Source organism: Triticum dicoccoides, chromosome 3A (genome assembly GCF_002162155.2).
Source record: "Triticum dicoccoides isolate Atlit2015 ecotype Zavitan chromosome 3A, WEW_v2.0, whole genome shotgun sequence".
NCBI lineage: Eukaryota > Viridiplantae > Streptophyta > Magnoliopsida > Poales > Poaceae > Triticum > Triticum dicoccoides.
The window spans coordinates 58,757,526-58,829,614 of NC_041384.1; the positions used below are offsets into that span (position 1 = coordinate 58,757,526).

Below are 72,089 nucleotides of genomic sequence, written 5' to 3' on the forward strand. Positions count from 1 at the left end.
AAGTCGAGCTTTCTTAATGGTGACACTTACCATCATTGTCTGTCTTCCTTTTAAAATCCATCTGCACCCAACAGCCTTACGACCATCAAGTGGTTCTTTCAAAGTCTATACTTTCTTTTATACATGGATCCTCTCTCGGATTTTATGGCCTCAAGCCATTCTTCGGAATCTGGGCCCACCATCACTTCTCCATAGCTTGTAGGTTCGTTGTTGTCTAGCAATATGACTTCCAAGACAGGATTACGTACCACTCTGAAGTAGTATGCATCCTTGTCGACCTATGAGGTTTGATAGTGACTTGATCCGAAGTTTCATGATCACTATCATAAGCTTCCACTTCAATTGGTGTAGGTGCCACAGGAACAACTTCCTGTGCCCTGCTACACACTAGTTGAAGTGACGGTTCAATAACCTCATCAAGTCTCCACCATCCTCCCACTCAATTCTTTTGAGAGAAACTTTTCCTCGAGAAAGGACCCGTTTCTAGAAACAATCACTTTTGCTTCCGAATCTGAAATAGGAGGTATACCCAACTATTTTTGGGTATTCTATGAAGATGCATTTATCCGCTTTGGGTTCGAGCTTATCAGCCTGAAACTTTTTCACATAAGCATCGCAGCCCCAAATTTTTTAAGAAACGACAGCTTAGGTTTCTCTAAACCATGGTTCGTATGGTGTCGTCTCAACGGAATTGTGTGGTGCCCTATTTAAAGTGAGTACGGTTGTCTCTAATGCCTAACCCATAAACGATATTGGTAATTCGATAAGAGACATCATGGTATGCACCATATCCAATAGGGTGCAGTTGTGATGTTCGGACACACCATCACACTATGGTGGTCCAGGCGGTATTAGTTGTGAAACAATTTCCACAATGTCTTAATTGTGTGCCAAACTTGTAACTCAGATATTCATCTCTATGATCATATCATAGACATTTTATCATCTTGTCACGACGATCTTCAACTTTACTCTGAAATTACTTAAACCTTTCAATAATTCAGACTTGGGTTTCATCAAGTAAATATACTCAGCATCTACTCAAATCATCTGTGAAGTAAGAACATAACGATATCCACTGCGTGCCTCAGCACTCATTGGACTGCACACATCAAAATGTATTACTTCCAACAAGTTGCTTTTTTGTTCCATCTTACTGAAAACGAGGCATTTCAGTCATCTTGCCCATGTGGTATGATTTGCATGTCTCAAGTGATTCAAAATCAAGTGAGTCCAAACGATCCATCTGCATGGAGTTTCTTCATGCATATCTAACAATAGACATGGTTCGCATGTCTCAATCTTTTCAAAAATGAGTGAGTCCAAAGATCCATCAACATGGACCTTCTTAATGCGTTTTATACCAACATGACTCAAATGGCAGTGCCACAAGTACGTGGTACTATCATTACTATCTTATATCTTTTGGCATGAAAATGTGTATCACTACGATCGAGATTCAGTAAATCATTCATTTTAGGTGCAAGACCATTGAACGTATTATTCAAATAAACAGAGTAACCATTATTCTCCTTAAATGAATAACCGTGTGGCGATAAATATAATCCAATCATGTATATGCTCAATGCAAACACCAAATAACAATTATTTCGGTTTAACACCAATCCCGATGGTAGAGGGAGCGTGCGATGTTTGATCACATCAACCTTGAAAACACTTCCAACACATATCGTCATCTCACCTTTAGCTAGTCTCCGCAACCTTTTATTTCGAGTTACTAACGCTTAGCAACCGAACCGGCGTTTATTACCCTAGTGCTACTAGGAATACTAGTAAAGTACACAATAATATGACGTATATCCAAAATACTTCTGTCGACCTTGCCAGCCTTCTCATCTACCAAGTATCTAGGGTAGTTCTGCTTCAGTGACCGTTCCCCTCATTATAGAAGCACTTAGTCTCGGGTTTGGTTCAACCTTAGGTTTCTTCACTAGAACAGCAACTGATTTGCCGTCTCATGAAGTATCCCTTCTTTCCCTTGCCCTTCTTGAAACTAGTGGTTTAACCATCAACAATTGATGCTTCTACTTGATTTCTACTTTTGCGGTGCAAACATCGCGAGTTGCTCAAGGATCATCATGTCTATCCTTGATATGTTATAATTCATCACGAAGCTCCAATAGCTTGGTGGCAGTGACTATGGAAAACCATCACTATCTCATCTGGAAGATTAACTCCCACTCGATTCAAGTGATTGCAGTACTCAGACAATCTGAGCACATGCTCAACGATTGAGTTTTTCTCCCTTAGTTTGCAAGCTTAAGAAACTTGCCAGAGGTCTCATAACTCTTGACGTGGGCACTAGTCTGAAATTCCAATTTCAGTCTTTGGAACATCTCATATGTTCTGCGACGTTTCAAAAACGTCTTTGGTGCCATAATTCTAAACCGTTAGTATTACATACTGAACTATCACGTAATCATCAAAATGTGTATGTCAGATGTTTCCCAACATCTACAGACGATGCTTGAGGTTCAACACACTGAGTGGTGCATTAAGGACATAACCCTTCTGTGCAGCAATGAGGACAATCCTCAGTTCATGGACCCAGTCCGCATAATTGCTACTATCAACTCTCAACTAAATTTTCTCTAGGAACATATCTAAAACAGTAGAACCAAAGCGTGAGCTACGACATAATTTGCAAAGACCTTTTGACTATGTTCATGATAATTAAGTTCATCTAATCAAATTATTCAATGAACTCTCACTTAGATAGACATCCCTCTAGTCATCTAAGTGATACATGATCCAAGTCAACTAGGTCGTGTCCGATCATCACGTGAGACGGACTAGTCATCATCGGTGAACATCTTCGTGTTGATCGTATCCACTATACGACTCATGTTCGACCTTTCGGTCTTCCGTGTTCCGAGGCCATGTCTGTACATGCTAGGCTCGTCAAGTTAACCTAAGTGTATTGCGTGTGTAAATCTGGCTTACACCCGTGTATGCGAACGTTAGAACCTATCACACCCGATCATCACGTGGTGCTTCGGAACAACGGACCTTAGCAACGGTGCACAGTTAGGGGGAACACTTTCTTGAAATTATTGCGAGGGATCATCTTATTTATGCTACCGTCGTTCTAAGCAAATAAGATGTAAACATGCCAAACATCACATGCAAATCATAAAGTGACATGATATGGCCAATATCATCTTGCGCCTTTGATCTCCATATTCGAGGCGCGGCATGAACACCATCGTCACCGGCATGACACCATGATCTCCATCATCATGATCTCCATCATCGTGTCTTCATGAAGTTGTCTCGCCAACTATTACTTCTACTACTATGGCTAACGGTTAGCAATAAAGTAAAGTAATTACATGGTGTTTTCATTGACACGCAGGTCATAAATAAATTAAGACAACTCCTATGGCTCCTGCCGATTGTCATACTCATCGACATGCAAGTCGTGATTCCTATTACAAGAACATGATCAATCTCGTACATCACATATATCATTCATCACATCCTTTTGGCCATATCACATCACATAGCATACCCTGCAAAAACAAGTTAGACGTCCTCTAATTGTTGTTGCATGTTTTACGTGGTTGCTATGGGTTTCTAGCAAGAACGTTTCTTACCTGCGCAAAACCACAATGGTGATATGCCAATTGCTATTTACCCTTCATAAGGACCCTTTTCATCGAATCCGATCCGACTAAAATGGGAGAGACAGACACCCGCCAGCCACCTTATGCATCAAGTGCATGTCAGTCGGTGGAACCAGTCTCACGTAAGCGTACGTGTAAGGTCGGTCCGGGCCGCTTCATCCCACAATGCCGCCGGATCAAGATAAGACTAGTAACGGTAAACAAATTGAACAAATCATCGCCCACAACTGCTTTGTGTTCTACTCGTGCATAGAATCTACGCATAGACCTAGCTCATGATGCCACTGTTGGGGATCGTAGCAGAAATTTAAAATTTTCTACGCATCACCAAGATCAATCTAAGGAGTAATCTAGCAACGAGAGAGAGGGGAGTGCATCTACATACCCTTGTAGATCGCTAAGCGGAAGCGTTACAAGAACGCGGTTGGTGGAGTCATACACGCAGCGATTCAGATCGCGGTCGATTCCGATCTAAGCACCGAACAACGGCGCCTCCGCGTTCAACACACGTACAGCCCGGTGACGTCTCCCGCGCCTTGATCCAACAAGGAGAGAGGGAGAGGTTGGGGAAGACTCCGTCCAGCAGCAGCACGACGGCGTGGTGGTGGTGGAGGAGCGCGGTACTCCAGCAGGGCTTCGCCAAGCACTACGAGAGACGAGGAGGGAGAGAGGTAGGGCTGCGCCTTGGGAGAGAGAGAGACCCGTGTGTTGTGCAGCCCCAAAACCTCCACTATATATAGGGGCAAGGGCAAGGGGAGGCACCCTAGGGTTTCCCCTAGGAGGGCGGCGGCCAGGGCAGATGGGATCTCCCCCTTGGGTGACTTGGCCCCCAAGCCAGGAGGTGGGAACCCTAGATGGGGCGCCCCAAACCCCCTGGTCACGTGGGATTAGGTGAGGGGGGCGCACAGCCCCTTAGTGGGCTGGTTTGCCCCCTTCCCTTGGCCCATGAAGCCCCCCAACACTTGCCGGGGCTCCCGAAACACCTTTCGGTCATGCTAGTCATCACCCGGTACCTCCGGAACACTTCCAGACTCCAAAACCCTTCGTCCAATATATCAATCTTCACCTCCGGACCATTCCGGAACTCCTCGTGATGTCCGGGATCTCATCCGGGACTCCGAACAACATTCGGTAACCGCGTACATACTTTCCCTATAAGCCTAGCGTCATCAAACCTTAAGTGTATAGACCATACGGGCTCGGGAATAATGCAAACATGACCGAGACATCTCTCTGGTCAATAACCAACAGCGGGATCTGGATACCCATGTTGGCTCCCACATGTTCCATGATGATCTCATCGGATGAACCATGATGTCAAGGATTCAGTCAATCCCGTATACAATTCCCTTTGTCTACCTGTATAGTACTTGCCCGAGATTCGATCGTCGGTATCCCGATACCTTGTTCAATCTCGTTACTGGCAAGTCTCTTTGCTCGTTCCGTAACACATCATCCCGTGATCAACTCCTTGGTCACATTGTGCACGTTATAATGATGTCCTACCTAGTGGGCCCAGAGATACCTCTCCGTTTATACGGAGTGACAAATCCCAGTCTCGATTCGTGCCAACCCAACAGACACTTTTGGAGATACCCATAGTGCACCTTTATAACCACCCAGTTACGTTGTGGCGTTTGGTACACCCAAAGCATTCCTACGGTATCCGGGAGTTGCACAATCTCATGGTCTAAGGAAATGATACTTGACATTAGAAAAGCTTTAGCAGACGAACTATATGATCTTGTGCTAGGCTTAGGATTGGGACTTGTCCATCACATCATTCTCCTAATGATGTGATCCCGTTATCAATGACATCCAATGTCCATGTCAGGAAACCATGACCATCTATTGATCAACGAGCTAGTCAAGTAGAGGCTTACTAGGGACATGTTGTGGTCTATGTATTCACACATGTATTACGGTTTCCGGTTAATACAATTATAGCATGAACAATAGACAATTATCATAAACAAGGAAATACAATAATAATCATTTTATTATTGCCTCTAGGGCATATTTCCAACAAAACTTAGCTATTTAACTTTGACTGGATGATCTAAATACTTATAAGGATGTTATTACCCAAATTTTCTCCCCATTTACTTGTTGCTTAACAACTATCTATTAGCAAATTATCCGCAAAAAAAACTATCTATTAGCAAATTAATCGGGCAACTCTGTTCTCTTCTACCTTTTTCAATGAATCAAGGCCCTAAGGACATGACTTAAAAAACTATCAATTATGTACTCTATATCTCTATTAGAATATAAAAAGTATAAATTGGTTTTGGGATGTTTCTTATGTGAATCATATGAAATCTTTAATGCAATTTCATTTTTATATGCCCAATGGTTGTGAAGAGATTTTGTGCCTCCCTTGATTATATGTTTGTGAAAATAAAATTTGATAAATCATCACAACATTTGACATGAGAAAATCTCTCCCAATGGTTTGTGAATTCCATCATATGGTTTTTTTTGCGGGTGAATCCATTAAATGTTGAGTGAATGGGAAACACAAACATTGAAAATAAATTTTGATAAACCATCATAACATTTGGCACGAGAAAAAGTGTGTGTGCATCAATCATCAATGAGCGTTGATTTTAACACAGTATAGACGTAGACGCTCATACGTACGCACGTACACACACTACCCCTATGAGCACCTCCGAGAGACTGGATCGGCACATCATCTTAAGATTGACGAAATCGTCACAGACGCCTTCGTGGTCGACGGGGACGTGTCCTCCCACTGAATGCACATCACCGAAGGCCTGAAATAAATACAGTAAAATGCAACCACCAATGTCAGTCTAGGATTTGAATCTTATTGGGTTGGTTCCATCACAAGAAATCTAACCATCTGAGCTACGCTCAGTTCCCATAGCTTTGAAATTTTAGTCCAGCCGCATGCTGGAATGATCTGCTTATAGGAATACTACAAGACGGTCTGATCCATTTTATTTTGGAGGAGGTACATGAAAGGTTATGTCACATTTTTTCTTTTTTGCAATGGCTCTGTCACAATTTCTTTCGAAGCATCCAAACAATTACTCTTTATAATTTTTTGTATTATTGCACCTTTAGAATACCGTGCATATCCCCCACAAAAAGAGAAGTACCGTGAGATCAAAACGGTATTGAACAGCTTATAGAACAAATGAATGTCCTTATCATCATCACCATCATGGCCATTATTATTTGAAGATAACATGCTCTTTGTGTCGGTTGTGCTTGTACGTCACGAATCACATGGCTGATTGCCTCGTCTGGAGCCGAACAAGTCAACGAATCAGACAAGTGTGACTAGGCCGCATCCGGCTGCCATATGTAGGCACATTATTATTTGGTCAGAGGAAAAACAAGAGAATCATTAGGGTGTTTTTGGCCATAGGAAATCAAGAGAATCATTAGGCTGCAAATGTTTTCCGCGAACCCATGACATCACTCCTACTCCTAGTAGGATATAAGTTCTTTGGTTCCCTCCTCCGTTCATGCGTTCCAAGCGAGGCCTTTTTTTACGCGCTGAAACTCCGGCCGGATTACCCAAATCATCAGGGCGAAACAATTGCGTGACAAATGGCCCTGAGACCACGTCTTGCGGTGTTGCTCAAATCTTTTTGCCTCCTTCGTTTACACTTTACAGCGACGAGTCATCCGCGCTGGAATAAATAGTTTGGACAGACAAAGAAGAGGAAATGGACGTATGATGGTAGTATGATGAGATGGGCACATCAGGAGGATGACACGAGATCAGAGACGCGCAACCACTGGGAATGGACGCGACGGCGTCGGACTGCCCTGCGGTCGTGGTGGCTTTCTATAATCAGATCACTTCAGATCGACGAGAGCGACCAGGAGCACCTGGTCAGATGTTGCTTTCAACTAAAGTTTACATGTACTTGATCAAACAGGCCAAGCACAAGAACCACGCCTAACAAACCCATGCTATAAATATATTAGAACGCATGCATACATATATGCTATTGGCATTCGTCTAAACTTTCCTTAGAAGATGGCAGGATCCACAATGGCATCCATCAGACCATCAGTGCGTTGGTTGCACGCCAAGGTAGCACTCACACTGATAAATCTATTGGCAATAGAATGTGTTATGCCAACAACTGTTTCAGCTCTGGTTGCAGACAAGGTCATATTTGCATTCCTTAGCTGCTTGTTATCTATACCTACTAATAAAGCAAGGTGCGTTTCTCCGATTTTTTCATCCGTTCACCGCCAAAAAATTATTTTTTTTCCTCTATCCGAGGTGGTACTAAACTTTCGTACTCCATCTGTTGGCAAAGGAAAAACGATTTATGCAGAATTTTGTACATGGGCTGCGCACCCTATGGCCCAGTAAAGTCAGCCCATATTTTCCTGCCCCCGTAGCAATAAAAAAAATTCTATTTCCCGCTCAATGGGGAAACTAATTTAAACTACGCACAGGGCGCCCAAGACTAGGCAGGTCATTTTTCTATGTGTTCCTATTGCAAGTCTATTTTATTCCTTTTTTTCAGAAATTCAAAAAAATTTAAAAAAATGTTCGCAATTGTAATTTTTCAATTTTTATTCAAAATTTCGTAAAAAATACAAATTACAAAAATGTGTTCCTACTCTGCAAAATGTTTGGATTTTTTTGTCGTGCCAAAATTTATTCAAATATAAATTACAAAAATATTCCCATTTTTTAAGAAATGTTTGTATTTTTAAAAATTGTTCAACATCTAAACAAATGCATTTAAAAAAATGAAATTCGCAAAATATTCTTGTTTTAACGATATGTTTCAAAATTGAAAATAAAGTTTGCATTAAAGAAACACATTTTCTAAAATTCTTCTGCACTTTTAAAACATATTCCCATTTAAAAAAATCACAACTTAAAAAATGTTCGTATTTTTATAAGAAGGTTCATGTCTTTTAAGAAATGTATGTGCATTTCAGGAAATGTTCCGTTCAAATTTTTGTTCTTGCTTTGTTCAAAAATGTTTGGAATTTTCAAAAGAGCCGTCCATAATTTGGAAAATTGTTCAAGTTGCCAAGTATATTCGGTAGTTCATGTTATGAATTCCACAATTGTGTTCCTATTTAAATATGTTAGAAATTATAATTTTTTGTCATTCCGATTTTTTTTCAGAATATAAAATATTATTCCCATTTTTTGAAATTTTTTTGGGGTTTTCAAAAAATAATTCAAGATTTAAAAATGTTACAAATTAGAATTATTGTTTTAGTGATATGTTCAAAAATTGAAAATAATATTTGCATTAAAAGACAAATTTCTAAATTTCTTCTATATGTTCAAAACATTTTCCCGTTTCCAAAAATTGTTCACAACTTAAAAACGTATTTTTATAAAACGTTCATGTTTTAAGAAATGTTTGTGGATTTCAACAAATGTTCCATTCAAATTTTTTGTTCATCTTTTTAAAAATGGATGTAATTTGGAAAATTGTTCATGTTGCCATGTATATTTGGATTTCATAGTTATCGGTTTTTGAAAAGTTCAAAAAAAAGTGTCGAATCTTGCGTTGCATTATATTCTTTTATTATATTTATCCTGACCATTGGTTAGCAGAACACGTTTGTTTGAGTGGCTAGCAATATGTGGTCGGGTCTTTGAGGTCGTGAGGTCGATCAATCCCATACTGGGCCTGCTCTGCATCCGGCGCATCGAGTTAAGTCGGTTTGTTAGAATAAGAGACACCATAAGTTATTGACAGTGGTAGCTTCCATGTGGCAATAAAAAAAGAATATGCTGGTTAATTATAATTGAAACAAATTATAGGCACGTGTCAATAAAAAAGAATATACTGGTTTGGCCCTAATTAAAGGGTGCCATGTTGAACTAGAGAATACGGACATGTGGGGGTCTTGATCCATTCTTATATTGAGTTAGAGGTATATAATTTTATCATCCCGTTGCAACGCACGGGCATATGTGCTTGTACATACATACGTCGAACAAACAATGCAATTTGGACGGGACAAGGGCATCTGCAGCAAAATGGGCAGGCAAGCAGGTTGCGGCCGGACACCCCGGCGCTCCTTATTCCGGCGACCGGCCTAGAGCCTTGCTGGCAAGGGGGGCGATATATGAACAATGGACAGAGCACAACCTTCTATGTATGTACATGTCGGTGCAGCGTCGTCACGCGGTTTACGCGGTCAATGTCCTCAAGGGAGGGTAGTCAGTCTTCAGAAACCGTGAGTATTCCTTCTGGGTCATCTGCCCGCCGCTTACTTGGTCAAAGATGCACCTGTAGAAGCTGCAAATGGCAAAAGTCGGCGTAGTTAGTAGTGCGAGAGTTTCAACAAATACAAGAGCGAGATGCTAGCGGTGACTTGCTAGAGAAGAATAAAAATCTGCTGAGGCAACTACTAGCTAAACTGAAGGAGCTTTAGCCTGTAACAAGAACTGTCCAAGTTTTTCAACTGACTGGTGTAATTTTCTGTAGCTATAATAAATATTAAACAATCGCTAGCAGAAGTGAAAATCAAACGTGTATTGATAGCAAAGGCTAACTGAATTATATGTGCTACAGGTATAATGGCAAACAAAAAACACCCTACGTGTATGTATACATTAGCTGAAATGATAAATCTTGCAATAAATATTTAATCCATCAAGGTGGCTGATGAGTACCTGCCATCCAGGCCAACCATCATTACAGTGTTTTGAGCGCCGAAAGCTACGATGTAACGTGTGACTTCCGGCAAATGGAACTGAGCAAATGACCACTCTGAGCTGAAGTACTTCGGCAGAATCCCTAGAGAAATGCAGCAAAGAATATGTTAATGCCTTGACTAACTGAATTCTCTGGGATGCCAACCCATTATTCTGAACATGCATACAAACTGATTCAACTGGTTATGAAGTGAATCACAAGTGCGTAATAAATGATAAGTAAAACATGTGGTCTTGGCCCTTGCTGCTAGAATTGAGTTTTGTATATACTGTTTTCTTTTCTCTCATAGCAATAGCAATAGCAGAGCAGCAGCTTGCCTGCTTAATGTTTTGAGATCACTACTTACTTCACGTCATTTTACGAAATTGACAATAATGTTAATTATTCTATCTTGAGCTAACTTTTCTGCATTAGCTAGACTATTCATCACATCATTCATAAGCAGCATGCAAAATTGCAGAATATTGCGCATCCATTAGTCCTCTGTGAATTGCTAATTGTAATGAGCATTAGGCAAATGGAGTACACCATATGCAAATTTTAGTTAAGTTAGCACTTCATTATGCCAAAAGCTACACAGAACTCTGAAGACCAGATGAGCAATCAAATAGTGCAAGCAGAAGTACCATTCTAACCTTTCATGAAAGACAGTGATGAGCTTGCATTGGATCCAGTGTTTGTTTGTATAAGAGGATCCATAGAGGTAGAAGAATTCTGATGATCCATCCGTGGAGCTTCAAGGGTACGCTGATCATTACTTGAATCTTCACCCGCAACCCTGACTTTTAGACTGAATATATGAACCGTTCCTTTGTCGCTGGACACTGCCAACCATTGCACATTTGGTGACAGTGCAATGCTGTATATCTCGGCTTTATCAAGACCTCTGCGCACCTGCATACCATTTAAACATAAAGATAGTTATATGCCCATGCTAACTATCAACGAATTACATATACTACAAAAAGACTTGTGGAGCCAGCTAAAAGAAGATCTGTGAGGTATGGAGATAAATATGTCTGCTATTTATTCACAAAAGAATGGGATGTCATCAGAGAGCGATTGAAATATTACTCACCTCTTGCAGGCGAGTGCCATCCATCGTGTTAAATATTCTGATTAGAGTACCCTTCATACTTGCCGTTGCCAGCAAGAGACCATCCATAGTCAAGGCCATGCAAGAAATGTGTGAATCATGGGCTGTAATCATCTTTGTCACCTTTAGCCCAAAATGCTCTACCCGAACATGTCCCTGACTCAGCCCAGGACAGGCCAGCACTGAAGTATTGGAATGATGAGAGAGACAGCACAGTCCTTTAGGATTTGACAGGGTCTCTATCTGATGGAGCATCTTCAGATCCGTAAAGTTATAAACATATATCTTTGTCTCAAGGACAATCACAATGTTATCTTTCCCCAATTTTACGGCCCGTACATCAGAGCGGAAGGTAAACTCCCCAATACAGCGGCTCTGGTGATCATCCCAGATCATCACCTTGTTGGGCGGATAATGCATATTGGAGCCGCCACCTACAAGAGCAAGGATGTTGCAGCGGAACAGCATCTCAACTATCCCAAACCCACCACTCTTCAGATCCCTCCTGAAAGTCTCCTTAAAAGGGTCGCAGTTAAAGATTCTGAAGCCATTGCTTGTGCCAGCAGCGAAGCAACCACAATCCTGATTCCAAGAAACCGACAACAGCCTAACCTCCTGGTCATCGCTGCTACCTGCCTCAGCCTTGCTCGTAGGCACCGACAGTGGCCATGTGGGAGGGGACTCGTATGCCATAATTTTCTCTGGGGGATGTAAACCCCGCGATGTGGAGACTTGTGAGCTCATATACAAGCCAGACACACCGAATGAATCGATTCCAAACGCAATGAGCTCAGCTACGCCAAAGGTTGTCGATGTGTAAGCAACAGCGACAACGCACACACACAAGTTAAGTTTTCAGAGATCCTGCAACAAAGAGAAAACATCAGCAAAAGGCAACTAAAACAAAAACATCTTGCACTGAATGTAGTGAGCAAACCATTCAAACTACCTTCCAAACAAAAACAGTAACAATTCAAACAAATGATACAGATCTAGGTGCAATGTCAGCATTTAACACTGTCGAGGATGTGCATATGTACGACAGTCTCATATTATCCTGGGATTACCTAGGGGTGTCACACACTGAACCATGGCGCTTAAAAGCTGCTACAAACTAAAGAGACTGAATTGCTGGATTATCATATTACCGGGCAGTTCTACTCGCGAGCAGAGCCGCCCCACCTAAAACAACCTAGGACCCCAAATCAACTATACGACCGACGCGTATCCTCTCACCATGAATTGTTACCGATACATTCTAAATGGTAAAAATCTCAGCTCAAGCACGCGGGATTCAAACGATTTCAGGTTTCAATCTGTCACTAGAGTGTGAGATCGGCATTGATTTGCCAAGAGATTATATCATCCGACCGCCCAATTCTACCCAGTGCTGCCCCACCTATGACTATGGACTACAGCCAAATCAGCTCCGGCTCCAGCAACCGCTCCGATTCGCCCTGATTAGAACTCCAAATTCCGGCTAAAATCCCCGGGATTCGCGCCCGGTCTCGTCAGCGCCACCGGAACCGCAGGGCATCAATCAAATCGATGGCACCACCTCCCGATCAATCAAGCCGCCCGGCTAGCTTCCCGCGCAAGGGAAGATCTCAATCCCCAAATCGACGTCCGCGGGATGTCCCAGAGCCACGGAAAACCAAATCGGCACGGCACGGTGCGCACGGCAAGGGAGATCCAGGTCTCCGGGTTCCGCGGAGGACGCTGATAGAGAGAGGGAGGAGGAGGGGGGAGGGGCGGACAGCGGTACCTCTGGCGGACGCGGGCGGCGACGCCGGGACGCGCGGGTGGAGGGGGAGACGACGGGGCCGGCCGCGACGGGTGCGCGCGGTGGAGGGGAGGAGACGGCAAGCGAGGACGGACGGAGGAAGGCCGAGTCGGCAAGGAAAGGCGCTTTCTTTCTCCTTTCCTTTTTTCCTTTCGGGATTTTGGGACAGGGGGCAGAATTTTTCTCTGGGAGAGAAAGAAAGAAAAGGATCGGAGTTAATTAATGGAAGACGCAGCTTCTTCCACGGAAAGGATATTGGACGATAATATTACTATCATGTCAGCGTGCAGTGCAATTAAGCTTAATCGGCCTTGATCCAATCCTATTGCCGTCAGTCAACTTTTTGTTCTCATTCCGTTCTGCCTATCACATTGAATGGGATCGTTCGGCGCACGAACTAGAAGAGAAGACGGGCAAGGCTCTGCTAAACCGAACCTGGTGTGGGGCATTTTATGGAAGCTGAAAATTCCAAATAAGATTAAGGTGTTTATATGGAAGGCTCTGCATGGTACAGTTCCAGGCATGGCGATTCTTGCTTCGCGACACATACCCGTCTCACCACAGTGCCCTATTTGTCGGTCGGGTCCGGAGAATATTCGGCACTTCTTATTTACATGCACTCGTGCACGGAAGGTTTGGTCTGCCCTCGGGCTCCTGGATATCATTGATGATGCACTGATTGCAGACATGTCAGGATCAATAATACTTGAGCATATTATTTGCAACCCAAACAGGAAGTCGCCGGTCCTGGGTATGTTAGGATTGCAGGAGTCAGTAGCCGTTGCGTGTTGGTATGTATGGTGGCAAAGGAGGGAAGCAGTGAAGGGCGAAACTGTAGCAGATCCCCCCCGGACGGCCTTTGCGATTCAGGCTCTAACATCAAATTTTGGAGCTGTTTCCATTCCAGTAAACCACATGAAATAACGTGGAAAAAGCCAAACCGAGGATGTTATAAATTAAATACAGATGCTGCTTTCCGCCAAGATGGTTCGGGTGCAGTTGGGGTCGTCATACGTAATAGTGCAGGTGAGGCTGTAGCAGGAGCTGCAAGTCCTTTTCATACGGCCTTTGATATTGCCTCGGCGAAGGCCCTTGCACTGCTAAAAGGACTAGAATTAGTTGAGAAGTTGGGCTGCACCCATATCACATGTGAGTCCGATTCATTGGAGCTCATTCAGGCATGCAATGGGGAGCTCGAGATCTATGGTCCTTATTCTACGACTTTAGCTGACTGCTTTGCGAGAGCCAAGATGATTGATGGAGTTTCTTTCTCCCACTGCCCTAGGGAAGCCAATCGAGTTGCTCACCTTCTGGCAAAGCACTCTTATGATACTCAGTCTGCATTTGATTGGGATGGAGATCCACCCAATTTCATTCTTCCTTATGTAATAAATGATGTAACTCTTTTGACTGTGAAATAAAACACCGATAGGCTTTCAAAAAAAACTTGTACATGCAGCATCAAACTTTTTGAAAGTCAGAAACTGGTTCGAGCATCCTGTCCCCGGAACCTAGGTCCTAACCGTCGGCAGTCCCCGCCCCTCCCTCACGCCGCCGCCGTAGGACGCTGGACTCCTCGAGCGGTAGCTATTTAGCAGCGACGTGACTCTTCTCCTTCTTCCCAGCACATCGGTTCAGGCGGTGCCGCGTCATAGTTGTGGCATCCCTTCCCTGGCGGCCCAAAAGCTTGGCGCATCATCTTGCAATGCGACGATGCGGAGGGGGCGCGGCAGCCCTTCCTCTACGGCGCAAGCCCGGCTCCGCGAGAGGTGGGGGCGATGATGTGGTCTACTTCAACCTCCTGCGTCGGCTTTGGAGGGAGCCCGGGATCTCCCGCGACAAGTTGCAAGGCTTCGCGCCCATTTATCTAGGACTCGGGTCTGGATCTCGCGGGCTGACGGGCCCTCATTCCCTATAGGACTCGTTGAAGGCGATGGTGGACATGGTGGATCAATCTGGTTCGAGTTGGGGAAGTTGGGATTGGCGACGAAGGGTGTGTCTAGGACACATCTAGATGTGACATAACTATATCACATCTAAGATGACATCAGCAATGTTTATAGCCTTTTGTTTGTCTTATTTGTTTGTTGGGTAATTATTAGTCCAGCCCAAAATAGCACTGTCCACGCTAGTTGTCCTCTGTTGTTTTTGATCGCTAAAGCCACTCACGTCTAGCATTAACGACGTCTCTAAAAAAAAGGAAAATAATAACGTTAGCGTCAACCTACGAAAAAAGCACCGAAGCATGTACGTCCCCCAAAAACATGTCTACGCGGGCGCCAGATGCTTTCTTCTTCTTCTTTTGCAGGAAAACTATTTTTTAATTTTTTAAAAAACATGAAAGTGTGTTTGGGGTAAAATACTAATAAAAATGATGAATTTAAATATTATGCACTCATCTGAAAATTGTTCATGAATTTGGCGAGTACAAAAATTGTTTGTGTTTAAAGAAATGTTCACAAGTCTTGAAAATATCTGTGATTCCTTGTGGATGCTAAAACAAAAAAATGGTCGTGAATTTGGAAAATGTTCACAAGTTCAAAAAATGGTCACGAGTTCCAGTAATGTTCCCGAATATGAAACAATGTTCACAAAGTTCAAACGATGTACGTGGATTGATGAAATGGTCAATAACATGAAAAAATTCAAAAGCCAAATGTCCAAGAATATTACAAATGTTCACACGCTAAAAAAATGTTCATGTGTTCAAAAAATATTCATGAGTTCCACAAAATGTTAGAGTATTAAAAATATGGTCGAGGATTAAGAAGATGATCAAGAATATGGAAACATGATCACGAGTTCCAAATACATTTACGACTTCAGAAAGTGTTCGTAGATATAAAAAATCATGAACTGAAAAAGATGATCATGGTTTCAAAAAGTGCCCGGGAAACAATATCGGCGGATACGAAAAACAGTTCATGAGTTCCAAAAATGGTCGGGGGTTCCAAAAATGTTCACGTATTAAAAGAAATGGCTGACGATTAAAAACAATGGCCCGGAATATGAAAAAATGTTCACATGTTCAATAAATTGTTCTCGCAAAAAAGGAAAAAAAGTAGGATCCAATTGTGAGTCAAGGGTGGAGTTAGCAAAACAGGAGTAAGGGCACAGTTGCATGTCGATGGTGGACTTGCAACTGGGACAAAAAATTGTCGAGCCTAGTTGCGAGTCGATGTTTGACTTGCAACTGGGAAAAACTCAACCATATCTGTGAGTCGGTGGTGGACTTGCAAGCGAGGCAGAAATATTTTTTGAACTAGTTGTGACTCGAAGAGGGAACTTGCAAATTGGGGGAAAAGAGTCGGCCCAGTTGTATGCCAATGATGGATTTAAAACTTGAAAAAATGTGTCGAGCCAAGTTGCGAGTCGATCGTGGACTTGTAGTTCAGTAAAAAAAATGTCGGTCCCAGTTGCAAGTCGAGAGTGAACTTGCAACTAGGGAAAAAATAGGATCAAGAGCCCAGTTTCATGGCAATGTTGGACTTGCAATGGGGACAAAAATGGTCGCCCCCTCCCAAGTTGCGTGTCAAGAGTGGATTTGCAATTGGGAAAAAACGGATCGAGTCTAGTTGCATGTCGAGGGTGGACTTGCAACTGAGACAAAAAATGGGTTGGGCCTCAGGGTGGAATTATAACTAGGAGAAGAAGCCCCCGGCTGCATGTCGAGGGTGGACTTGCAACTGAGGTGTGTCGGGCCCAGTTGCGAGTCAATGGTTGACTTGCAGTTGGGGCAACTACAAAAAAGTAGGACACGCCCCAGTTGTGAGTGGATGGTTGACTTGCAACTGGTCCCCTACAAACATGCACCCCCTCCCTAGTTGCGAGTCGATGGTTGACATGCAACTGGGGCCACTACAAAAAAGTACAACGCGTCCTAGTTGCGAGTCGATGGTTGACTTGCAATTGAGGCAACTACAAAACAGTTGGACACGCCCCAGTTGCGAGTTGATGGTTGACTTGCAACTGGTCCCCTACAAACATGCACCTCCTCCCTAGTTGCAAGTCGATGGTTGACATGCAATCGGGGGCATTACAAAATGTACGACGTGTAGTTGTGAGTCGATGGTAGACTTGCAACTGCGCCCCTATAAACATATATCCCCCTAGTTGCGAACCAATGGTTAGCACGCAACTAGGGCCACTACAAAAAAGTAAGATGATTCGTAGTTGAGAGTCGATGGTTGACTTGCAACTGGGCCCCTACAAACATACGCCCCCCTAGTTGCGAGTCGATGATTGACTGACAACTGGGCCCCTACAAACATACGTCCCCCTAATTGCGAGTCTATGGTTAACTTGCAACTAGGCCCCTACAAACATACGTCCCTCGCCTAGTTGCGAGTTGATGGTGGACTTGCAAACTGGGCCCCTACAAACATATGCCGCCGCCCCCCTAGTTGCTAGTCGATGTTTGACTTGCAGCTAGGCCCCTACAAACATACGTTTCCCTTAGTTTCGACTTGATGGCTGACAAGCAACTAGGGCCACTACAAAAAAGTACGACGCGTGCTAGTTGCGAGTCGATGGTTGACTTGCAAGTGCCCCCCCTACAAACAAACACCCATCCTAGTTGCGAGTAGATGGTTGACTTGCAACTGGGTGCCTATAGACATAGGCCCCCTAGTTGCGGGTCGGTGGTTGACTTGCAACTAGGCCCCTACAAACGTATGCCCCTAGTTGCAAGTCGATGGTTGACGTGCAATTGGGGTAACTACATAAAAGTACAACGTGTCCCAGTTGCAAGTCGACGTAACTACATAAAAGTACAACGTGTCCCAGTTGCAAGTCGATGGTTGACTTGCAACTGGGCCCCTACAGACAGACGCCCCCCCTAGTTGCGAGTCGCAACTGGGGCCACTATAAAAAAGTAGGGCATGTCCTAGTTACGAGTGGATGGTTGACTTGTAACTAGACCCCTACAGCACATACGCCCCTCTAGTTGTGAGTTGATGATAGACATGCAACTCGGGCCACTAGAAAAAAGTACGATGCGTCCTAGTTGCAAGTCGATGGTTGACTTGCAACTTGGTCTCTACAAACATACGCCCCCTAGTTACGAGTCGATGGTTGACATGCAACTGGGCCACTACAAAAAGTATGATGCGTTCTAGTTCCAAGTCGTTGGTTGACTTGCAACTGCCCCATACAAACATGCGCCCCCCTAGTTGCGAGTCGATGGTTAACTTGCAACTGGGGCCCCACCTAGTTGCGAGTTGATGGTTGACTTGCAACTGGCCCCTCCTGCAAACATACATCCCTCCTAGTTGCGAGTCGGCGGGTCACTTGCAACTGGGGCAACTATAAAAAAAATTGATTTTCGAGATGACTAATTGCAAATGAGACAACTACAAAAACTACAAATAGCTCTATTCTGGAGTCGAGGGGTTTACATACAAAATTGGGGAAAAATTGTGAAAAAAACTAGGCAAACACTTGCATATGCAATATACAAAAAGTTTGCCATGGAAAAAAGAGTGCATGAAACTAATAGGGGAAACAAAAAAAGAACGTTCCGTGCCATCTCTGAGCCACATACCTGCTAGGTCTGGTTGTCTCCTTCGGATTCAAAACAAAACAATAGAAATGGAACAATAGGGGAGGGGAGCGACGACTCAAGGGAGGCTGCCATATCGATGTATTATACTCTCGGCTATACCCGTTGTATTCTAAAAAAGCCCAACATAAACAAAGGCAACACCGGCCCAACAAAAAAGAAAAGAAAGGCAAAAATGGTCCCGCTCCGCTATAGACCTCCCAGCCCAGCAGACTCTGCAACACAGCATGGATCGATCACGACACGGGTTTTTTTTTTTTTAGAAAAGAGGGATGACCCCCGGCCTCTGCATCCGGGAGATGCATACGGCCATATTATTGATTATTCTCGAGGACCTTACAAAGTATTACAACAATAAGTCTGAATCCACCATCTTGGCAACACATGCCACTACTCCTACCCAAAATGATGAAGGGGTGCTAGCTAGGCCACTACCCGAACAAGTCACCTAAGCCTAACATCAAAAGCCGGAAACCGAAACATATTCGGAATCCCCAGCCGAGCCACATACTGGGTCTGGGGCACAATCCGGTCAGACGCACTCGTGTGTCGTCGCCACCATCTTCCGCAGGTCCATCTTCAGATCATATCGAGGTTTCTACCTTATCTGGCCACTCAGCCATCGGCGTCACCATGACGCCAGACAGCAACCTCCTCCTGCGCGAGTCCATCTCCGCGCATCGGGCGGCGAACCTCCATAGCGCCATGCCACCGATCCTCGCCGCCATCAATGAGTGAGATGAAGTACCGCTCCACCACGGCAAGTACATTAGTGCTAAGCGAAACGGCTCACAACCGCAAGTCATCGGACGAAGGCGAAGATCCATGGAGAAGGCCAAAAGGGGCATAGCCAAAGCAGTGGTCAGGGTTGGACCGAGACCACGGCAGCCGCCACTGATAAGAACAGGCTACCTCACACCGTCACCACGCCACCAGCAGCTCCACCCCACACGAGCAATCCCCGGAAGACGCCTTCAAGAAGGATCACGGCACCGGATGCCGCCATCGACCATGCAAGGGGAGGGCAGGTCTTCACCTGTGCTCGAGGGAGAAGTGGGAGGGGAGAACCACACCAAAGCCTCCAGGAAGGACCACGGCGCCGAAGACGTCGCCTTTGGTGAGGCCGCCGCGCCGGCCAGGGGTTTCCCCCGGAATCACGCCCAACCACCAGATCCGTCCGTCCAGATCCCCCAAGACGGCGACGAAGCCACCAGGGGCTGGAGCAGGGCGCAGATCGGAGCAGATCACGGGCAGGAACGGAGCTTCTCCAGGAGCGCAGGACGACCCACGCGGGGGCGCCGCCTCTCCATCGCCCGCCACCCCCCCGCCGACCGAACGGCCAGGGAGGCAGCCCGCCAGCACCTACCGGCGCAGCCCGCCGCACCGGCCACGCCGGACACCGCCCATCGGAGCCGCCGCCCCGGACGCCGTGGCCCTCCGCGAAGGCGAAGCCACCAGATCCCCGCCGCCACCTTCATTGGTGTCGTGCGGCCGGGCCGGCGAGCACCTCAGGCGGCGGCGGAGGGAGCGGATAGGGAGGGGGAGGCGAGGAGGGGATTAGGGTTTCGCCCCCGGGTCGCCTCAGGCGAGGCGACGCGAGGGGAGGGGCTAGTAACCAAATAATAACCAAAGGCTTCAATCACGACACGGGTGATCACTCGAGCATGAAAAATAAAGACAATATACCGGAGGGCTGGACATCTAGATGTGAGATCACTAAATTTCATCTAGATGTGTTTTAGCAACCCCACTAAAAAATAAACAAAAAGAAACATAAACACGGAAATGACCAAAAAAACAGATGGACAAGGATGCGCATATCACTCGTGCTGGGACAACAATAGCACATGAGCCGTGCTAAAAATATATGAATCTTGGAAATTGCATATATATAAAGAGAGGAAAAAAGAAGAGAAAAATGAACATCACAGCCTAAAAACCAAAAGAGAAAAACCAAGCCTAAAACACACAAGAAAGGGCAAAAAAAAGACGCCTGCATCCCACGTACAGATGCCAAAGAGCAGCATACAGCAGGTCAACATGGGCAACAAAAGCCAACAATGGCGCCGTGTAACAGGAGCAGGCCGACAACAGTGTAGAGCCGTACACACGCAGCCCACACACAAACAAACCACAGCCGTGCATAGACAACAGCGGCGCTACTTATATACAGTATATATATAGAAAAAGGGACAACAGCCGCTAAAGTGGATTGCCAAGAAAAAAAAATGCAGTACGAATCTTAAAGCCTTTAGATCATGTGGTGGAGAGGTTAGATGTGACATAGTTAATTTTCATCTAGATGTGAGTTAGTCTTTCCGGGCGACGAAAGTTATGTTTCGGGTGAAGTCGGAGCCAACGATGGTGACGCCTACGGTGTCAAGTTTACAGTTCTCGGTTCCCCTGCCCTGAGGGGGTGCTTCAGTGAAAAACCCAAGTTTGGGTCTATCCGGACCAGATGGTGGCAACACCGATGTCATGTTCCCTCTCGAGGGCATCATCTTGGAGCAGGACCTAGTTGTAGGAACCGCTGGCTAGTGGGTGTTCATGTGGTAGTCTTCGTTCGTAAATTGTGTGGCAATGCCTATGTGCATGAGCGATGTCGAGGTTGAGGCATGTCTGCGATGGCTACCTCTATAACATGTCTATGGTATTGCCGCGGTTTGTTCTTTACAGTAAGTTGGAGTTGCGCCGACAGGATCCCAACAACGGCGATGACAAGCGGCAGGTCGCCCGCATGGTTATCTCCTGCAGTACCAACCTTGCACATTCCCTTCGTAGCTCGCCCATGGATTCGGAGCTGCCTTGTTTTTCTCCTGCTTAATATATTCAGGCAGTTCAACTGCCAGTTCCTCGAAAAACACTGTTGCAGTGAGGACGTTGTTGATAGTTGTCAATGCCAAAGCCGGAGTCGCTTCCTTGAGGAGAAGTGACGATGATGCTTGTGCTGCCTCGGCCATGCTTCTCTTGGTTTATTTGAAGCACAGGAATTTCGAAGCAAAGTGCATTTTACAACCCAAAGTCAAAACTCCCACAAGTAGCATTCGGGCTGGACAATTGCTTTAAAGTAACATAATGGGGAAAATCTGCACATTTTGCTGAAAATTGAAACAACAAGCCTAGGAATGTGTCTCTGGTGTTCATGTTGGTCGATTAGTTAGGGATTAACATACCTGCCTTCACATAAACTAGGAAGGGACCAGAGATTATTTCTCAGCGGCTCAGGTACTTCATGCTTCAGCTACTGCCATAATTACACTGCCAGAAAAAACACGGCACACCCAAAGCAGAGTAGTTCCCAGTACGTCTTACCTTCTGGAGCTGATCCAAACTCTTCAACTCAACCAGGGTTCAGAGAGTTCACCAATCTGCCGTAACTGTCAGCCTGTCACAATCTCAGAGTCTATATAACAATGGTCCATTGTTGAGGAAATCGTTAACTGATAGCTGCTCGGTTGGCTAGCGAGTAGGAGATTAATCGGCTAATCAGCAAGTTAATCGGCCATTTAATCAATTAATCAGACGATTTTTCGGTTTATCGGCTACTCGGTGACCCTATGAGTAGGGATTAATCGGCAAGTTAACTGGTTAATCGGATGAATTCTTGAACAGGGCAATGGTCTATATATACTCATTTCTATTTATGTAAATCGTAGTAGGGTAAGATTTCTTATAGCCTATACAGGGGATAATATGCACACATGGGAACAAACACACTCATGCACCCTCCACCTTCAGCTGGGAAGGGGGCGTTGGGATCCGTTCAGCACCTCACCGGGCCGCTCTGCTCGCGAAACACGGACAAACACAACGCACACACTCACACCTATAACATCTGCTTTCTTATCTGCACAGCGCAAAGCAAGCGAGGTTCCCTGCTGGCTGTTTGCGGCCTAGAAAAGCTGGAAAAAGAGGCTTGTCGAACCGTCGCCGAATGACCGGAGGTCTGCTGGCTTCACCAGTGCCCTGCACAGTGGGCAGGTGCGCTCCCTCTCAAACCTGCCATCATCCAGAAAGACGTTAGTACAAAGGAAACGCCAAGAGATACTCAGAGTGTTGAGATCATGAAACAAAACTGTAACTAGAGTGGAGTGGACGGAATGTCTGCGCGTTACCATTCAGAGACACAATCTTCACAGAAGACATGTTTACAGCGCAAAAGAATGGGGACGTGCATCTTCTCTTGGCATATAGCACACATATCTCCAGCAGCAGCAACCTGAGTGCACACACGCCGCATCGGTAGTCAAGTTACATGAAAGATGCATGCCAAAAGTTCCACTACACAATGCATATTTTCACATGCCATCGTTACTTATAAACATTCAGTAACAAGTGACAGCCAACAGCTTCTTAGTGTCTAATAAAGCATACAAAATTACCTGCTCACTCGTTGCATATGAGCCATAATGAAAGTCTTTATGGGACAATGCTCTCAGTGATGTAAAAAATGATTGAATCTGCCAAGCAAAAAGGTAAGTGTTAGAAGGCATCTGCTCAGTATCACTGCTAAAATTGCATAGGAAGGTATATCACCTTTTCCACAACAGATGTCAACTTGAACGTAAGATATAGTCCAGTGGTTAGCGAGGAAAATAGGCTCCCATACTCCTTGTTCAGGAAAAAGCGATACCATACAGGAGCAGGCAATAAGGCACGGTACAGAAGTAGAAAGTATTCCACAAGTGTTAACATTTGACCCTGAACAAAAAGGTAAAATTGGTTATGGCTCCCTGATTATACAGAAAAACAATAGCACTGCACCTGGAGCTATAAGGAAAAATACCAAGATACATCACAGAAATCTAGGATTACAAGCGTTACCTGCCTACGATAGCTACGGCCCTTGGTGTTCCTGTAGTACATTAGCAGTATGCACTTCACAATCATAGCAGTTTGGCGCACCATTGTATCTGAACAAATTTTAGAAGAAATCGAACACGATTACAAACTTCATGAAGAAAGTATCAGTTCTAGACAGTTTGGTTAATTTAATCTATGTTATCCACTGAACATAGATTTATATACTTGAAGTATAGAGATGCACCACCACTTATAAATAGAAAACAACCTAGTTTATCTCTACATATCCACATTCAACAAATCCGATGAACTTTTGAGCCAGTTAACACCATTAACATTTAAAAGGACCCTAGTACCAGCAATTAAACGTTTTCAGGCCGTATGACGTCCACAGAATGAACTTAGAAGCAATACAAGTGGCAACGATTAAATATGTTCAAGCATCATAGGTAAAAATAACATACCATTCACTAGGATTACAAATATTGCATGCCAAAATGGTGGTATATCTTTTGGAGGAAGCATGACCAGAGGTCTGATAAGATCACCATTCTTGTAACACCAGTACACTCCAGATACATGAACGACAAATAATATTGTAATCCCAACAAGAATTAACATTTTTCTCTCCCCCTGCATCAAGCAGAAGAAAAGAAGCGAAGTTAGCCAGATGGTAACAGGATCATAGTTAAAACACTTATGCACAAATGATAACATCAGCAAGCATCCTCATACAAGGAACATACATAGCTAATAGATTTTCGTGACTTCAGAAGATGAAGATAAAGGAAGGGGCATGAAAGATACTTACAAGCTACAACTACCTATACAAATAGAACTCTCTCGCAATTCCAGGAACCAATTAGTTGCTGCAATAATGATCAAACTAATGGACCGCATGTAATCATTTCCATTTGGAATTTCTTTGGTGCAGGGTAAGGGCATAAACCAACAAAGATATCCAATTAATTTACCTTACAGTCAACAGGACAACACAATTCATGCAAAGAAGAACATGGCATACAAAGGCATGTAAAGGTAATGCGTGAATACAGAAAATTCATGAAAATGCTCGATACAATCTGGAGTATGGATGGTTGCAATGGATTTCATAGTGTTGGCTGCCCAGCTTTTGGTGTGTTTTTAACTTCCTGAACTCAAAGGTGGATGGCACGGTGTGATTTCGTTTTCTATGAAAATGGAACAGGGGCTTTTGCCCTGTTAATCTATAAAGCACTCAACGCAACAATAATGTTACCATGTAAGCACGCAAAAAAAAAAAATCACCATCATATTTGCTCAAAGATGTGCTGAACTGAAACATTTTAATTAGATATAAACTATAACACTAAGCAACATGATTGCATACAATGAGTTGGACTTATTTCATTAATCGATACTCTTTAGTCTTTAGTTCTTACACACTAAGCTTGGGGTAAACTACACCAGAGCCAAAAATTTCAGCAAAACGGGCACAAAACCTACCTTTAGAGCAGTCTGCTTGCGCAGGATGTCATTGGACTTGAACATCACGGCAGCAATCCAGATGGTGACAAAGAAACCTGCATGAAACAAACCAGATCAGTCCACGGTTTCTCAGTGATCCCAACGTTCACAAATAAACAAATGAAACCATAAGTCCCACCCACGATTTTTCACAAGATAAACGAATGCGGTCATACACAGACGACAACATATCAATTTGCACTGGTGGATCATGGATTTAAAATAAACAGAGGGGCAGGGGGAAGGACCTTGCAGGTGCTGTCTGATGAAGACGACGAGCAGCAGCAGCGTGAATGGCAGTATCTGCTCCACCCACCTGGCCACCTGCTGTATGTCGTACCTCTGGTATGAGGAGGAGGAGTCGGCGCCGGCCGCGGCCGCCGGCGCGGAGGGTTGCGCCCCTCCCGCGGCGTCCCCCTCCTCCTGCACGACGGCCCCGTCGGTGGCCGCCGGCCCCACGATCCGGATCGACACCTCGCCGCCCCCGGCGGGCGGGTGGTGCGGGCCGGGGTCGGCGCGGAGGACGCCCGAGTACTCGAGCAGCGCCGAGAGCGGCGCCTGGATGAAGCTGGAGGCGGAGAAATGCACGCCGTAGCGCCTGGAGGGCACGGCCGCGGAGGCCTGGGCCTGCGGCTGCGTCTGGGGCCGCGGCGACGCCGGGGGCGTGGTGGTCGGCGTCGTCGTCCGCGGTGGTGGCGGCGCGTCCATCATCGGGCCGTCGGCCGCGGGGCCGGGTCGCGACGGCAGCTTCCAGGGGCGCCTGCGGCGGAGGAGCGCGGGCGGGTCGGCGGCGGCGTCGCAGGGCGGGGGCGCGCGGAGGCAGGCGGCGAGGCGGAGGCGGAGGCGGCGGAGGGGGCTCGCCGTGGCCGTGGCGGCGTCGGGTTGGTCGGTTGTCGCGGTCGCGGCGCGAGGAGTTCGTTCCTGGAGAGAGGCTTTTGGTTTTGGGATATTTCCTCTGCCCCGTACGCCACGCCTGCCCGCCTTTCCAATCCTTCTCCCTCCCTCGGGCTCGGGTTCGGGCGTGGGCGTGGGCGCGGGCGGGTTATGTTTGGGCGAGGCGAGGGTGACGTGGCCGCGGCGGGATGGGGATACGCCGTCTGCCTCTGCGTCGCTCCTGTCCGGCCTCTTTGGTTGGCTCAATTGATTAATCATCATCATGTGTCTGGTTCAGACTTTGTATTAGGACCTGATTAATTGCATAATCTGTCGGCGTCGCTACAAGAAGGACTGGTTCTTAGCTAAAAGAAGAGAAGGGTTGGTTCTGCGAGTCTTTTCTCGCCCGTACTGCTGGACCAGCTTAGGCATTGAGCACAAAAAACATGTATTTCGCACGGGCAATATTGAATTTATGCTCCAGCCAACTTATCCAAAAGTCCGAACCGATGGAAAGATGCGGAAAATATATTTCAACGGGCAGTGCAATGGCGACGCTTCTTCTTCGAGCCGGTTCTCGAGTCCCAATCCTCGTCAAGTTCATTAGTTGGGACGGGCTAGACGGTGCTCCAGCATAGGTTCCTCGGGGCGGCGAGGTTAGGATTTCTCGTCATGCATATGCGGCGGCGGGGAGATTTGATGTCGGGTTCGATGATGACAACCATGACTCTGGGGCGGTGGTCCTTAAGGGCAAATGCACAAGGACATTCCGGGTGACATCGACAAGGTTGGACCGGCTCAGGTGGGAGTGACGACGGCGGCACATCGGCAACTCGTTCTGCCGGTGGCAGCAGCTACTCGGTGGTTCAAGGACCATGATGTAATCTGAGATGTTTCGTACTTTTCATAAATTTTTATAATAAATTTGAGTGATCTTAAAAAAAATTAAGAAGAAGAACTAGCAGTAGTATTAGCTCCCATGTCGAACCAATGGAGCGAGTGACCCGGCCAGTCCACCTATAACCAAACCAAGGCCCATACGCCATGCCGGAAACACTTGTTTAATAACATGATTATTAGTACACCAACTTTCTTAGACTAATTCAGTTTAGTAACTGTGTCTCACATACTCCCTCATTTTAAAATGTAATGCATATTTTGTTTTTTAATGTTAGACATGTCTATGTTTGGCCAAATTTAATGAAAAAGTATCAACATTAACAATACAAAATTAGTATCATTAGATTCATCATGAAGTGTACTTTGTAATTCATTTATTTAGTATTTTAGATGTCGATGGTTTATTTTATAAACTTGGTCAAACATAGACATCTTTGACTTAAGAAAGACAAAATATGCACAGCGTTGCGGAATGGAGGGAATATATATAGTAGCAATACAATAATTCACAGGAATCCTTGATGGATGGAAGGATTGTGTGGCGCAGCCAATCCCAAGCTCATGGCCAGAATGTGCGTTTCTAAAAAAAAGGTCAGAATGTGCTTGATCAGATGGGAAACATGGATATGGATATCATTAAGTAACCTTAAAGAAAGAACGGAGAGGAGATGAGAGGTCGTCATCAATCATTAGGCAGGCCCTATGTCATAGTGTTTTCGATCATTTCTAAAAAGGCAGAAAATGAAGAAGGAAATGATGTTTTGAGTTTTGACAGGGTGTGTCGATAGAGACTTGGCTGTGTGCATCACATGTATCGACATACTCTTGAATTGCATCACGCAATCCCAAAGATAAGGGTACATTTTGATGCTTTACCAGTCTGCTCGTTATCGAAAGAGTGTTGATGGAGTGTTCTTGCTTGCCATCAGTGGTTAAGAATATATGGTAGCAGAATCAAACCAACACTCTCGGCACAACGACTCTTGCATAAGTAGGCTTTTAGTTTTATATATCATCTCGCCTCACTTTTGGTTGTACTTAGCGGCAATCGACCTTGCATCTGCCTTTTTTTCCCACCAACATCGAGGGAACCAACAACAAGATGCCAACATCAGCGAGGGCAGAGGGTTGGTGCCTGGCAGGGACAAGGTAGATGGCTGTTGGGTTTCATGTTGTTTCTGTGAAGAGAGTGCAAAGGAGAAGGCTCAGCTCACGGTGCTCACACACTCGTGTACGGTGCACGTACGTGATTGAGTGAGTGTGGTTTCCACCTAAGCTAGCTAGCGTGTGATTTATTAGAAGGTACATTGGCTTGCTATAATGCACGTGTGTCGTAACGAAAAGCAAAAGAGGGGCGGGTACCAACTCTTTCAATGCTCGCATGCTCTCATTACAAGAAAGATCAATGTAAATGTTTCAGACATTTCAAAAAATAAAAGTGTGAATGTTCACCCGCCTATTTCCACAACCCCTAAAAGAATCTAGACACAAATTCAAAAGAAACATCGTGAAACAGAAAAAACAACAAACCCATACGTGAATAGTGTCGTTTTTCTTTTGTCGTTGTGTTCTCTATGCATAGTTTGAATTTAGATCTGAAATGTTTAGAGGTTGTAAACTCATGTCTTGTGAATGCTTACAAAAAAATTGAATTTTTTTGAAATGCCTAAGTTTACATTTTGAAAGTTGGGATCATGGGAGCATTTAAAGGTTGGTATCACCGATACTACTACTTTCCTTGGTGATGTAGTTGCCACCGGATGGAGATACGCCATCTGCTTTCGCGTCCTTCCTTGGTTGGTTGTGAGTTGGTTTAATTAATTAATCATCATGTGTCTGGTTCGACTTTGTATTAGTATCTAATGAATTGCATAAATTTGTCGGTGTCGCTGCTAGAAGGATTCGTCCGCTGTGTGAGTTTCTTTTGACTTGAGGCAAAGCTTTTGATTGTCGAGCAGTTAATAATGGAAAACCATTCGACAATGCAACGTATACAACAAGAAACGCCAACCGCAGAAACACAAATCACCGTAGGGCCTGCTTCGCTAAACAGGTCGGCCACCACCAGCATCGGAGACAATAGCCGAGAAAACAACAATCGTGGCTCTATCAGTCTATCACATATGTGAAGATGCATGCACACCACAAGGCCCTGCGTCAGATTGCAATGCCCGCAAACACCGAGTAACCAACACCGATGCCAACCTCATTGCTCGCATGATATGAGATCAATGCATGCAATCAATGTTGCCCAAACCCACGAGGCCCTCACCTTGACATACATCTACTCTATATTGTGCCCAGCGTGGTCCGTCGACACCGACATTGCCACCACTCGCCCTTGTGCTGCAGCGCCAAAAACCTAGCATGCCTATATCCCAAGTTGCACAAGGAAAGCACCCGTAGACCACGACCGTCACACAAGCACGTCTAGGGCTGCAGGACCGACATGAAGTTAGACTGCTCCTCTGGGATGTGTCGAGCGAGCCGACACCCCCACCTCCCTAAAGGGACAAGATTGCCACCCGAGCAATGCTGAGCCGAAGCCCTGCCTCGTAGAGTTTCCACTCACACTGTTCCCAAGATCTCCGCCTCGGCGCACAATAGTAATCACTAGTAGCCGCCTCCTCGACGTCCACCAGCCCGGAGTATGAAAAGCTCCATGCAAGATGCATCATGTTGGCTCCCCAAGATGATGCCTCGAAGGAGAAGGATGCGACACCGCGACTCGCAGTGGCCCCGCCGCCCGAAGCTCTGGCTTCTCTATCACTGCTGGTTTCTGGCTGTGATAGAGAAGCCGGAGCTGTGGGCGGCGGGGCCACTACGGCAACGATGACTCCATGAGGGCTGTCTTCAGCGGGCGGTGCTCTCCGGATGTTGCGCTGGACTAGGTCGATGTGAGGCTTGCAACTTTCTCCTGCGAAGCTCGCCAGCAAAATCGGAGCTGCCATGTCCTCGACGCCGCGGTCGACTGTTTGGCGTTGCTTTGTTGCTCGGTGCTCCCTCTTGACGTTTTGTGTCGTTGGTTGTGCTGTGATCTTGTCTGCGGCCAGGCCATCCGCGCGTGGCCCGCGTGGGGTTTGTAATTTAGGATTTCGCCCGGTTCCCCTCTAATTAACCGGCCAATTCTCTCCTTCTTAATCAATGAAAATGTCAATTTTCTTTGCCTCGTTTCCGAAAAAAAAAAAGACCCAGAGGCTCCATGGCGTCGTTCCTCATCTTTGCAGACTTTTCTTGCCTGTACCGACCATTGCAAACATTGAGCGCAAAAATTATTATTGCTTTGGTTGCTTTGATATTCCAAGAAAAGTAAGAACTAGTCTTAGTTATTTATCACAGAAGAAAAAAAAAGAGAGAGATTCCATACGTGACACCGACAGGATAGCGTATCCTAGTGCCTTAACCCTTAAGAATCGTGAATACTGTAGCAGCTATGGTCAGACCAGACGAAGATAAGCACTCCTGAGCAGTAGTGTAGCTCGCATGTCCAACCAACGGAGGGAGTGACTCAGCCAGTGCACCTTTATAAACAAACAATGAAACATACCAAGGCCGATACGCCATGCCGGAAACACTTGTTAACAACCTGATTATTTAGTAGAGTACGCTGTCTATCTCAGACTAATCCAGTTTAGTACTCCTCATTTTGTCTCCCGCGCCGTACCATCAAGCACATTTTGGGAAGCAGCACAATAATTCTCATGAATCTGTCGGTCGATAAAAGAAATAAGAAATAATTGTTGGGCGAGCCAAGGCCATGCTCATGGGCAGAACGTGTGTGATCAAATAGGAAACAAGATAGATATGGATAACATCACTAACACTAAAGAAAGAACTGAAAAGAGATAAGATGTCGTCGTCAATCATTGGGCTAGACCCTACTCCTATGTCACAATTATACTCCCTCCGCCATTATATTAGGTCTATTTTTTTCATAAAATTTCATAATGTAAGGTGTATCTGTGTTCCGATTCCTCTTAATTTTGTTATTGTCCCTCCAGAAAAAGAAAAACAGAAATTATCTCTTCCGATTGCATGTATCTCTTTCTTTCCTAGCCTGAATGATTTACTTGCTGCTTATCAACGATTTAGACAAGGGTAATTTTGTCTTAAATTGTCTATAATTTTGTGTCTTGGTCACTGTGCTGAAAATAATATACCTTACATAAAGGATTGGAGGGAGTATGTGCTAGTCATTTCTAAAAAGAGAGAGAGAGAGGGGCTACGGCCGTATACAAGAAATGAAGACCAAAATAATGTTGCCACGATGTGGATGTAGCATCCGATGTCTCATTGTGCATTTTGATGTCGATGTCATGCTGTTGCAGAGATGAGATGCATTTTATAGCGTGGCTATGCATTAACGAAGCGCTTGCTATCGGAAAATTGTGTCGATGGAACGATGCATGTATGCGCAAATGTGACTTCAGACACAAGCCGTGCTTGCTTGCCATTAGTGGTTAAGAATAATATAGGATCCGCGAACCAATCTATGGTTAGATGATTAGAAAACAGTGGTACACTTAGCGCACCAGAGTTCAGTCACATTTATGCTTGCATTTTTCTGAATTTATTTTAGGCCTTTCAACGATGTGCGTTCAATGTGAGGAGACGTTTATGTCAACTACGAAAACGTCTATGATGATTTCATCAATCACAAAATGATGTGCCGACTCAGTCTGTTGAAGATGCTCACAAGGACAGTTGTGCGTGCGTGCGTTCATATGATTGAGTGTATGCATCTATATATGAGCATTTATGTTTGTAACGTGTTCAAAATTATAATAATATACTCCTACACATGGAAGAATCAAACGTACACGCTCCGACCGTGACTCTTGCATAAGAGCATCTCCAGCCGCGCCCCCAACAGGCCTCCCAGGCGACTTTTTCGGCGCCTGCGTCGAAAAAACGTCACAGTCAACTGCAACAGGATCTGGTGAAGCACCTATGAAGGATCAAGGGCGACGCCGGGCTCGACGTGTGATGAAATATGAGTTTTTATTTGTCGAACTATATAATTTGTATTAAACTATTTGTTGTTGCATTTTTTTTTGAACTATTTGATTTTCTGTGATGAACTATGTAATAAAAAAAAATATTTATGTTAGAATTCAACGCCGAACTACGTCGAATATGGGCCAATTCTCGCTGATACCGGGCCACTTTTCGCCGGAAGTGGGCTGAAAACTGGGCCGATATCGGCGCCTGAGGGCGACGACTGGGTGCCCAGCCGTCCCCAGAGCCGATTCGATCGCCGGCTCGCCCCCGGATGGCGATTTTTTTGCCTCCTGAGAGGCCAATGGCCGGAGATGCTCTAAGTTACTAACTACTACTCCCTCCCATCCGAATTGATTGAGGCAGCCTTTGTACGAGGAGTAAGTTTTAGCAGTGATCGGTCTTGCATCTGCCATTTTTTCCAACGAAAATCAAGGTGACCCACAAGGCAACAACACCATGCCAACATATCAGCGCGGGGGCAGAGAGCAGAGAGGGTTGGTACGTAGCAGGGTAGATGAATGTTCGGCTTCATGTTGTTGAGGCAAAAGAGTGCTCAGCTCACGATGGCTCTCACCCTCTCAACGTCGTTTCCAGCTAAGCTAGCGTGTGATTAGAAAGTACTACTCCAGTACACTGGCTAGCTATGCACGTGTGTCGACTCGCAAACAAAAAAGAAAGAGAGACGGAGGGATGGCATTGAAGACGATCCTGCGGGAAGGAAGAGACCTACGTAGAAGCTGCCGCGGAGGCGGAGCCATGTCGCTATGTCGCTGGCTGTCGCCGTCGGTGCGGGCGTCGACCTAGCGCGCGCGTACGTGCTTGCCTCCTCGCTGGTTTCTCAGCCCCACTGCCCCGAGATTTGGTTGATCTCCTGCAGCTGCAGATGCAGCTACAGCCGGATTGAATGCCCAACCGAACCGGCGCCCGCAATCAACACCCCCGATCGATCGACGGATCACGGATGGATCGAGGCACGGCCGCGTTCGTCGTACCTCCGACATCGCGGACTGCTGCTACGTGGGGTAGATACCCACCACGTACGCGCACACGCGGCGACTCTTCGCCGGGGAGACGCGAGCTCTGGGCCCAGCCCGCGCGCCGACGCCGCGGGGGAGAGACTGGCGGCGTTTGATTTGCTTGTGGCGCGCGGGGCAGGCCAATCCGTATGACGCCCGTGTGCGTCATGTAGTGGAGGCCTCGCTGAAGGAACAACCTCCAGATGGGCCGCCCCAATTAACGAGCTTCTTCTGTTTTGTCTTTTCCCATAGGTTTTTTCTTCTTCTTTTTTCAGATCTTGGGTTTTCTTCTTCTTTTTCTGTATTCTTTTTGAACTCTTTTTTCTTTCTTTTTTATAGGTTTGCAGTATACGTTGCACTTTTTTTAAATGCACACTGAATTTGTTTTAGCATATGGTGAACTATTTTCGAATGCACACCGAATGTTTTTAGCATATGGTGAACATTGTTTTTCAAAATACACGTTTAAACATTCTTTATATATGTTGAACATTTTTGGTATATACATTGAACATTTTTTAATAGACGCCAAATAATTTTTTGATATACGGTGAACTTTTTATAAAACACATACTGAACAATTTTCGAAAATATTTTTTTTCTAATTTTTAATACCTTATAAAAATTTCTAGCTTCTAAAAACAGTAGTTGGTTTTCTGGGCGAAAAAACGACTAAAAAATCAAAAAGGAAAAAACAAAAAAACTCTTCATGGGCCTAGTGGGCTGACACATTCGCGTAGGCTTCAGTGAAGCCACTCCATAGTTGATGCACATGAAGTTCTAAAAAAAGTTCATGCACACAACCGTCAACTAGGAGCTCTCGGCTAATCAGACACGAGGGTTACTTCTCTCGAGCCTACCTGGGCCTGTCGATGGCCTTTCAAAACCCAACCCAGCCTCCGAGACAGTTCAAACCAACCCAAACTAATAGGTTCTCATACATACATAAAACAAACTAAATACATGCCAGGCTAGCTTCATATACTAACTTTTCTATTTCCCATATTTTTTAAATTCAGCCTTAAACTGATTAATCAGGAATTGACACATGCATTAGTTGGGGATATGGCTATGTAAGTGGGTTGCATGTGCCTTGCAATTTTATCAGTCGATTGGTGGCGCAATGATTTAGATGATGGTTTCAGATATTTTGTTTGCTACACTCTTTCTCGCGCGAAGGGTCATGTCGAGTCCAGCACCGCCGTACATGCAACATCTTCTCCCCTTGCCAACAATGCTTCATGCTTCACCTCCTTCTCGCCCTCCCAGTCTTGGCTTCAAGCTCTTGTTCCCCTTCCAACGCCGCCCACCGAGGCCGTGGCAGTGGCGCCCCGATGTCCCCTTCCGCGCGGCTGCTGCGATCATTGCTTCGGCTATCGAGGAGCATGGCTGGTGCACTTCTTCCCATGGAGGCCTTCGTGACGGCGATCAGGTCGTGAGCGAGCTCCCTTTCTGAAAACTAGAACTCAAGGAGCCCTCCGACGGCGACAATGGTAACTCTATGGTGCCAAGGTACAACCGCCGCATCAAGATGCACACTGATGCATACAAGATGGACAAGATCAACACCGAGATGATGAACGGCAAGCAAGAAGCAACTAGAGGGCGCACAAGCTCGGCCAGACTCCAGCGAGCCACATATGTAATGAGGTCAAATGGCTGTAGGTAACCAAACACGGTGTAAGCATCCCTAATAGTAGAGCCCGCATGTCCATGTCCAACCAACTAAGGGAGTGACTCAGCCAGTCCACCTATTGTGGGGGAACGTAGTAATTTCAAAATTTTCCTACGCACACGCAAGATCATGGTGATGCATAACAACGGGAGGGGAGAGTGTTGTCCACGTACCCTCTGTAGGATCGAAAGTATGTCTAGAGAGGGGTGATTAGACTACTTGACCAAATAAAAACTTAACCTTTTCCCAATTTTAGTTCTTGGCAGATTTTTGCTAATTTAGGACAAGTCAAGCAATCATCACATGATTCAAGTAAGCATGCAAAGAGTATATAGGCAGCGGAAAGTAAAGCATGCAACTTGCAAGAATGTAAAGGGAAGGGTTTGGAGAATTCAAACGCAATTGGAGACACGGATGTTTTTCCCGTGGTTCGGATAGGTGGTGCTGTCCTACATCCACGTTGATGGAGACTTCAACCCACGAAGGGTAACAATTGCGCGAGTCCACACAGGGCTCCACCCAAGGGTAATGGTTGCGCGAGTCCACACAGGGCTCCACCCACGAAGGGTCCACGAAGAAGCAACCACCCACAAAGGGTCCACGAAGAAGCAATCTTGTCTATCCCACCATGGCCATCGCCCACACAGGACTTGCCTCACTAGCGGTAGATCTTCACGAAGTAGGCGATCTCCTTGCCCTTACAAACTCCTTGGTTCAACTCCACAATCTTGTCGGAGGCTCCCAAGTGACACCTAGCCAATCTAGGAGACACCACTCTCCAAGAAGTAACAAATGGTGTGTAGGTAATGAACTCCTTGCTCTTGTGCTTCAAGTGATAGTCTCCCCAACACTCAACTCTCTCTCATAGGATTTGGATTTAGTGGAAAGAAGATTTGAGTGGAAAGCAACTTGAGAAGGCTAGATATCAAGATTCATATGGTAGGAATGGAATATCTTGGTCTCAACACATGAGTAGGTGGTTCTCTCTCAGAACATATGAGTTGGAATGGTGTGTGTGTTCTGATGGCTCTCCCCTCGAATGAAGAGGAGGTGGAGGGGTATATATAGCCTCCACACAAAATCCAACCGTTACACAGTTTTCCAATCTCGGTGGGACCGAATCAATAAACTCGGTCGGACCGAAAATGTAAACCTAGTGACCGTTAGAGATTTTCGGTGGGACTGACATGCAACTCGGTAGGACCGATATGGTTAGGGTTTGGGCATAACGTCATCTCAGTGAGACCGATTACACAAACTCGGTGAGACCGAATTTGGTAATTAGCTAACCAGAGAGTTGGTCAGGCAAACTCGGTGGGACCAATTTGCTCTTTCGGTGAGACCGAGTGGAACTCGGTGAGACCGAAAAGTTACAAAGGGGAAACACTTAGTTTACATTGCAATCTTGGTGGGACCGATTCGCTCTTTCGGTGAGACCGAAAAGTTACGAAAGGGAAACAGAGAGTTTGCAATCCCATCTCGGTGAGACCGAGATCCTTATCGGTAGAACCGAATTGCTAGGGTTTGGCAGTGGCTAATGACAAGTGAAACTCGGTGGCGCTGGATAGGAAGAATCGGTAGGACCGAGTTTGGCTTAGGGTTTAGGTCATATGTGGATATGGGAAAGTAGTTGAGGGTTTTGGAGCATATCACTAAGCACATGAAGCAAGAGGCTCATTAAGCAACACCTCATCCCTCCTTGATAGTATTGGCTTTTCCTATGGACTCAATGTGATCTTGGATCACTAAAATATAAAATGAAGAGTCTTGAGCTTTTGAGCTTGAGCCAATCCTTTGTCCTTAGCATTTTGAGGGTTCCACTTTCACATCCATGCCATGCCAATCATTGAGCTTTCCTAAAATAATCATCTTGGAATAGCATTAGCTCAATGAGCTATATGTTGTTATGAATTACCAAAACCACCTAGGGATAGTTGCACTTTCAATCCCCCCCTTTTTGGTAATTAATGACAACATATAGATCAAAGCTTCGACAAATGATAATAAGCATGAAATATATCGTCGCTTTGAGAAGTATGTGATAAGTAAGAGCTCCCCCTAAATTTGTGCATATTTAAAATTTGCTTTGGACTGCAAATGCACAAGGAGTTAGAGTCATGGGTTACTCTTCCATGTCACATACATCTTGGTGGAGCGCTTAAAATGATAAGAATGAAATACATGCACTCATCACCAAGAATAGTGAATGATCACATAAGATAGATAAGATAATAGCATTAAGCAAGCATTAAGTGTAGCTTATGATCAAACACATGATCATCAATGTCTCACAAGCATAGTATCTCAAGAACTCAAAAGCAAACAAGTTTGAAAAACCACCAAACAAAGCAAGAGAGAAAAAAGCAACACTCTCTCTCTCGAAGCCTATGATCTATACATCTTCTCCCCCTTTGGCAACAAGTTACCAAAAAGTTCCTAGAAAATGCATAGCACTAGATCGACGCTCAGGCTTGATCTTCTGGTGGTGGTGGAGTCTGGATCACTCCAAGGACGAAGGCTTCGGTAGATGCTGAAGTAGACGCTGGAGTTGGAGCTGAAGTAGATGCTGGAGCTGGTGGAACTGAGGCTGTGGCTGGTGCTGAGGTGGTGGCTCTTGTGTCAGCAACTGGCACGGCAGACGACCTCGAACCTCTTGGCACTCTGGCAAAGGCATGAGTGGTAGTCCTGCCTCTCCTCTCCTGCATGTCCTCCTGGAGCTACTCCACTGCAGACTGAACTTCCGTTACTTTGACATCCAAGTCATAGAACTTCTGTTCCATGATTCTCTCTAGGCTCTGCTGATTCTGAGTGAGGGTGGCTAGACTTTGCTCAATCCTCAGCGTGGATGCAATCAAGTAACCAAGCTGCTCTTGTTTAGTCTTCAAGAAATACTCAGATGCCTCCTCTTGAGTAGGCATCTTGGCAGCTTTCTCCTTCCTCGCCTTCTCCTTCTTTGCGTATGCTTGGGCAGATGATGGCTCGTTCTTAGTCATGACAACTTGATTATCCTCAAAATCTGGACGGATGGGAAAATGTTCCTTGTCCAATAGATATATGCCTGTGCCCATCTTGGAGTTGATGAGCTCCTGAATTTGAGGGGCATATCCGCATCTCCTCTTCTGATCTGCTGCAGTCCTCTCGATAGTTTCCACTTTGAGGCTCATCACCTTGAACTTCTGAGGCACATCAAACACATGTAGCAAGTTGATAGCATGGCCTTTGATCATCTTGTGATCTCCAGACTTGGGCAGTAAGGTGTGCCTTAGTATCCAATTGATCGTAGGCAGACCTGACAGAAGATAATGCACTGAGCCAAACTTGAAAGTATCAAGTGCTTCATTTGGGATCTCCTTGTACATATTGGACATTGAGTTGTGGTCCATCTTCTTCTTGGCATATATGTCCGTGTCATCATCATGCTCCTCTGGGGCATTAATCAACTTTGCCCATTCCTCAACAGTGGATTGGTACCTCGTACCCTCAGACATCCATGTGATCCTCCCATCTGGATAAAAATGTGCCGTGGAGTAGAATTGCATGATCAGTTCCTCGTTCCACTTTGTGAGCTTCTGCCCAACAAAGTCAGCAACTCCACAAGCATTAAAGCTGTCATATACTCCTGGGTAGTGTTCCTCCTTCTCCCTCATGTAGGTCCAGTCGACCCATCTCATGTCACAGACAATTGGCTTCTTATCTAGCAAAACAGTCTCATAGAAATCCTGCTGCTCCTTAGTGTGAAACCTGTAGTCAACTGCTGTCCTTCTCCTTGAAGCATATGGGTCTGCTTCTCTCCACTTCCTCAGCCCTGAATCTCTCCTGAGCTTCATGTCCTCAGCCACAGGATGAGCATCGTTGTGGTCTGGGATCTTGGGCTTTAGCTTTCTCAGAATTTGCTCTTCATCCTCTTCTTCAGCAACAGTCTCAGGCACTGGGGCCTTGTTCTTCTCAGCTGCAGGAATGCTTCTTGTGTTCCTCTTTGGCTTTGGCTTTGGAGCTGTCTTGGCCTTGGAAGCAGCTCCCCCTGATTTTATGGCATCTCCCATCAGCTTGGGTGCCTTGGGTGCTGGTGCAGCTACCTCTTTTTCCTCTTCCTCTTCCATGATGGAAGCTTTGCCAAGCACTCTAGCCACAGTCTTCTTCACTCTTTCCTTTCTTTTCTTGCCCTCAGCTGCAACTGGCTCTATGGGCTTCTCAGTTGACATTCTGGCCTTTGACATTGGCTGCCTGCCTGCTGGCCTTTTGATTTTCAGGCCTGGCTTAGTGCCTTGAGCTGGCTCAACTCTCTTGGAAGTGGCCTCTTCCTCTGCCACATAGTCCTCATCTTCGGAATCTGAAGTTCTCTTCTTCCTCTGTCTCGTGGCAGCCTTTGGCAAATTGCTAGGAGTGCTCCTGCTGCCTTCATCAGAAGAGCTGGAGGGACTAGTGCCCTCACTCATGTGCACCTGCTGCTCTGACATATTTTGGCTATCACTTTGATCAGACATGCTGCAAACTGACTGCTGACCCTGTGAATAGATTATAGATGAGGTAGAAAGGATGAGCATCACAAAATGCAGAGATTTTTGCAAAAGAATGATCCAAAAACTTAGTTTTAGTTTCCCACTGAAATCATCTCGGATCTACCGATTTTTAAACTCGGTGATACCGAAGCAGTTTTGGCACCTGAACTGGTGAACTCGGTTGGACCGAGTCACAGTTCGGTGGCACCGAGACTGCTAGGGTTTCACTGAGTTCCAAAATCGGTCACACCGATAAGTAATTCTCGGTCAGACCGAGTCTCACTTGTGCAATGGCATAAGCCAAATCGGTGGGACCGAGTTTTTCAACTCGGTGGGTCCGAGATGGTTTCGGCGGAAACCTAACCCTAAAATTTTCGAATCAAAGCTAATCTACGGGCGCATTGACTGGATAGGAGTGTTTCAATCGTGGCAAGAATCATGAAGAACAGAATGTGCTAGGAATTGGACGGGGAATAGCACTGTGATCAAGTCCATACCCTAGTTCGGCGGAGACTTGCTACAGCGGCAACGGCGGGGCAGAATTTCTGTTGACGGCGACGGAGACCAGCGACTGGAGGCGGCTGGCGGCGAGAAGACGATCCGGAGACCACGAGGGCAGAGCAGGCTATCGCGCGGGCGAAGGGGTTCGGAGAAATCTCCAAATTTTGCCCGTGACTATATATAGCCCGACCCTGTCGGTGTGACCGAGTGGAACAACTCGGTGGCACCGAGATTCATAACTGCAAGCAGTTACTAAAACTCGGTGTGACCGAAAGGTTCAAATCGGTTGCATCGAGATCGAAAACCTAGATCAACTTAATGATCTCGGTAGGACCGAAAGTGGAGTATCGGTCAGACCGAGAATCATAAAGAGGTTTTGGAAGTTTAAGTCTATGACGAATCGGGGACTTCGAGCGCTCCTCACACAGAGTGGTTCGAATCTGACTTGATCAAATTTTGTGATGCAGCATGAATAGAGTTTGAGACGAGAAAAGCATAGATAGCTAGAGGAGGTTCTTAGGCATTCTTGTCCATCCACTTGGCAAAAAGAAATAAAGCCGAACAATCAAAACAACAAGTGGATGTCCTCGAATGAGTAAAATATGCAACCAGCATGCTCACACAATAAGATGGCAAATGAAATATGTGACAAGGCATGCACAACCAATTCTAGCATCTATCAAGCAATTTGCGATGACTAGGTCATCTATATATGAGTATATTGACTTAGGAGTCAAGTGAGAACACTTGATCATAGGTCATACTCATCGTTTAAGCTCAAGTGGGGTTACCACTTTTACATAAAGCATTGTTTTGTTCACATCTTTAGAGTTGCTTTAGCCCAAGTCTTAGAGTAAAGCTCCCCCTAGATGTGATATCCCCCCTAAGAGGGATGAACTAACCTTGGGTTTTGTCGATGATGACTTCATGTAGATATTGAAGATGTGGATGCTCAATGTTGATGTAGATCTCTTGGAGCTATCCATTTGAGTGAATTGCACTTTCAATACCTACATGGGTTAGTCCCACAAGGAACAAACAAGGATATCCATAGACATAGAGTGATGCACACACAAGATGATGTCCATGAAAACTTTTAGGTTACCTTGTCCCTTGTCTTACCAACAAGAGGGTTTGTGACTCCTTGAACTAGTGCACGATGTGGAAGTTGATTGCACTTGTTCTTGCCAAAATGATAAGAGTGAAGTATGTTGGCGGAGTCACCCTCGAGAACTCTCTAGTTCTTCTTCTTTTGGATCCACACCATCTTGATGGGAATCCTTGGAGTTGTAGTCGTACTTGATGAAGTGGAACTTGAAGTAGTCTTGGGAATCCACTTGACTAAGGTCTTTGGAGCTTCTTCAAATGCATCAATTTCCTCTTGAAGCTTGTCCTTGCCTTTTTGCTTGTAGTCTTGTGGTGGAAGATCATCTTGAGCTTGTGTCCCCTTGAAAGAAGTATCATACTTCTCTTGTTGAGGAATAAACTTTGTCTTGGGGTATTGATCTTCTTCCCACGCAACTCCATTGGCATTGAACTTTCGTTCAAAACCAACACCTTGATTCTTCCGGTGCATTCCTTGCTTGCGCACAATTTCCTCGAATTGCTTACTCCCGGCAAGGCTTTTGTACACTCCTTTCTCTATAATTCCCTTCAATAAACTATTTTCTTGCTCAAGTGTAACTTGGCTAAGAGAATCATTAGTGGAATCAAGAGAACTACTAGAAGCAACAATATTGGATTTAACATGATCATTGTTACTACTAGAGGAAGAATATTTCTTGTTACTAGACTTGACTTGAGGCATGTAAGTGGATAAGAGTAAACTCTTGGCAATGTAAGAAGAACTTTTCTTGCGGAGATCATCATTGATTGCTTTTAAGAACTCATGCTCTTGCTCAAGATTGAGCTTCTCAAAGCGTAATTTCTCATGAGCTCTTACAAGTTCTCGATGATCTTCGAAGATGGTTTCATGAGCTAACTTAAGAGTGTTTAGTTCTTTAGTTAGGGCCTCAATCTTCTCCTTATCATTGTCATTCGTTTTATCTTGATTAGCATGTTTAATTGACATTTCATCATAGTATTCATCACTAGAGTTGTCAATAAGCAAATCATCACCTAACAAGTCATCTTCATCACTATTGAAATCAACATACTCGGGGTGTGTTACCTTAGGACCTTTGGCCATGAAGCATCTTCCAATTCCTTCATTTGGTGAGTCAAATATGTCGTAGGAGTTGGTTGACACAAGTGCTAGACCGGCAACACCTTCATCTTGAGTATCTTCGGAGTCGGAGTGATAACTTATTTCGGAGTGGCTGTCGGAGTCGGAGCCGGATACCCATTCACCAACATGAGCTTGATGTCTTCGTCTTGTATAGCTCCTTGATGATTTTTCCTTCCTTTCCGAATCCTTGCTTCTCCGTGAGTATCTTCGTTCATAACGATCATCTCTACTCCTTCTCTCTCTTGGTGGTGATCCTTTGCTTCTTCTTTTTGGAGAATCTTCTCTTCTCTTGTAGGGAGCCGTACACTCATTGGAATAGTGTCCGGGTCTTCCACAATTGTAGCAGTTTCGCTCTCGACTAGAAGATCTTTTGTCATTGTAGGACCTTGACTTGAAGCTTCTATCTTTGCTTCTACTCTTGTAGAACTTGTTGAAGTTCTTCACCATTAAGCTCAATTCTTCATTGAAGTCTTGTTTCTCACTTGATGATGTAGGGGCTTCACATGAGGCTTTATAGGCACCACTTGATTTGTTGTGAAGTTCCTCTTTATCCTTAAGTGACATCTCATGAGCAACAATTCTTCCAATCACCTCCATTGGCTTGAGATCTTTGTAATTGGGCATCATTTGGATCAATGTGCACACGGTATCATATTTTCCATCCAAGGCTCTTAGAATCTTCTTGATGATGAATCTATCGGTCATCTCTTCACTTCCTAAGCCAGCAATCTCATTTGTGATGAGAGCAAGCCTAGAGTACATTTCAGCGACACCTTCACCATCCTTCATCTTGAACTTGTCAAGTTGGCTTTGAAGCACATCCAACTTGGATTCCTTGACGGAGTCGGTACCTTCGTGCATATCAATCAAAGTGTCCCAAATTTCCTTTGCATTCTCAAGACGGCTGATTTCGTTGAATTCTTCGGGGCACAATCCATTGAAGAGAATATCACAAGCTTGAGCATTGTATTGCAACATCTTCAACTCATCCGCGGTAGCTTCACGGTTTGATTCTCTCCCATCAAAGAAGTCACCTTGCAAACCAACACACACAATAGCCCAAATGGCGGGGTTATGTCCAAGAATATGCACTTTCATTTTATGCTTCCAACTAGCAAAATTAGTACCATCAAAGTAAGGACCTCTATGGTGATAATTTCCCTCGCTAGACGCCATACTCTCCTAGGTTGTGAAACCAAGGCTATGACCACCAAAAGCTATAGAGATAAAAGCAAATGGAGACCAAAGCTCTGATACCACTTGTAGGATCGAAAGTATGTCTAGAGGGGGGTGATTAGACTACTTGACCAAATAAAAACTTAACCTTTTCCCAATTTTAGTTCTTGGCAGATTTTAGCTAATTTAGGACAAGTCAAGCAATCATCACATGATTCAAGCAAGCATGCAAAGAGTATATAGGCAGCGGAAAGTAAAGCATGCAACTTGCAAGAATGTAAAGGGAAGGGTTTGGAGAATTCAAACGCAATTGGAGACACGGATGTTTTTCTCGTGGTTCGGATAGGTGGTGCTATCCTACATCCACGTTGATGGAGACTTCAACCCACGAAGGGTAACGGTTGCACGAGTCCACACAGGGCTCCACCCAAGGGTAATGGTTGCGCGAGTCCACACAGGGCTCCACCCACGAAGGGTCCACGAAGAAGCAACCACCCACAAAGGGTCCACGAAGAAGCAACCTTGTCTATCCCACCATGGCCATCGCCCACACAGGACTTGCCTCACTAGCGGTAGATCTTCACGAAGTAGGCGATCTCCTTGCCCTTACAAACTCCTTGGTTCAACTCCACAATCTTGTCGGAGGCTCCCAAGTGACACCTAGCCAATCTAGGAGACACCACTCTCCAAGAAGTAACAAATGGTGTGTAGGTAATGAACTCCTTGCTCTTGTGCTTCAAGTGATAGTCTCCCCAACACTCAACTCTATCTCATAGGATTTGGATTTAGTGGAAAGAAGATTTGAGTGGAAAGCAACTTGGGAAGGCTAGAGCTCAAGATTCATATGGTAGGAATGGAATATCTTGGTCTCAACACATGAGTAGGTGGTTCTCTCTCAGAACATATGAGTTGGAATGGTGTGTGTGTTCTGATGGCTCTCCCCTTGGATGAAGAGGAGGTGGAGGGGTATATATAGCCTCCACACAAAATCCAACCGTTACATAGTTTTCCAATCTCGGTGGGACCGAATCAATAAACTCGGTCGGACCGAAAATGTAAACCTAGTGACCGTTAGAGATTTTCGGTGGGACTGACATGCAACTCGGTAGGACCGATATGGTTAGGGTTTGGGCATAACGTCATCTCGGTGAGACCGATTACACAAACTCGGTGAGACCGAATTTGGTAATTAGCTAACCAGAGAGTTGGTCAGGCAAACTCGGTGGGACCGATTTGCTCTTTCGGTGAGACCGAGTGGAACTCGATGAGACCGAAAAGTTACAAAGGGGAAACACTTAGTTTACATTGCAATCTCGGTGGGACCGATTCGCTCTTTCGGTGAGACCGAAAAGTTGCGAAAGGGAAACAGAGAGTTTGCAATCCCATCTCGGTGAGACCGAGATCCTTATCGGTAGAACCGAATTGCTAGGGTTTGGCAGTGGCTAATGACAAGTGAAACTCGGTGGCGCTGGATAGGAAGAATCGGTAGGACCGAGTTTGGCTTAGGGTTTAGGTCATATGTGGATATGGGAAAGTAGTTGAGGGTTTTGGAGCATATCACTAAGCACATGAAGCAAGAGGCTCATTAAGCAACACCTCATCCCTCCTTGATAGTATTGGCTTTTCCTATGGACTCAATGTGATCTTGGATCACTAAAATATAAAATGAAGAGTCTTGAGCTTTTGAGCTTGAGCCAATCCTTTGTCCTTAGCATTTTGAGGGTTCCACTTTCACATCCATGCCATGCCAATCATTGAGCTTTCCTGAAATAATCATCTTGGAATAGCATTAGCTCAATGAGCTATATGTTGTTATGAATTACCAAAACCACCTAGGGATAGTTGCACTTTCACCCTCGTAGACCGAAAGCGGAAGCGTTAGCACAACACGGTTGATATAGTCGTACGTCTTCATGATCCGACCGATCCAAGTACCGAACGTACGACACCTCCGAGTTTAACACACGTTCAGCTCGATGACGTCCCTCGAACTCCGATCTAGCCGAGCTTTGAGGGAGAGTTCCGTCAGCACGACGGCGTGGTGATGGTGATGATGATGCTACCGACGCAGGACTTCGCCTAAGCACCGCTACGATATTATCGAGGTTGAATATGGTGGAGGTTGGCACCGCACACGGCTAAGAGATCAAGAGATCAATTGTTGTGTCTATGGGGTGCCCCCCTCCTCCGTATATAAAGGCGGGAGGAGGAGAGGGCCGGCCAAGGGGAGGAGGCTGTTGGGTAATGTTGTAGAAAACAAAAAAAATTCCTACGTTTTCACCAAGATCCATCTATGAGTTCATCTAGCAACGAGTGATCGGATGCATCTACATACCTTTGTAGATCGCGAGCGGAAGCGTTCAAAGAATGGGGATGAGGGAGTCGTACTCATCGTGATCCAAATCACCGGAGATCCTAGCGCCGAACGGACGTCACCACCGCGTTCAACACACGTACGGTCAGCGTGACGTCTCCTCCTTCTTGATCCAGCAAGGGGAAGGAAAGGTTGATGAAGATCCGGCAACACGACGGCGTGGTGGTGGATGCAGCAGTCACCGCAGCAGGGCTTCGCCGAGCTTCTGTGAGAGGGAGAGGTGTAGCAGGGGAGAGGGAGGCGCCAAGGCTTGAGGTGTTGCTGCCCTCCCTCCCCCCCTTTATATAGGCCCCCTAGGGGGTGCGCCGGCCCTAGGAGATGGGATCTCCTAGGGGGGGCGGCGGCCAAGGGGGTGGAGTAGCCCCCAAGGCAAGTGGAGGCGCCCCTCCCCTAGGGTTCCCAACCCTAGGTGCATGGGGGGCCCAAGGGGGGGGGGCGCACCAGCCCACTAAGGGCTAGTTCCCCTCCCCACTTCAGCCCTTAGGGCCCTCCGGGATGGGTGGTTGAAAGCACAAGTGCTCCCTAGGTGGTTTTGATAATTGATGACAACATATCTCTTGTTGGACTAACATTTCTATCTAGCATGTTTTAGATAAGTTCAACAATGGAGTGGCATGGACTAAAGGTTGTGGGAACTCCTTCAAGATGCTAAGGACAAAGGATTGGCTAAAGCTTAAAGCTCAAGACTCTTCATTTTACATTTTAGTGATCCAAGATCACATTGAGTCCATCGGAAAAGCCAATACTATCAAGGAGGGATGAGGTGTTGCTTAATGAGCCTCTTGCTTCATGTGCTTAATGATATGCTCCAAAATCCTCAGCTACTTTCCCACTTCCACATATGACCTAAACCCTAAGCCAAACTCGGTCCTACCGATTCTTCCTATCCGGCGCCACCGAGTTTCACTTGTCATAAGCCACTGCCAAACCCTAATCAGTTCGGTCTCACCGATGGGATCTCGGTCTCACCGAGATGGGCTTGCAAACTCTCTGTTACCCATTGCAATATTCTCGGTCCCACCGAGATATGCAATCGGTCCCACCGAGTTTGCTTGGCCAAATCTCAGTTTCACTTATTACCCAAATCGGTCCCACCAAGTTTGAGTAATCGGTCAAACCGAGTTTTGGATTTACCCTAACCCTAGCACATCGGTCCCACCGAGTTGTTCCAGTCGGTCCCACCGAAATCTCTAACGGTCACTAGGTTTACATTTCGGTCAGACCGAGTTTGTTGATTCGGTCCCACCGAGATTGGAAAACTGTGTGTAACGGTTGGATTTTGTGTGGAGGCTATATATACCCCTCCACCCCCTCTTCATTCATGAAGAGAGCCATCAGAACACATACACAATTCCTACTCATATGTTCTGAGAGAGAACCACCTACTCATGTGTTGAGACCAAGATATTCCATTCCTACCATATGAATCTTGATCTCTAGCCTTCCCAAGTTGCTTTCCACTCAAATCTTCTTTCCACAAAATCCAAATCCTATGAGAGAGAGTTGAGTGTTGGGGAGACTATCATTTGAAGCACAAGAGCAAGGAGTTCATTACCTACACACCATTTGTTACTTCTTGGAGAGTGGTGTCTCCTAGATTGGCTAGGTGTCACTTGGGAGCCTCCGACAAGATTGTGGAGTTGAACCAAGGAGTTTGTAAGGGCAAGGAGATCGCCTACTTCGTGAAGATCTACCGCTAGTGAGGCAAGTCGTGTGTGGGCGATGGCCATGGTGGGATAGACAAGGTTGCTTCTTCGTGGACCCTTTGTGGGTGGTTGCTTCTTTGTGGACCCTTTGTGGGTGGAGCCCTTTTTGGACTCGCGCAACCGTTACCCTTTGTGGGTGGAGCCCTTTGTGGACTCGCGCAACCGTTACACTTTGTGGGTTGAAGTCTCCATCAACGTGGATGTAGGATAGCACCACCTATCCGAACCACGGGAAAAACATCTATGTCTCCAATTGCGTTTGAATTCTCCAAACCCTTCCCTTTACATTCTTGCAAGTTGCATGCTTTACATTCTGTTGCTCATATACTCTTTGCATGCTTGCTTGATATGTATTGTGTATGTTGAAATTGTGCCTAAACTCCACTTAAACCGAAAAAGCTTAAAAATTGCAACTTTAGCATTAAGTGTCTAATCCCCCCCTCTAGACACATCTACTTCTAGATCCTACAAGTGGTATCAGAGCTTTGGTCTCCATTGCCTTGGTTTAATCACCATTGGAGGAAGATGGATGTGTCTACATTAGGGAGTCTTAGACATAGAGTGCCTATTCTTGATGGAGAGTATTTTCATGAGTGGAAAAATGAGATGCTTGTAATCTTCAATCAATATCATTTGAACAAGTATATTGCTAGCCCTTGTGCACCTCATATTGATCCTTTGCATCCTACCCTAGATGAAGATATTGACATGATTCGCAATCTTAGAACTATTGAGCTCATCATTAGAGGGTTGCCCAAAAATTTGATTGCTAGTTTGCCTACTCTAAATTGTGCCTATACTATATGGAAATTTCTTGAGGAACGATTTCCCGACCATTCCTTGAAAACTTTGGATGAAATTCTCCATAAATCTATTGCCTTGAGTAAGATGAACTCTAGTGATCCTAGTTTTGGTAATTGTCTATTTGAACTTACCAATCTTAAGCATGCTAAAGGGGATGTTGGAATCATTAATGATATCATATTTAAAGCTATAAGAATTCATAAAAATGACCACTTTGATGATCATTTATCTAATGAATTACCCTCTCTAGGAAATGATGAGTCACAAGATCATGATGAACATGGATACTATGATGATGATGATGATAGTGACTTCAATCTTGATGATGCAATGAGACATTTTGGTCTTATGACAAATCTTCGGGGATATGAATCAGGAGGAAAGGAATGGGTTCTTGATAGTGGATGTACTGATCATATGACCAGAGATGAAGAGATGTTTCGTGAGCTTGCTGAAAATGACGGCCCTCGAAAATATGTCACCTTTGGTGATAATTCAAAGGGTAAAGTGGTTGGCCTTGGTAAGGTGGCCATCTCACATGATAGTTCCATTCAAAATGTCATGCTCGTTGAATCTCTTGGCTACAACTTACTTTCAGTATCTAGACTTGCTGATTTCGGTTTGAATGTCCTATTTACTGAGGTAGATTGCCAAGTATTTCATCGAGACAATCATAAAATGGTCTTTACGGGTATGCGTAGAGGTGATCTTTACATTGTCGATTTCTCTAAAAAGGCACAACCTAAAACTTGCTTTGTTGCTAAATCCTCAAAAGGTTGGTTGTGGCATAGACGACTAGGTCACGTTGGCATGAGAAACCTTGACAAGCTTATTAAAGGAAATTATATCCTTGGAGTTAACGATGTCATATTTGATAAGGATAGACTTTGCAGTGCTTGTCAAGCAGGTAAACAGGTTGGAGGAAGACATCCCGTGAAGAACATCATGACCACAAGGAGGCCACTCGAGCTACTTCACATGGATCTTTTTGGTCCCAACGCCTACAAGAGTCTCGGTGGAAATTCTTTTGGTCTAGTTATAGTTGATGATTTTTCAAGATTTACGTGGGTGTTCTTTCTTAATGACAAGTCGCAGGTCCAGAAGATCTTCAGAAACTTCGCTAGGAAGGCCCAAAATTAGTTTGACGTGAAGATCAAGAAGGTTCGAAGTGACAACAGAACGGAGTTCAAGGACGCAAATGTGGACACCTTTCTTGACGAAGAAGGGATTTCACACGAGTTCTCGGCTACGTACACACCTCAACAAAATGGAGTTGTTGAAAGGAAGAACCGGACGCTCATCGAAATGGCAAGAACGATGCTTGATGAATACAAGACGCCGAAGCACTTTTGGGCAGAAGCGGTTGAGACAGCTTGTCACGCAACAAATCGCTTATATCTTCACAAGCTACTCGGCAAGACGGCATACGAGCTTCTCACCGGTAACAAACCCCAAGTTGGATACTTTCGAGTATTTGGCTCAAAGTGCTACATTCTTGATAAGCATCGTCGTTCAAAGTTTGCTCCTAAAACTCATGAAGGTTTTCTACTTGGTTATGGCTCAAACTCTCACACTTACCGTGTCTACAACAATTTCACCCGAAAGGTTGAAGAGACGGTAGATGTGAAGTTTGATGAATCTAATGTCTCGCAAGTAGAGCAATTGCCAATTGATGTAGGAGACAAAGACTCTTCAGAAGCAATTCAAGACTTGTCCATTGGCAAAATTCGTGCAACGGAGGTGAAGGAGAGTACTTCATCCGTCCAAGTGGAAGCTTCTACTTCACGACAAGGTGAACCAAGAATCGACACGGAAGCATCCACAAGTGGGACACACCAAGATGAAGAAAACGAGGAAGTACGTCAAGATGAACATCAACAACCTCCTTCTCCACCACGACAAGAGAACGACGATGTCAACAATGAAGAAGGTCAAGAAGAAGAACAAGATGAAGAAGATGTTCAACGAAGACCCAAGCAAAAGCTCTCACGAGTTCGAGCAAGAATTGCCAAAGATCATCCCATCGAGCAAATCCTCAATGATATACGAACCGGGAGAATCACACGCTCAAAAACTCGTTTAGCTAACTTTTGTGAAAACTATTCATTCATCTCTAGCATTGAACCTATGAAGGTTGAAGAAGCATTGGAAGATCCAGATTGGATAAACGCTATGCATGAAGAGCTACATAATTTTGAGAGAAACCAAGTTTGGACATTGGTCGAGAAGCCCGACAACAACCACAACATCATTGGTACCAAATGGGTGTTTCGCAACAAGCAAGATGAAGATGGACAAGTGGTTCGCAACAAAGCACGTCTCGTCGCCCAAGGGTACACACAAGTCGAAGGTATGGACTATGGTGAGACGTATGCTCCCGTTGCTAGACTTGAGTCCATTCGCATCTTACTTGCCTATGCTAATCACCATAATATCACCTTGTACCAAATGGACATTAAAAGTTCTTTTCTAAATGGTGAAATATAGGAGGAAGTTTATGTCAAACAACCTCCCGGCTTTATCAATCCTAAGAAACCAAATCATGTTTACAAACTTCACAAAGCTCTTTATGGTCTTAAACAAGCTCCCAGAGCATGGTATAAATGCTTGACCAAGTTCCTTACTATAAGTGGTTTTGAAATTGGTAAAATTGATTCTACTCTTTTTACTAAAAGGGTTAATGGAGAACTATTTGTATGCCAAATTTATGTTGATGATATCATATTTGGTTCAACTAACCCTCTCTTTAGTGAAAAGTTTGGAAAGCTAATGTCAAAGAAGTTTGAGATGTCTATGATGAGTGAACTCAAATTCTTTCTCGGTTTGCAAATCAAGCAAACTAAGGAAGGTACATTTGTCTCTCAAACAAAGTACACCAAGGACTTATTCAAGAAGTTCAATATGCAAGAATGCAAAGGTATGTCTACACCCATGCCTACTAGTGCACATAATGATTTGACCAAAGATGGTGAACCGGTTGATCAAAAGGTTTATCGCTCTATGATTGGTTCATTGTTATACCTATGTGCTTCACGTCCCGATATTATGCTAAGTGTGTGCATGTGTGCACGATATCAAGCTGCTCCTAAAGATTGTCATCTTAAGGCTGTGAAAAGGATAGTGAGATATTTAATCCATACACCAAATTTTGGCATTTGGTATCCTAAGAGGTCTTCTTTTGATCTTGTTGGCTATTCCGACTCGGATTATGCCAGAGACAAGGTTGATAGAAAGTCCACTTCAGGTACTTGTCAATTTCTTAGTAGATCTCTTGTGTCTTGGTCTTCCAAGAAACAAAACTCGGTATCCTTATCCACCGCCGAAGCGGAATACATTGCCGCTGGTTCATGCTGTGCTCAATTACTTTGGATGACCCAAACTCTTAAAGATTATGGGATTTATGTGAAACATGTTCCACTACTTTGTGACAATGAAAGTGCTATCAAAATTGGTCATAATCCTGTACAACATTCTCGAACTAAGCATATTGAAGTTCGTCATCATTTCATTCGAGATCATGTTGCTAAGGGTGACATCAATCTTAAGCATGTTCGCACCGATAAGCAATTAGCGGATATATTCACTAAACCACTTGATGAGAAAGTGTTTTGCAGGTTGAGAGGATAATTGAACATCATTGATGCTTCGAACTTGGAGTAGAAACTCCATTGGATACATGCAAGACATGAGCTTATGACTAATCCATGATATATCTCTTATGATAACTATCTTATGTCTTGGATATATTTGCACCTTGCATGTTGTCTAACCCATGTAGGTGCTTGGTTGAATCTAATTCCATGAGATTGCGACTCACTCATATCTTGAGCAATCTCTACATCACCAAGACTCTACACAATAGTGGTTGAAGACAAGGAAGCACAAAACCATTCAAACATATCCTTTGACAAATTCTATGTTAAGCTTCATGATTGTCATTTTTGGATACACAAGTGCTCTTCCTTGCAAGAACTAACCCATGTAGGTAGGTGAACTCAAACTCCAAGTGGTGCTCCCAACTCTTGATGAGCTACATCAACCTTGAGCACCCGCACAAGTTCAACTACATGAGCAAGAACCACACCACCACCCAAGGTATGTTATTCCATCTTAGAGAAGCTTTACTCCAAGACATGAGTCAAAGCAACTCAACAAGATGTGAATACATCAAGATGCTTAAACGAAAAATGGTAACCCCATTTTGAGCTTAAACGATGAGTATGACCTATGATCAAGTGTTCTCACTTGACTCCTAAGTCAATATACTCTAACATAGGTGACTATGTCACCGCCCAACTCTAGATGAAGCTCTCTTGTGTTCTTTCTTTGTGTTGTTGCATTTGTCTCATGCATGTTTATTTTCTCTCTCCTTTTTCAAAAACAAAAAAAAAACTTCATCTAGATCCTTCAGTTTCTTCTCTTTTCTCTTTGTTTTTGTTCTGCATTTTCTGCACTTAATTCCTTGCAAATCCTTCAGGAAATTCATTGCAAATCTTTGTGAGATCCTACATGTCTAGTGAGTTGAGGTGACAAGTGTTCTTCTTTGTGTAAACTCGGTTTCACCGACTTGCCACTCGGTGCCACCGACTTTGCAATCAAAAAAACAGCTTGCCACTTGTTCTATATTTCTTCTGATCCAGCTCCACTCAATGAATCTTGTCCTCTACAAGCATCACAATTTTATCCTCTGCTTTGTGCTGAATCTCAAGGACCAAACCTATTCGACGGATTCCAGGAAAAACCTTCTTGGAAATTGATGTCAAAGGGGGAGAAAGAGATCACATCAAAGCTCAAGGGGGAGAGAAAATACTCAAGGATCCCAGATGCTTGATGTTCAAGAGGAGAGATGTCACATGTCTTTTTGGGGGAAAGACATAAATGCATTAAGTTCTATCCATTTGTATCTTTCAGCTCTGATTTTCTGTTCCCTATCTTCTCCCAATATCCCATGTAAGATTCAGGGGGAGCAAGACACCTAAGGGAAAGAAATCAGTCAAATTCATTGCATATCTTTATTCTTGTGGTACCCTCTACATGTCATCCCAGTCTTGGTATTCTTGTGGTTTCTTTTGTTTGCTCTGGCTAGTGGATGTACCTGTGTTATCTAACCTTGTTTGTGCAGGTTCATTCCATCCTAAGCCAACTCAAGACCACAAGGTAAGTATATGCATCAAAATCATGAGTATGAGGAGTTCTTGCTTATGTACATACTGTTTGCAAGAAGGACTCATGAGCATGAAGGTATTTTCCTTGATAATCTTTTGCTCTGATGCATATGGCCAAGATGCATGTAACACATTGCCTACTCTGTCATGGTTATGCTCTCACATGCCTCTATATTTCATATTTACATGAGTGCATACATGTAGGGGGAGCCTATGCTTGTTACATGTCCTTCCAAAGCTTTACTTGCTGTTCTTTATATCTTTATCTAAAGCTTTGATGTATGTTGCCATCAATTACCAAAAAGGGGGAGATTGAAAGCACAAGTGCTCCCTAGGTGGTTTTGATAATAGATGACAACATATCTCTTGTTGGACTAACATTTCTATCTAGCATGTTTCAGATAAGTTCAACAATGGAGTGGCATGGAATAAAGGTTGTGGGAACTCCTTCAAGATGCTAAGGACAAAGGATTGGCTAAAGCTTAAAGCTCAAGACTCTTCATTTTACATTTTAGTGATCCAAGATCACATTGAGTCCATAGGAAAAGCCAATACTATCAAGGAGGGATGAGGTGTTGCTTAATGAGCCTCTTGCTTCATGTGCTTAATGATATGCTCCAAAATCCTCAGCTACTTTCCCACTTCCACATATGACCTAAACCCTAAGCCAAACTCGGTCCTACCGATTCTTCCTATCCGGCGCCACCGATTTTCACTTGCCATAAGCCACTGCCAAACCCTAATCAGTTCGGTCTCACCGATGGGATCTCGGTCTCACCGAGATGGGCTTGCAAACTCTCTGTTACCCATTGCAATATTCTCGGTCCCACCGAGATATGCAATCGGTCCCACCAAGTTTGCTTGGCCAAATCTTAGTTTCACTTATTACCCAAATCGGTCCCACCGAGTTTGAGTAATCGGTCAAACCGAGTTTTGGATTTACCCTAACCCTAGCACATCGGTCCCACCGAGTTGTTCCAGTCGGTCCCACCGAAATCTCTAACGGTCACTAGGTTTACATTTTCGGTCAGACCGAGTTTGTTGATTCGGTCCCACCGAGATTGGAAAACTGTGTGTAACGGTTGGATTTTGTGTGGAGGCTATATATACCCCTCCACCCCCTCTTCATTCATGAAGAGAGCCATCAGAACACATACACAATTCCTACTCATATGTTCTGAGAGAGAACCACCTACTCATGTGTTGAGACCAAGATATTCCATTCCTACCATATGAATCTTGATCTCTAGCCTTCCCAAGTTGCTTTCCACTCAAATCTTCTTTCCACAAAATCCAAATCCTATGAGAGAGAGTTGAGTGTTGGGGAGACTATCATTTGAAGCACAAGAGCAAGGAGTTCATTACCTACACACCATTTGTTACTTCTTGGAGAGTGGTGTCTCCTAGATTGGCTAGGTGTCACTTGGGAGCCTCCGACAAGATTGTGGAGTTGAACCAAGGAGTTTGTAAGGGCAAGGAGATCGCCTACTTCGTGAAGATCTACCGCTAGTGAGGCAAGTCCTGTGTGGGCGATGGCCATGGTGGGATAGACAAGGTTGCTTCTTCGTGGACCCTTTGTGGGTGGTTGCTTCTTTGTGGACCCTTTGTGGGTGGAGCCCTTTGTGGACTCGCGCAACCGTTACCCTTTGTGGGTGGAGCCCTTTGTGGACTCGCGCAACCGTTACCCTTTGTGGGTTGAAGTCTCCATCAACGTGGATGTAGGATAGCACCACCTATCCGAACCACGGGAAAAACATCTGTGTCTCCAATTGCGTTTGAATTCTCCAAACCCTTCCCTTTACATTCTTGCAAGTTGCATGCTTTACATTCCGTTGCTCATATACTCTTTGCATGCTTGCTTGATATGTATTGTGTATGTTGAAATTGTGCCTAAACTCCACTTAAACCGAAAAAGCTTAAAAATTGCAACTTTAGCATTAAGTGTCTAATCCCCCCTCTAGACACATCTACTTCTAGATCCTACAGTGGCCCCACCCGGTGGACCCCCGGGACCCATCCGGTGGTCCCGGTACAATACCGGTGACCCTGAAACTTTCCCGATGGCCGAAATAACACTTCCTATATATAATTCTACACCTCCGGACCATTCCGGAACTTCTCGTGACGTCCAGGATCTCATCCGGGACTCCGAACAACTTTCGGATTACTGCATACTCATATCTATACAACCCTAGTGTTACCGAACCTTAAGTGTGTAGACCCTACGGGTTCGGGAGACAAGCAGACATGACCGAGACGACTCCCTGGTCAATAACCAACAGTGGGATCTGGATACCCATGTTAGCTCCCACATGCTCCTAGATGATCTCATCGGATGAACCACGATGTCGAGGACCTAATCAATCCCGTACTCAATTCCCTTTGTCAATTGGTACGTTACTTGCCCGAGACTCGATCATCGGTATCCCAATACCTCGTTCAGTCTCGTTACCGGCAAGTCACTTTACTCGTACCGTAATGCATGATCCCGTGATCAACCACTTGATCACATTGAGCTCATTATGATGATGCATTACCGAGTGGGCCCAAAGATACCTCTCCGTCATACGGAGTGACAAATCCCAGTCTCGATTCGTGCCAACCCAACAGACACTTTCGGAGATACCTGTAATGTACCTTTATAGTCACCCAGTTACGTTGTGACGTTTGGCACACCCAAGGCACTCCTACGGCATCTGGGAGTTTCACAATCTCATGGTCTAAGGAAATGATACTTGACATCCAGAAAATCTACAACAAACGAACTACACGATCTTTGTGCTATGCTTAGGTTTGGGTCTTGTCCATCACATCATTCTCCTAATGATGTGATCCCATTATCAATGACATCCCCATGTCCGTAGCCAGGAAACCATGACTATCTGTTGATCAACGAGCTAGTCAACTAGAGGCTCACTAGGGACACATTGTGGTCTATGTATTCACACATGTATTACGATTTCTAGATAATACAATTATAGCATGAATAATAGACAATTATCATGAACAATAATATATAATAATCATTTTATTATTGCCTCTAGGGCATATTTCCAACAGTCTCCCACTTGCACTAGAGTCAATCATCTAGTTACATTGTGATGAATCGAACACCCATGGAATTCTGGTGTTGATCATGTTTTGCTCTAGGGAGAGGTTTAGTCAACGGATCTGCTACATTCAGGTCCGTATGTACTTTACAAATCTCTATGTCTCCATTTTGAACACTTTCACGAATGGAGTTGAAGCGACGCTTGATATGCCTGGTCTTCCTGTGAAACCTGGGCTCCTTGGCAAGGGCAATAGCTCCAGTGTTGTCACAGAAGAGAGTCATCGGGCCCGACGCATTGGGTATGACTCCTAGGTCGGTAATGAACTCCTTCACCCAGACTGCTTCGTGTGCTGCCTCCGAGGCTGCCATGTACTCCGCTTCACATGTAGATCCCGCCACAACACTTTGCTTGCAACTGCACCAGCTTACTGCCCCACCATTCAAAATATACACGTATCCGGTTTGTGACTTAGAGTCATCCAGATCTGTGTCAAAACTAGCGTCGACGTAACCCTTTACGACAAGCTCTTCGTCACCTCCATAAACGAGAAACATTTCCTTAGTCCTTTTCAGGTACTTCAGGATATTCTTGACCGCTGTCCAGTGTTCCTTGCCGGGATTACTTTGGTACCTACCTACCAAACTTACGGCAAGGTTTACATCAGGTCTGGCACACAACATGGCATACATAATAGACCCTATGGCTGAGGCATAGGGGATGACACTCATCTCTTCTATATCTTCTGCCGTGGTCGGACATTGAGCTAAGCTCAATTTCACACCTTGCAACACAGGCAAGAACCCCTTCTTAGACTGATCCATATTGAACTTCTTCACTATCTTATCAAGGTATGTGCTTTGTGAAAGACCTATGAGGCGTCTTGATCTATCTCTATAGATCTCGATGCCTAATATATAAGCAGCTTCTCCAAGGTCCTTCATTGAAAAACTCTTATTCAAGTAGGCCTTAATGCTGTCCAAAAGCTCTATATCATTTCCCATCAAAAGTATGTCATCTACATATAATATGAGAAATGCTACAGAGCTCCCACTCACTTTCTTGTAAATGCAGGCTTCTCCATAAGTCTGCATAAACCCAAATGCTTTGATCATCTCATCAAAGCGAATGTTCCAACTCCGAGATGCTTGCACCAGCCCATAAATCGAGCGTTGGAGCTTGCACACCTTGTCAGCATTCTTAGGATCGACAAAACCTTCCGGTTGCATCATATACAATTCTTCCTTAAGGAAACCATTAAGGAATGCCGTTTTGACGTCCATTTGCCATATCTCATAATCATAGAATGCGGCAATTGCTAACATGATTCGGACGGACTTCAGCTTCGCTACAGGCGAGAAAGGCTCATCATAGTCAACCCCTTGAACTTGTCGATAACCCTTAGCGACAAGCCGAGCTTTATAGATGGTCACATTACCATCCGCGTCTGCCTTCTTCTTAAAGATCCATTTATTTTCTATGGCTCGCCGATCATCGGGCAAGTCAGTCAAAGTCCATACTTCGTTTTCATACATGGATCCTATCTCGGATTTCATGGCTTCCAGCCATTTGTCGGAATCCGGGCCCGCCATCGCTTCTTCATAGTTCAAAGGTTCACCGTTGTCTAACAACATGATTTCCAAGCCAGGGTTGCCGTACCACTCTGGTGCGGAACGTGTCCTTGTGGACCTTCGAAGTTCAGTAGGAGCTTGATCAGAAGTATCTTGATCATCATCATTAACTTCCTCTCTGATTGGTGCAGGCACCACAGGAACATTTTCCTGAGCTGCGCTACTCTCTGCTTCAAGAGGCAGTACTTATCAAGCTCTACTTTCCTCCCACTTACTTCTTTCGAGAGAAACTCCTTCTCTAGAAAGGATCCATTCTTGGCAACAAAGATCTTGCCTTCGGATCTGAGGTAGAAGGTATACCCAATAGTTTCTTTAGGGTATCCTATGAAGACGCATTTTTCCGACTTGGGTTCTAGCTTTTCAGGTTGAAGTTTCTTGGCATAAGCATCACATCCCCAAACTTTTAGAAATGATAGCTTAGGTTTCTTCCCAAACCATAATTCATACGGTGTCGTCTCAACGGATTTCAACGGTGCCCTATTTTAAGTGAATGCGGTAGTCTCTAAAGCATAGCCGCAAAATGATAGCGGTAAATCGGTAAGAGACATCATAGATCGCACCATATCTAATAGAGTGCGATTACGACGTTTGGACACACCATTACGCTAAGGTGTTCCAGGCGGCGTCAGTTGTGAAACTATTCCACATTTTCTTAAGTGTGTGCCAAATTCGTGACTCAAGTATTCTCCCCCACGATCTGATCGCAAGAACTTTATTTTCCTGTCACGTTGATTCTCAACCTCACTCTGAAATTCCTTGAACTTTTCAAAGGTCTCAAAGTTATGTTTCATTAAGTAGACATACCCATATCTACTCAAGTCATCAGTGAGGGTGAGAACATAACGATAGCCACCGCGAGCCTCAACGCTCATTGGACCGCACACATCAGTATGTATGATTTCTAATAAGTTGGTTGCTCGCTCCATTGTTCCTGAGAACGGAGTCTTGGTCATTTTACCCATGAGGCATGGTTCGCATGTGTCAAATGATTCATAATCAAGAGACTCTAAAAGTCCATCTGCATGGAGCTTCTTCATGCGTTTGACACCTATGTGACCAAGGCGGCAGTGCCACAAGTATGTGGGACTATCATTATCAACCTTACATCTTTTGGTATTCACACTATGAACATGTGTAGCATTACGCTCGAGATTCATTAAGAATAAACCATTCACCATCGGAGCATGACCATAAAACATATCTCTCATATAAATAGAACAACCATTATTCTCAGATTTAAATGAGTAGCCATCTCGTATTAAATGAGATCCTGATACAATGTTCATGCTCAAAGCTGGCACTAAATAACAATTATTGAGGTTTAAAACTAATCCCGCAGGTAAATGTAGAGGTAGCGTGCCGACAGCGATCACATCAACCTTGGAACCATTCCCGACGCGTATCGTCACCTCGTCCTTCGCCAGTCTCCGCTTATTCCGCAGCTCCTGCTTTGAGTTACAAATGTGAGCAACCGCACCGGTATCAAATATCCAGGAGCTACTACGAGTACTGGTAAGGTACACATCAATTACATGTATATCACATATACCTTTCGTGATGCCGGCCTTCTTGTCCGCTAAGTATTTGGGGCAGTTCCGCTTCCAGTGACCACTTCCCTTGCAATAAAAACACTCACTCTCGGGCTTGGGTCCATTCTTTGGCTTCTTCCCGGCAGCTTGCTTACCGGGCGCGACAACTCCCTTGCCGTCCTTCTTGAAGTTCTTCTTACCCTCGCCTTTCTTGAACTTAGTGGTTTTATTCACCATCAACACTTGATGTTCCTTTTTGACTTCTACCTCTGCTGATTTCAGCATTGCAAATACTTCAGGAATGGTCTTTTCCATCCCCTGCATATTGAAGTTCATCACAAAGCTATTGTAGCTTGGTGGAAGCGACTGGAGGATTCTGTCAATGACCGCGTCATCCGGGAGATTAACTCCCAGCTGAGTCAAGCGGTTATGTAACCCAGACATTGTGAGTATGTGCTCACTGACAGAACTATTTTCCTCCATCTTACAGCTGAAGAACTTGTCGGAGACTTCATATCTCTCGACCCGGGCATGAGCTTGGAAAACCATTTTCAGCTCTTCGAACATCTCATATGCTCCGTGTCGCTCAAAACGCTTTTGGAGCCCCGGTTCTAAGCTGTAAAGCATGCCGCACTGAACAAGGGAGTAATCATCAGCACGTGTCCGCCAAGCGTTCATAACGTCTTGGTTCTGTGGGACGGGTGCGTCACCTAGCGGAGCTTCTAGGACATAATCTTTCTTGGCAGCTATGAGGATGATCCTCAGGTTCCGGACCCAGTCCGTATAGTTGCTGCCATCGTCTTTCAGCTTGGTTTTCTCTAGGAACGCGTTGAAGTTGAGGACAACGTTGGCCATTTGATCTACAAGACATATTGTAAAGATTTTAGACTAAGTTCATGATAATTAAGTTCATCTAATCAAATTATTCAATGAACTCCCACTTAGATAGACATCCCTCCAGTCATCTAAGTATAACATGATCCGAGTTGACTAGGCCGTGTCCGATCATCACGTGAGACGGACTAGTCAACATCGGTGAACATCTTCATGTTTATCGTATCTTCTATATGACTCATGCTCGACCTTTCGGTCTTCTGTGTTCCGAGGCCATGACTGTACATGCTAGGCTCGTCAAGTCAACCTAAGTGTTTGCATGTGTAAATCTGTCTTACACCCGTTGTATGTGAACGTTGGAATCTATCACACCCGATCATCACGTGGTGCTTCGAAACAATGAACTGTCGCAACGGCGCATAGTTAGGGAAAACACTTTCTTGAAATTATTATGAGGGGTCATCTTATTTACTACCGTCGTTCTAAGTAAACAAGATGCAAAAACATGATAAACATCTCATGTAATCAAATAATAGTGACATGATAAGGCCAATATCATATAGCTCATGTGATCTCCATCTTGGGGCTCCATGATCATCTTGTCACCGGCATGACACCATGATCTCCATCATCGTGTCTCCATGAAGTTGCTCGCCAACTATTACTTCTACTACTATGGCTAACACGTTTAGCAATAAAGTAAAGTAATTTACATGGCGTTTCTCAATGACACGCAGGTCATACAAAAATTAAAGACAACTCCCATGGCTCCCGCCGGTTGTCATACTCATCGACATGCAAGTCATGATTCCTATTACAAGAACATGATCTCATACATCACATATATCATTCATCACAACTTTGGCCATATCACATCACAAAACACTTGCTGCAAAAACAAGTTAGACGTCCTCTAATTGTTGTTGCAAGTTTTACGTGGCTGCAAGAGGGTTCTAGCAAGAACGTTTTCTTACCTACGTTAAAGCCACAACGTGATTTGTCAACTTCTATTTACCCTTCATAAGGACCCTTTTCGTCGAATCCGCTCCAAGTAAAGTGGGAGAGACAGACACCCGCCAGCCACCTTATGCAACTAGCGCATGTCAGTCGGTGGAACTGGTCTCACGTAAGAGTACGTGTAAGGTTGGTCCGGGCCGCTTCATCCCACAATACCGCTGAACAAAAATAAGACTAGTAGCGGCAAGAAAGTTGACAACATCTACGCCCACAATAAATTGTGTTCTACTCGTGCAAAGAGAACTACGCATAGACCTAGCTCATGATGCCACTGTTGGGTAACGTTGCAGAAAACAAAAAAATTTCCTACGTTTTCACCAAGATCCATCTATGAGTTCATCTAGAAACGAGTGATCGGATGCATCTACATACCTTTGTAGATCGCGAGCGGAAGCATTCAAAGAACGGGGATGAGGGAGTCATACTCGTCGTGATCCAAATCACCGGAGATCCTAGTGCCGAACGGATGGCACCTCCGTGTTCAACACACGTACGGTCAGCGTGACGTCTCCTCCTTCTTGATCCAGCAAGGGGAAGGAGAGGTTGATGAAGATCCAGCAACACGACGGCGTGGTGGTGGATGCAGCAGTCACCGCAGCAGGGCTTCGCCGAGCTTCTGTGAGAGGGAGAGGTGTAGCAGGGGAGAGGGAGGCGCCAAGGCTTGAGGTGTTGCTGCCCTCCCTCCCTCCTTTATATAGGCCCCCTAGGGGGGTGCACCGGCCCTAGGAGATGGGATCTCCTAGGAGGGCGGCGGCCAAGGGGGTGGAGTAGCCCTCAAGGCAAGTGGAGGCGCCCCCTCCCCTAGGGTTCCCAACCCTAGGCGCATGGGGGGCCTAAGGGGGGCGCACCAGCCCACTAAGGGCTGGTTCCCCTCCCCACTTCAGCCCTTGGGGCCCTCCGGGATGGGTGGCCCCACCCGGTGGACCCCCGGGACCCATCCGGTGGTCCCGGTACAATACCGGTGACCCTGAAACTTTCCCGATGGCCGAAATAACACTTCCTATATATAATTCTACACCTCCGGACCATTTTGGAACTTCTCGTGACATCCAGGATCTCATCCGGGACTCCGAACAACTTTCAGATTACTGCATACTCATATCTATACAACCCTAGCGTCACCGAACCTTAAGTGTGTAGACCCTACGGGTTCGGGAGACAAGCAGACATGACCGAGACGACTCTCAGGTCAATAACCAACAGCGGGATCTGGATACCCATGTTGGCTCCCACATGCTCCTCGATGATCTCATTGTATGAACCACGATGTCGAGGACCTAATCAATCCCGTACACAATTCCCTTTGTCAATCGGTACGTTACTTGCCCGAGACTCGATCGTCGGTATCCCAATACCTTGTTCAGTCTCGTTACCGGCAAGTCACTTTACTCGTACCGTAATGCATGATCCTGTGATCAACCACTTGATCACATTGAGCTCATTATGATGATGCATTATCGAGTGGGCCTAGAGATACCTCTCCGTCGTACGGAGTGACAAATCCCATTCTCGATTCGTGCCAACCCAACAGACACTTTCGGAGATACCTGTAATGTACCTTTATAGTCACCCAGTTATGTTGTGACGTTTGGCACACCCAAGGCACTCCTACGGCATCCGGGAGTTGCACAATCTCATGGTCTAAGGAAATGATACTTGACATCCATAAAAGCTATAGCAAACGAACTACACGATCTTTGTGCTATGCTTAGGTTTGGGTCTTGTCCATCACATCATTCTCCTAATGATGTGATCCCGTTATCAATGACATCCCCATGTCCATAGCCAGGAAACCATGACTATCTGTTGATCAACGAGCTAGTCAACTAGAGGCTCACTAGGGACACATTGTGGTCTATGTATTCACACATGTATTACGATTTCCGGATAATACAATTATAGCATGAATAATAGACAATTATCATGAACAAGGAAATATAATAATCATTTTCTTATTGCCTCTAGGGCATATTTCCAACAGAGGCGCGCCCAAGGGGGGCAATCCTACTCCAAGTAGGATTCCCCCCTCTTCCTAGTCCAAGTAGGAGAGGGGAAGGAAGGGGAGGAGAAGAAGAAGGAAAGGGGGGGGGCGGCTGATACATCTCCGTCGTATCTACAATTATTGATTGTTCCATGCCAATATTCTACAACTTGCATATACTTTTGGCAACTTTTTTATACTATTTTTGGGACTAGCATATTGATCCAGTGCCCAGTGCTAGTTCCTGTTTGTTGCATGTTTTTTTGTTTCGCAGAATATCCATATCAAACGGAGTCTAAACAGGATAAAAACTGACGAAGATTTTTTTGGAATATATATGATTTTTGGGAAGAAAAATCCACGCCAGACGATGCCCGAGGGGGCGCGCCCCAGGGGGGTAGGCACGCCCCTGACCCTCGTGGCCACCCTGTAAGGCGGTTGATGCCCTTCTTTCGCCGCAAGAAAGCTAATATCCAGATAGATATCGTGTTAAAATTTTAGCCCAATCGAAGTTACGGATCTCCAGGAATATAAGAAACGGTGAAAGGGTAGAATCTGAGAACGCAGAAACAGAGAGAGACAGAGAGACAGATCCAATCTCGGAGGGGCTCTCGCCCCTCCCACGCCATGGAGGCCATGGACCAGAGGGAAACCCTTCTCTCATCTAGGGGGAAGGTTAAGGAAGAAGAATAAGAAGGGGGCTCTCTCCCCCTCGCTTCTGGTGGCACCGGAGTGCCACCGGGGGCCATCATCATCACCGTAATCTTCACCAACAACTTCACCGCCATCATCACCAACTCTTCCCCCCTCTATGCAGCAGTGTAACCTCTCTCTTACCCGCTGTAATCTCTACTTAAGCATGGTGCTCAACGCTATATATTATTTCCCAATGATGTATGGCTATCCTATGATGTTTGAGTAGATCCGTTTTGTCCTATTGGCTATTTGATGATCAAGATTGGTTTGAGTTGCATGTTTTATTATTGGTGCTGTCCTATGGTGCTCTCCGTGTCGCGCAAGCGTGAGGGATCCCCGCTGTAGGGTGTTGCAATACGTTCATGATTCGCTTATAGTGGGTTGCATGAGTGACTAAAATACTAACCCGGGTAAGAGGGTTGTTGTGTATGGGATAAAGAGGACTTGATGCTTTAATGCTATGGTTGGGTTTTACCTTAATGATCTTTAGTAGTTGCGGATGCTTGCTAGAGTTCCAATCATAAGTGCATATGATCCAAGTAGAGAAAGTATGTTAGCTTATGCCTCTCCCTCATATAAAATTGTAATAATGATTACCGGTCTAGTTATCGATTGCCTAGGGACAAATAACTTTCTCATAACAAAAAGCTCTCTACTAAAACTAACTTAGTTGTGTCTTTATCTAAACAGCCCTTAGCTTTGATTTACGCGCTCTTTATTACCTTGCAAACCTATCCAACAACACCTACAAAGTACTTCTAGTTTCATACTTGTTCTAGGTAAAGCGAACATTAAACATGCGTAGAGTTGTATCGGTGGTTGATAGAACTTGAGGGAATATTTGTTCTGCCTTTAGCTCCTCGTTGGGTTCGACACTCTTACTTATCGAAAACTGTTGCGATCCCCTATACTTGTGGGTTATCAAGACCTTTTTCTGGCGCCGTTGCCGGGGAGCCATAGTGCGGGATGAATATTCTCATGTGTGCTTGTTTGCTTTATCACTAAGTAATTTTTATTTGTTGTTCTTAGTTGTTTTCTATCTTTAGGTATGGGTAGGAAACGCAAAATACCAACAAAAAGTTGTACGTACTAAACCATTGGTTGAAGAACCACTCAAAATCTATCACACTGCTGAAGCTTATTAGTTGGATCATCTTCGATCCCTATGTGCTCGTGCTAAAACCCGAACTAGCTTAGTTGAGGGTAAATCTTTAGATGAGCATGCTTGTTATGTGCGACACCGAATATCTGAAAAAGGGAAAATTTTACTGGGTCAAATTCATCATTTGCAATGCTATGCTTGGAATTTATGCGAAATATATGATATTACTTGTTGTTCTGAAAACCCTAAGAAACACCTTCCCTATCAATGTGAGTTTAGTGATAATGGAATCGTATCTTTGTATGCTAAGGGTGTTTATAGTTACTATGATGTTCAACAAATTGAAGAATTTGTTGCTTTTAAGGGTGCTTATGAAGTTGCTTCTTTGATTGAAACGTATGATGCTACTCTTTACAAATCTGAAAATTTTGACATACTTAAATATTGCTATGATAATTATGCTTCTAATGCCTATGTTGAACCATATATTGAGGACTACCCCACTGTCCAAGAAGAGACTAATATTTTTCAGGAGTCTATGGAAGAAGAAATTGATGAAACTGTGAGCTCATTGGATGAAAAAGATAAGGAGGAGAGCGAAGAACAAAATGAGGAAGAGCGGATTAGCTGCCCGTGCCCACCTTCTAATGAGATTAACTCTTCAACTCATACATTGTTTAATTTCCCTTCGTGCTTACCGAAGGATGATTGCTATGATGATTGTTATGATCCCGTTGATTCTCTTGAAATATCCATTTTTGATGATGCTTGCTATGCTTGTGGCCAAGATGCCAATATGAATTATGCTTACGGAGATGAACTTGCTATAGTTCCTTATGTTAAACATGAAATTGTTGCTATTGCACCCACACATGATAGTCCTATTATCTTTTTGAATTCTCCCGACTACACTATATCAGAGAAGTTTGCCCTTATTAAGGATTATATTGATGGGTTGCCTTTTACCGTTGCACATGATGATTTTGATAGATATAATATCCATGTGCTTGCTGCTCCTACTTGCAATTATTATGAGAGAGGAACTATATCTCCACCTCTCTATGTTTCCAATATGATAAAATTGCAAGAAACTGTTTATACTATGCATTGGCCTTTACTATGTGTGCATGAATTGTTCTTTTATGACATGCCGATGCATAGGAAGAGAGTTAGACTTCGTTGTTATATGATATATGTTACTTTGTGCTCACTACTAAATTACAAATCATTGTTAATTAAAATTGGCTTTGATATACCTTGGGATCCGGGTGGATTCACTACTTGAGCACTATATGCCTAGCTTAATGGCTTTAAAGAAAGCGCTGCCAGGGAGACAACTGGGAAGTTTTAGAGAGTCATTTATTTCTGTTTAATGCTTTTATATAGTTTAAAAACAACAAAAATAAAGAGGGGAACCCATAACTTTTTCAAAAAGGAAAGTGAAAGTGAGAAAGACAAGCATTGTTGAAGTGGGAGAGCTCCTTGAACTTTGTTCATGCTCACGGCAACTTTGTGAATCTTGATTACGGAAACTTTTCAACAAAAATAATTATCCCCTTGTACAATTCCATTGTATTATAAAAATAATATGCCAAGGTTTGCCTTTAGGATGTTTACATTTGCTTGATGGTTTGTACGGTGCAGGACAGAAACTTTGGCTGTAGAGCGCGATTTTACATTTTTAGCTGGAACGTCAGATGGTTCTGATTCTTTTTGCACTGTCTTTATATACAAATTGTTTATTTTTCCTAATTTTGGAAGAATTTTTCAAGTATTATAAGTATGGTGAATGTTCAGATTGTTACAGACTGTTCTGTTTTAGACAGATTCTATTTTTGATGCATAGTTTGCTTGTTTTGATGAAACTAACGATTTATATTAGTGAATTAAGCCATGGAAAAGTTATATTACAGTAGACACAATGCAAAAGCAAAATATTAATTGGTTTGCAACAGTACTTAGAGTAGTGATTTGCTTTATTATACTAACGGATCTTACCGAGTTTTCTGTTGAAGTTTTGTGTGGATGAAGTGTTCGATGATCGAGAAGGTCTCGATGTAAGAAGAAGGAAGAGAGGCAAGAGCTCAAGCTTGGGGATGCCCGAGGCACCCCAAGTAAATATTCAAGGAGACTCAAGCGTCTAAGCTTGGGGATGCCCCGGAAGGCATCCCCTCTTTCTTCAACAAGTATCGGTATGTTTTCGGATTCGTTTCGTTCATGCGATATGTGCAATCTTGGAGCGTCTTTTGCATTTAGTTTTCATTTTTCTTTTATGCACCATGCTGTTATGAGGTAGTCCTTGGTTGATTTATAGAATGCTCTATGCACTTCACTTATATCTTTTGAGTATGGCTTTATAGAATGCTTCATGTGCTTCACTTATATCATTTGAAGTTTGGATTGCCTGTTTCTCTTCACTTAGACAACCGCCATTTGTAGAATGCTCTTTTGCTTCACTTATATTTGTTAAAGCGTGGGCATATATTTTGTAGAAAGAATTAAACTCTCTTGCTTCACTTATATCTATTTAGAGAGATGACATTAACTGGTCATTCACATGGTTAGTCATAAAATCCTACATAAAACTTGTAGATCACTGAATATGATATGTTTGATTCCTTGCAATAGTTTTGCGATATAAAGATGGTGATATTAGAGTCATGCTAGTGGGTAGTTGTGGATTAGTTGAAATACTTGTGTTGAGGTTTGTGATTCCCGTAGCATGCACGTATGATGAACCGTTATGTAACGAAGTCGAAGCATGAGGTATTTATTGATTGTCTTCCTTATGAGTGGCGGTCGGGGACGAGTGATGGTCTTTTCCTACCAATCTATCCCCCTAGGAGCATGCACGTAGTACTTTGTTTCGATAGCTAATAGACTTTTGCAATAAGTATGTGAGTTCTTTATGACTAATGTCGAGTCCATGGATTATACGCACTCTCACCCTTCCACCATTGCTAGCCTCTCTAGTACCACGCAACTTTCGTCGGTACCATAAACCCACCATATATCTTCCTCAAAACAGCCACCATACCTACCTAGCATGGCATTTCCATAGCCATTCCGAGATATATTGCCATGCAACTCCCATCATCATCATATACATGACTTGAGCATTTATTGTCATATTGCTTTGCATGATCGTAAGATAGCTAGCATGATATTTTCATGGCTTGTCCGTTTTTTGATGTCATTGCTACACTAGATCATTGCACATCCCAGTACACCGCCGGAGGCATTCATATAGAGTCATATTTTTGTTCTAGTATCGAGTTGTAATATCGAGTTGTAAGTAAATAAAAGTGTGCTGATCATCATTATTAGAGCATTGCCCCAGTGAGGAAAGGATGATGGAGACTATGATTCCCCCACAAGTCGGGATGAGACTCCGGACGAAAAAAATAAAAAGAAAAAGGAAAAAAGGGAAAGGACAAAAAAATAGAAGGCCCACAAAAAAAGTATAAAAAAAATAAAAAATGAAAGAAAAGAGAGAAGGGGCAATGTTACTATCCTTTTACCACACTTGTGCTTCAGAGTAGCACCATGTTCTTCAGATAGAGAGTCTCTTGAGTTATCACTTTCATATACTAGTGGGAATTTTCATTATAGAACTTGGCTTGTATATTTCAATGATGGGCTTCCTCAAACGCCCGAGGTCTTCATGAGCAAGCAAGTTGGATGCACACCCACTTAGTATTCAGTTTGAGCTTTCATACACTTATAGCTCTTAGTGCATCCGTTGCATGGCAATCCCTACTCACTCACATTGATATCTATTGATGGGCATCTCCATAGCACGTTGATACGCCTAGTTGATGTGAGACTATCTTCTCCTTTTTGTCTTCTCCATGACCACCATTCTATTCCACCTATAGTGCTATGTCCATGGCTCACGCTCATGTATTGCGTGGAAGTTGAAAAGGTTTGAGAACGTCAAAAGTATGAAACAATTACTTGGCTTGTCATCGGGGTTGTGCATGATTTGAATATTTTGTGTGGTGAAGATGGAGCATAGCCAGACTATATGATTTTGTAGGGATAACTTTCTTTGGCCATGTTATTTTGAAAAGACATGATTGCTTTATTAGTAGGCTTGAAGTATTATTGTTTTTATGTCAAATGATAGACTATTGCTTTGAATCACTCGTGTCTTAATATTCATGCCATGATTAGATATGTGATCAAGATTATGCTAGGTAGCATTCCACATCAAAAATTATCTTTTTATCATTTACCTACTCGAGGACGAGCAGGAATTAAGCTTGGGGATGCTGATACGTCTCCGTCGTATCTATAATTTTGATTATTCCATGCCAATATTCTACAACTTGCATATACTTTTGGCAACTTTTTATACTATTTTTGGGACTAACATATTGATCCAGTGCCCAGTGCCAGTTCCTGTTTGTTGCATGTTTTTTGTTTCGCAGAATATCCATATCGAACAAAGTCCAAACGGGATAAAAATTGACGAGATTTTTTTTGGAATATATATGATTTTTGGGAAGAAAAATCCACGCCAGACGATGCCTGAGGTGGCCACGAGGCAGGGGGCGCGCCCCAGGGGGGCAGGCGCGCCCTGACCCTCGTGGCCACCCTGTAAGACTGTTGATGCCCTTCTTTCGCCGCAAGAAAGCTAATATCCGGATAGAGATCGTGTTAAAATTTCAGCCCAATCGGAGTTACGGATCTCCGGGAATATAAGAAACGGTGAAAGGGTAGAATCTGAGAACGCAGAAACAGAGAGAGACAGAGAGACAGATCCAATCTCGGAGGGGCTCTCTCCCCTCCCACGCCATGGAGGCCATGGACCAGAGGGAAACCCTTCTCCCATCTAGGGGGAAGGTCAAGGAAGAAGAAGAAGGGGGGCTCTCTCCCCCTCGCTTCCGGTGGCATCGGAGTGCCACCGGGGGCCATCATCATCACCGCAATCTTCACCAACAACTTCACCGCTATCATCACCAACTCTTCCCCCCTCTATGCAGCGGTGTAACCTCTCTCTTACCCACTGTAATCTCTACTTAAACATGGTGCTCAACGCTATATATTATTTCCCAATGATGTATGGCTATCCTATGATGTTTGAGTAGATCCATTTTGTCCTATTGGCTATTTGATGATCAAGATTGGTTTGATTTGCATGTTTTATTATTGGTGCTGTCCTATGGAGCTCTCCGTGTCGCGCAAGCATGAGGGATCCCCGCTGTAGGGTGTTGCAATACGTTCATGATTCGCTTATAGTGGGTTGTGCGAGTGACTGAAACACAAACCCGAGTAAGGGGGTTGTTGCGTATGGGATAAATAGGACTTGATGCTTTAATGCTATGGTTGGGTTTTACCTTAATGATCTTTAGTAGTTGCGGATGCTTGCTTGAGTTCCAATCATAAGTGCATATGATCCAAGTAGAGAAAGTATGTTAGTTTATGCCTCTCCCTCATATAAAATTGTAATAATGATTACCGGTCTAGTTATCGATTGCCTAGGGACAAATAACTTTCTCATAACAAAAAGCTCTCTACTAAAACTAACTTAGTTGTGTCTTTATCTAAACAGCCACTAGCTTTTATTTACGCGCTCTTTATTACCTTGCAAACCTATCCAACAACACCTACAAAGTACTTCTAGTTTCATACTTGTTCTAGGTAAAGCAAACATTAAGCGTGCGTACAGTTGTATCGGTGGTCGATAGAACTTGAGGGAATATTTGTTCTGCCTTTAGCTCCTCGTTGGGTTCGACACTCTTACTTATCGAAAACTGTTGCGATCCCCTATACTTGTGGGTTATCACCGCCCCCCTAGTCCAATTCTGTTTGGGCTAGGGGGCCGCGCGGCCCTAGCTGGCCGCCTCTCCTCTTCCACCACTTGGGCCTATGAGGCCCAATAACCCCCCGGGAGGTTCCGGTAACCTCCTGGTTTCTCCGGTATTTATCCGATAACCCCCGGAACTCATCCGGTGTCCGAATATAACATTCCAATATATCAATCTTAATGTCTCGACCATTTCAAGACTCCTCGTTATGTCCGTGATCACATCCGAGACTCCGAACTACCTTCGGTACACCGAAACACAAAACTCATAATACCGATCGTCATCTAACTTTAAGCGTGCGAACCCTACGGGTTCGAGAACTATGTAGACATGACCGAGACACGTCTCTGGTCAATAACCAATAGCGGAACCTGGATGCTCATATTGGCTCCTATATATTCTACGAAGATCTTTATCGCTCAAACCGCATAACAACATACGTTGTTCCCTTTGTCATCGGTATGTTACTTGCCCGAGATTCGATCGTCGGTATCTCAATATCTAGTTCAATTTTGTTACCGGCAAGTCTCTTTACTCGTTCCGTAATACATCATCTCACAACTAACTCATTAGTCACAATGCTTGCAAGGCTTATAGTGATGTGCATTACCGAGAGGGCCCAGAGATACCTCTCCGACAATCGGAGTGACAAATCCTAATCTCGAAATACGCCAACCCAACAAGTACCTTCAGAGACACCTGTAGAGCACCTTTATAATCACCCAGTTACGTTGTGACATTTGGTAGCACACAAAGTGTTCCTCCGGTAAATGGGAGTTGCATAATCTCATAGTCATAGGAACATGTATAAGTCATGAAGAAAGCAATAGCAACATACTAAACGATCAAGTGCTAAGCTAACGGAATGGGTCAAGTCAATCACATCATTCTCCTAATGATGTGATCCCGTTAATCAAATGACAACTCATGTCAACGGTTAGGAAACTTAACCATCTTTGATTAACGAGCTAGTCAAGTAGAGGCATACTAGTGACACTATGTTTGGCTATGTATTCACACATGTATTATGTTTCCGGTTAATCCAATTCTAGCATGAATAATAAACATTTATCATGAAATAAGGAAATAAATAATAACTTTATTATTGCCTCTAGGGCATATTTCCTCCAGTCTCCCACTTGCACTAGAGTCAATAATTTAGTTCACATTGCCATGTGATTTAACACCAATAGTTCACATCACCATGTGATTAACGCCCATAGTTCACATCGTCATGTGACCAACACCCAAAGGGTTTATTAGAGTCAATAATCTAGTTCACATCGCTATGTGATTAACACCGAAAGAGTACAAAGGTGTGATCATGTTTTTCTTGTGAGAGAAGTTTAGTCTACGAGTCTTCCACATTCAGATCCGTATGTATTTTGCAAATTTCTATGTCAACAATGCTCTGCAAGGAGCTACTCTAGCT

At 44.5% G+C, this 72,089-nt stretch overlaps 2 protein-coding genes across 2 annotated transcripts; both read right to left on the reverse strand.

The window, feature by feature from the left end:
* Window positions 1-9,514: 9,514 nt before the first annotated feature.
* Window positions 9,515-13,368, reverse strand: LOC119267108 (autophagy-related protein 18d-like). The gene is made up of 5 exons (XM_037548421.1): window positions 13,201-13,368; window positions 11,418-12,299; window positions 10,975-11,233; window positions 10,297-10,420; window positions 9,515-9,919 (listed from the first exon to the last, which is right to left on the reverse strand). The coding sequence occupies exons 2-5, from the start codon at window positions 12,177-12,179 to the stop codon at window positions 9,811-9,813; spliced, it is 1,254 nt and encodes a 417-aa protein (XP_037404318.1). The 5' UTR covers window positions 12,180-12,299; window positions 13,201-13,368; the 3' UTR covers window positions 9,515-9,810.
* A 9,014-nt stretch (window positions 13,369-22,382) lies between these two features.
* On the reverse strand, window positions 22,383-26,092 carry LOC119267109 (RING finger and transmembrane domain-containing protein 2-like). The gene is made up of 8 exons (XM_037548422.1): window positions 25,336-26,092; window positions 25,067-25,143; window positions 24,046-24,214; window positions 23,603-23,691; window positions 23,315-23,479; window positions 23,161-23,238; window positions 22,894-22,997; window positions 22,383-22,777 (listed from the first exon to the last, which is right to left on the reverse strand). The coding sequence occupies exons 1-8, from the start codon at window positions 25,796-25,798 to the stop codon at window positions 22,672-22,674; spliced, it is 1,251 nt and encodes a 416-aa protein (XP_037404319.1). The 5' UTR covers window positions 25,799-26,092; the 3' UTR covers window positions 22,383-22,671.
* Between the last annotated feature and the right edge of the window lie 45,997 nt (window positions 26,093-72,089).

Bases quoted from the DNA above. Each gene is read 5' to 3' on its own strand.
- LOC119267108 (XM_037548421.1), bottom strand. From the start codon at position 12,179: ATGAGCTCACAAGTCTCCACATCGCGGGGTTTACATCCCCCAGAGAAA. The intron at 11,234-11,417 runs GTGAGTAATATT...AATGGTATGCAG, and splicing joins ATGGCACTCGCCTGCAAGAG to GTGCGCAGAGGTCTTGATAA. The intron at 9,920-10,296 runs GTACTCATCAGC...TGCCATTTGCAG, and splicing joins ATGGTTGGCCTGGATGGCAG to CTTCTACAGGTGCATCTTTG.
- LOC119267109 (XM_037548422.1), bottom strand. From the start codon at position 25,798: ATGATGGACGCGCCGCCACCACCGCGGACGACGACGCCGACCACCACG. The intron at 23,692-24,045 runs GTATGTTATTTT...AAATTTGTTCAG, and splicing joins ATTTGTAATCCTAGTGAATG to ATACAATGGTGCGCCAAACT. The intron at 23,239-23,314 runs GTGATATACCTT...TTTGCTTGGCAG, and splicing joins TGACATCTGTTGTGGAAAAG to ATTCAATCATTTTTTACATC.